Source organism: Panthera uncia, chromosome X (genome assembly GCF_023721935.1).
Source record: "Panthera uncia isolate 11264 chromosome X, Puncia_PCG_1.0, whole genome shotgun sequence".
In the NCBI taxonomy this organism is placed as follows: Eukaryota; Metazoa; Chordata; class Mammalia; order Carnivora; family Felidae; genus Panthera; species Panthera uncia.
This window is the reverse complement of record NC_064817.1, coordinates 62,099,792-62,171,880: the sequence shown is the minus strand read 5'-3', so window position 1 is coordinate 62,171,880 and position 72,089 is coordinate 62,099,792. Positions and strand designations below refer to the sequence as shown.

The following is a 72,089-nucleotide window of genomic DNA, read 5'->3' as shown; positions in this document are numbered from 1 at the left end:
GGTGGTATTTTGATAAGGATTGCATTAAATGTGTAGATTGCTTTGGGGAATAGAAACATTTTATTTTATTTTATTTATTTATTTTTTTCAATATATGAAATTTATTGTCAAAATGGTTTCCATACAACACCCAGTGCTCATCCCAAAAGGTACCCTCCCCAATACCCATCACCCACCCTCCCTCCCTCCCACCCCCCATCAACCCTCAGTTTGTTCTCAGTTTTTAAGAGTCTCTCATGCTTTGGCTCTCTCCCACTCTAACCTCTTTTTTTTTTCCTTCCCCTCCCCCATGGGTTTCTGTCAAGTTTCTCAGGATCCACATAAGAGTGAAAACATATGGTATCTGTCTTTCTCTGTATGGCTTCTTTCACTTAGCATCACACTCTCCAGTTCCATCCATGTTTCTACAAAGGACCATATTTCATTCTTTCTCATTGCCACGTAGTACTCCATTGTGTTTATAAACCACAATTTATTTATCCATTCATCAGTTGATGGACATTTAGGCTCTTTCCATAATTTGGCTATTGTTGAGAGTGCTGCTATAAACATTGGGGTACAAGTGCCCCTATGCATCAGTACTCCTGTATCCCTTGGGTAAATTCCTAGTAGTGCTATTGCTGGGTCATAGGGTAGGTCTATTTTTAATTTTCTGAGGAACCTCCACACTGTTTTCCAGAGTGGCTGCACCAATTTGCATTCCCACCAACAGTGTAAGAGGGTTCCCGAGTAGAAAAATTTTAAAGATATTTTTCCAATCCATGTGCATGGGATGTTTTTTTTTTTTTTCATTTCTCTGTGTCATCTTCAATTTCTTTCATAAGTGTTCTATAGTTTTCAGAGCATATATCTTTTCCCTCTTTGGTTAGGTTTATTACTAGGTATCTTATGATTTCTGGTGCAATGGTAAATGGGATTGGATTGATTCCTTCATTTCTCTTTCTGCTGCTTCATTATTGGTGTATAGACATACCACAGATTTCTGTATGTTGATTTTGTATCTTGTGACTTTACTGAATTCATGTGCCAGTTCTAGCAATTTGTTTGGTGGAGTCTTTCAGGTGTTGTACATAGAAAATCATGTCCTCAGTGAATACTGAAAGTTTGATTTCTTTGCTGATTTGGATGCCTTTTATCTCTTTGTGTTGTCTGATTTTTGAGGCAAGAACATCCAGTACTATGTTAAATAACAGTGGTGAGAGTGGACATCCCTGTCTTTTTCCTGACCATAGAGGAAAAGACTTCAAGTTTTCTACAGTGAGGATGATAGTAGCTGTTTTTTGTTTTGTTTTGTTTTTTTCGTATATGACATTTATGATGTTGAGGTATATCTTCTCTATCCCTACTTTGTTGGGGGATATCACCATGAGTGGATATTGTACTTTGTCAAATGCTTCTTCTGTATCTATTGCAAGAATCGTATGATTTACTTTATTAATTGGTTTATCACGCTGTTTGATTTGCAAATATTGAACCACCTCTGTAGCCCAGGGAAAAAACACCACTAGATCGTGGTGAATGATTCTTTTAATGTACTGGTGAATTTGGCTTCCTAGTATTTTGTTGAAAATTTTTGCATCCATATTCATCAGAGATATTTGCTTGTAATTCTCCTTTTAAATGGGTCTTTGGTTGGTTTTAGATTTAAGGTAATGCTGGCCTCATGGGATGAGTTTGGAAGTTTGGAGTTGTTTATTTGGGTTCTTTTCTTTTTGAGAAGTCTGGCTAGGGGTTTCTCAATTTTATTAATTCTTTCAAAGAACCAGCGCCTGGTTTCACTGATATGTTCTATTGTGGTTTTATTTGTCATTGTTACTGTTTCTGTATGATTTATTTCTTCTCTAGCCTTTATTATTACCCTACTTCTGCTGGCTTTAAGATTCTTTTGTTGTTCTTTTTCTAGGTCCTGTAGGTGTAAACTTAGGATGTGTATTTTAGAATTTTATTGCTTCTTGAGGTAGGTCTCTTGCTATATACTTCCCTCTTATGACTGCTTTTGCTGCATCTTAAAGGTTTTGGACCATCATGTTTTCATTTTCATTTGTTTCCACATATTTTTTATTTCTCCTTTAATTTCCTGGTTGATCCATTCATTCTTTAGTGGGGTATTCCTTAACCTCCATGTATTCGTGGTCATTCCAAGTTTATTCTTCAAGATTCATAGTGTTGTGGTTTGAAAAGTTGCATGGTATTATCTCAGTCTTTTTGTACTTGTTGAGGCCTGATTTCTGACCTGGCATGTGATCTCTTCTGGAGAATATCCCATATGCACTCGAAAAGAATGTCTATTCTGCTGCTTTGGGATGAAATTTTCTGAATATATCTGTTAAGTCCATCTGGTCCAGTGTGTCATTCAAAGCCATTTTTTCCTTCTTGATTTTCTGCTTAGATGATCTGTCCATTGATGTAAATGGGGAGTTAAAGTCTGCTACTGTGATTGTATTATTTTCAATGAGTTTCTTTGTGTTTGTTGTTAAATATTCTATATATTCAGGTGCTTCCAAGTTGGGGGCATAAAGATTTAAAATTGTTAGATCTTTTTGTTGGATGGACCCCTTTATTATGATATAATGCCCTCCTTCATCTCTTGTCATAGTCTTTGGTTTAAAATCTAGTTTGTCTGATATAAATATGGCTACTTTGGCTTTGTTTTGATGTCTATTAGCATAATAAATTATTCTCCATCCTCTCACTTTCAAAATGCAGGTGTCTTTAGGTGTAAAATGAGTCTCTTGTAGGCAGCTTATAGATGTGTCTTATTATTTTTTTATCCATTCTGACATCCTATATCTTTTGATTGCAGCATTTAATCCATTTACATTCAGAGTAATTATTGATAGGTATGCATTTAGTTCAATTATATTACTTGTTAAATTGTTGTTTCTGGAGATTTTCTCTGTTCCTTTCTATTCTCTGTTGCTTTTGGTCTTTATCTCCAACACAAAGAGTCCCCTTTAATATTTCTTGCAGGGCTGGTTCAGTGGTCATTAACTCCTTTAATTTGTGTTTGTCTGGGAAACTCTTTATCTCTCCTCCTATTCTGAATGACACTCTGGCTGCAGAGAGTATTATTGGCTTCATATTTTTCACATTCAGCATGTTGAGTATATCATACCAGTCCCTTCTGACCTACCATGTTTCTGTGGAGAGATCTGCTGATAACCTTATTTGTCTTCTCTTGTAAATTAGGTATTTATTTTCTCTTGTTGCTTAGGAATTTTTCAATATCACTATGTTTTGCAATTTAACTATGATATAAGTGTTGGTGTTGCCTTGCTTTTGTTGATTTTGATGGGAGTTTTCTGTGCCTCCTGGATTTATATATCTGTTTCCTTCCCCAGATTAGGGAAGTTTTCAGGTATAATTTGCTCAAATAAACCTTCTGTCCCCCTTTCCCTCTCTTCTTCTCCTGGGAATCCTATGATGTGAATCCTATTACATTTTATGGAGTCACTGAATTCCCTAAGTCTACATTTTTGATATGACATTTGTCTTTCCTTCTTCTTCTCGCTTTCATTATTTTCCATAATTTTATCTTCTATATCACTTATTCATTGCTTTGATCCTTCCATCCTGTGGTCATTACATCTAGTCAGTTTCACATCTCAGTTATAGCATTTTTTATTTCAGCTTGATTAATTTTTAAGTCTTTTATCTCTGCAGTAGAGGACACGCTCATATCTTCTATGTTTTTCTCAAGCCCAGCTAGTATTCTTATGATTGTTGCTTTAAATTGTGGATCAAGCATATTTGTTATATCAATTTACATTAAGTCCCTGACTGTGACATTTTCTTGTTCTTTCTTCTAGGATGAATTCCTCCATCTTGGCATTTTGTCTTGGACTCTGTCTTCTCTATGTTAGGAAAGCCTGTTATGTTTCCTGCTTCTGAGAGTAATAGCTTTATAAGGAAGGGTTCATATACTGTCCAGAGCCTGGAACTTCAGGAAGTGTCTCTGGTATATGCTGTGTGCGTGTTGCTGTTATGTTTTGGCTGGTCTTTCCCTCAGGCTGATCCTCTGCAGAGTTTCTCCTTGCTTTCAAGTGGGGAGGTTTTGGACCTTGGCCAGAGTGTGGCAAGTTTTAACTTGGTGTGCTCTGTCTGGTCTGCTTGTTCAAAGAGACATGATGCTATTTCCACTAGAGCTAAATCTTTGCTAAACTCTATTATCACTGGACATGGTGCATGCTGGGGGTTTGTGGTGATATTCTGGGATAGGGCCCCACTGCTCTTGTTCTCAGGCAATCTTTCCCTAGAAAGCAACACCTGCAGAGTACAGGGGTGTGGAGCTTGGTGTAAGCCATTTAGGTCACCACTGTTGGCACTCTGCTGCTTACTGAAGTTAGTGTATTCTGTATATTCTGAAGGGTGGAGAAGAGAAATGGTTCCAGCCACCTCTCTTATCCCATAGAATGGAATTTGTGTCCACTGCTGTCCAGGACACACTCCCAGAAAGATGAACAATCTCCCTTCATGTGTCCCAAGCTTCCCTTTGACCCCTGACTTCAAACTGACAGTGTCTGGGCTGTCTGCCCACCTGGCAGTGAAGTACAACTATGTTCTATTCCAGGAATGCCAGATGAGTTTTAAAACTCCAAATTTTAGGGGCCTGGCATAGTGGGGGAGAGTAATGGCGCCTGCTGGCACTTTTGTCCCCAGAGAGTCAATGCCACCGCTCCCTGATGTGCTCCAACAAGGGGGAACTGTCTTTCCCAACGCAACTTAGGAGATCCTAAGATTGTGCCATCTGCTACCAGGGTATTTGCCCTCCTTCTCCACAGGAGTAGTGTAGCAACTTCCAGGCTCCACACCAGCCATGCCATGGACCTCTAAAACTCCAGTCTTTGAGCTCCGCTCGTTGTAAAAATTTATAAAAATCTGCTCCTCTCATTTTCCCAGTTGATGTCTTTGGGAAAATGTTTTCCTTATGTAATACCCTGTGCATTCCTCTCTCTCTCTCTCTCTCTCTCTCTCTCTTTCATTCTCTCTCTTCTCTCTTTCCATAACCAGAGCTCCCTCCCCTCCACAGCACCCACAATCCTTTTCTCCCCCAAATCACATCTCCACCTCATACCTTCCATGATGTGGCCTCTTCTCCCCCTTTAGTTGTTCATTTTGTTCTGTTAGTCCTCAGATTGAATTCTTAGGTATTAAGAATGACTTTATATTCATCTAGCTGCTTTCGAGGGACCAGGCAACCCTAAGATCCTCCTCCTACTCCACCCTTAGTTTTCTTCACAGTTTGTGATTTAGACCACTGCTCAGAAAAGAGAAAGTAAGGAATTTCTAAATATAGTACCATTACATAGCCCTCTCTATCCCCAGTTCTCTTCAGTGATTCAAGGTAAGAGAAGCAGTATAGAGCTTGGGCCAAAACTCAGCTGCTGCCTTTCAAAGAGGGTAAGCCATTCTCTTTGGTTTGATCTTCTTGTCTCCCCTCCATGGTGTTCTCCCCCACCCCCATTATGTTCTGGCAATTTGGAGAGTCTGGCATTCTGAGCTCATCTGGAAACCTCACCTTCTTGTAGCCAAATTTATAGCTGCCTGGGTGCCAAAATGCACTCAGAATTTTGGGAAAAGGCTGATGCCGCTCACCAGGACATCAAAAAGCTCCTTCTTATGATAAGAAAGCTCCATCTGGTGGTAAACAGGCTTCCTGACAAACAATACTTTTGGAAGTCAAAGCATAAAAGTCACTGTGTAGTGTGCTTCTCTGAGTTTGTATTACCCAGTGGTATTACCTCATATGTGGTTCATTTTCCCACCATTTTCCTGGACCATAATGATCTTTGAAGTATCACAATCCATGGGGCCATTCATTTATCAAGAATTTGACTTTGTTAGAAGACAAGAACCTTTCAGACACAATTCCTCTTTCTAGAATGTATCTAAATGTCACTAGTGTTTTTAATATTTTTAAAGTTTTTATTTATTTATTCTGAGAGAGAGAGCAAGAGTGAAAGTGGGAGTGTGGAGAGAGAGAGGGAGAGACAGAGTCCCAAGCAGGCTTTGCACTGTCAGCCCAGAGCCTGATGTAGGGCTTGATCCCACAAACTGTGAGATCATTACCTGAGCTGAAATCAAGAGTCAAATGATCAACTGACTGAGCCAGCCAGGCACCCCACCACTTGTGTTGTTATTTTTATTTATTTTGTTTATTTTTTTTAACATTTATTTATTATTGAGAGACAGAGAGACACAGAGCATGAGCAGGGGAGGGGTAGAGAGAGGGGGAGACACAGAATCTAAAGCAGGCTCCAGGCTCTGAGCTGTCAGCACAGAGCCCGACGCAGGACTCGAACTCATAAACTGCAAGATCATTACCTGAGCTGAAGTCAGTCACCCAATCAATTGAGTTACCAGGGCCCCCCACTTGTGTTTTTAAATTAGAAACCTTAGACAGTTTATTTTGACCATTCTTAGAAAAGGATGACATTGGACATGATTAATAGAAAATTATGGGCTAGGCTTTCAGACAACATTCTTTCTTAGTATCATTACTTAACTATGTTCAGATTAGCCACTACTTCTATTTTCAAAAATAGAAGTGGCCCATTCCAGGTGCAATTAGCACATCAGCACCTAGGAAGCCCACTGAAATGACTTTGAAAATTAGGTTGCCAACAATTTTTGTTTTATTGTATTTGCATACACCTGTTAGCTTTTTAATTGTCATTATTTTAAATGGATTTTTGGGTATTTGCTAAAACTTCTTTGAACTTGGAAGCAATTGTAAAACTTTTTTCTTTCAGTGTAGTAAATCGTAAACAACTATCATTTGGAGAAAATAGAAGATATTTTCCCATTCAGCACTTTGAATGACACCAGCTATTGAGATGATGTGACTGATGTTGAAAAGATGACATTATAATATATAATATTTTATGGTGCATGAGGTACATGATACTTTTGAAATGAAGTTTTAAAAAATTTAAATATTTCAATTTGCTTTTAGCACTTTTATTTTTCAATACCTAACGAGTATGTATTGTGTCAGTTATTTATGCTTTAATAAAATTTAGATTTTATCCTTTGATCTTAATACACATACCCTGGATTCCAATTTTCATTGAAAATTGTTAACAAAATGATGTAAGTGTATGTTTAACACTGGTTGACTTATATTTAATATTTAAAGTCATGTTTATTTGATGAAAACCATGGATTGAAAAATGACTGATCACCTGCATAGGGTCATCCCAACAACTGAAAAAGATTGGACAGCATATCTAATTGATTGAAGAGAGTTTGGTCACAGGACAGCTGCCACAAAATGACCATACCCCCCCATCAAAAAAAAATAAAGTATAACTTTGTTACTTGAGTGAAGACATTTTTATTGCAACCAATGTAGGGATTGTAGGAATTCCAAAATTCAGAAAGCTTTAAAATGGAAAATAGACTTAAGTTTACAAAAGCCAGTCATACTTCATAGGTTTTATTATAGTTCATTAGGTGATCTCTGATTAAAGTATAAAGGACTTTCTTAGTAGAAGGTATTTGATAGTGTCAAGTGTATGTTACTAATTAATATTTCTAATTTAGTTTCTTGGTTTTTGATCTTTACCTAATTCTTAGTTCACTGTTAGTTGCTGAAATTTTCTTTGGTTTCATTGTTATCACTTACTTGGTTTTACTTTTATAATTGTGTTAAACATGAAAATAAAACAAGTGAAGAACTTTTTCATTATATTATTTGAATATCATTGTTTAGTTACACGTCCTAAATTAATGAGGTTCTCTCCTCAACAAACACATAATTACAACATACATAGCAAATGTACCTGTCACTACGTGACATGTAATTACAAATTTAATATTAGAAAGAATTATGTGGTAGTCTATATTTTACTTATTAACTTATTTTCTCTTTTAATTGATACTGAAAGAACCCAGCTGAGACACTTTTATCTCCAATCAGATATTATTTTAAAGCATGTCAAATATGTTTTCTTTTTTTCTTTTTTTTTAAATTACATTTATTTATTTTTGAGAGACAGAGTGAGACAGAGCATGAGTGGGGGAGGGGCAGAGAGAGGGAGACACAGTATCGAAAGCAGGCTCCAGGCTGTGAGCTGTCAGCACAGAGCCTGACATGGGGCTCAAACCCATGAACTGTGAGATCATGACCTGAACCGAAGTTGAACACTTAACCAACTGAGCCACCCAGGTGCCCCTGTTTTATTTCTTTATTACAGCACATTTCAGAAACTTGAACAAAGATCAACCAAATCAATTTAATTTTCCATGGTGAAAAATGTAAAAAACAAAAATAGACAATTGAGATAATATAATCAAGGACATTTTTGAAGGGAATGTAGCTTTATATGTTATGTTGAACAACATTTTCTGTTGAATTTGGGAAACTTTATCTATTATAGATTGGCCCAGATCATGTTGGCATTTTCTAATCTTACTGAGTCCTAAGAAATTATTTTTATGCTATGCAGTACACTCTGGTTAGTAAGCAAAATTAAAAAAAATATTTGAAACTGATCTATATGCTTTTTAAAAAATATCTCACTTTCATACTTGCAAATATAAAAATTATTTTAATTATGTATTAATTTTTCCAAAGCTCAAAGATTAATACTACAGTAAAACAAAACTCAGCAGGCAGGAGATTGAGATTTTCTATGGTTGTACTATTTAATTCTTACAATAACATAAAACTAGTGTCTAGCATTCAGGTATAGTTCTGCTCGACAAATCACCTGTATTTAATTTAGTAACTGATATTGTTATTTATTGTGTCTTCATCTGATTATCTTAAAATCTATGGCTTTATGTAGTGTTATAGTTATGAATTTGATACTAACCGATTTCCATTATAACATTTACTTTCATTAACCCAATCCATATCTGAATAATTACTTACAACATAGATCACAAAACTTGTGAGCATATAACAACTGCATCACTATAGTTTTATACTTAATTATAGAAAAGAACAATGGCTTTCTTTAGAAAGTCCTCTAACGTGAAGAGTACAGATTTGGCATTAAATCATTAGTAGTTAAGAGATTTGAATTCAATCACACAGACCTAGGTTAGCATTTTAAATCTACCACTTAATCACCTGATAACTTGGGTTTTTGTTTGTTTGTTTTTTGGTGAAAGTTTCTTTGGACACCTTTATGTTATTATTTTATTTTATTTTAGTTTAGTTTAGTTTAGTTTAGTTTAGTTTAATTTATTTAGATTAATTTGGTTTAGTTTGTATTTAAATTCTAGTTTATTAACATACAGTGTAATATTAGTTTTGGGTGTAGAGCTCAGTGATTCATCACTTACATATAACACCCAGTGCTCACCACAAGTGCCATTGTTTTTTTAAATTTTTTTCTTTTAAGTTTATTTTTGACAGAGACAGAGTGCGAGCATGAGCTGGGGAGGGGCAGAGAGAGCAGGAGACACAGAATCAGAAACAGGCTTCAGGCTCCAAGCTGTCAGCACAGAGCCCAACACGGGGCTCGAACTCACAAACTGAGAGATCATGACCTGGGCCTAAGTCAGTCGCATAACCTACTGAGCCACCCAGGCGCCCCACAAGTGTCATTCTTAAAACCTATCACCTATTTAACCCATCCCCCACTGACTTCCCCTACAGTAACCCTCAGTTTGTTCTCTATAGTTAAAAGTTTCTTATGCTTTCCCTTTTTCTTTACCCTATGTTCATCTGTTTTCTTTCTCAAATTCCACATATTAATTACATCGTATGGTATTTGTCTTTCTCTGATTGACTTAATTCACTTACCACAATTCTGTCTAGCTCCATCCAAGAACTTAAAAGTGTCAAGATTTAATTCTTTTTTATGACTTATTAATATTCCATTGTGTATATATACGACATCATTTTTTTGTCCATTCATCAGTACATGGACATTCATAATTTGGCTATTGGTGATAATGCTGCTATAAACATCTTGGTGCATGTGTCCCTTCAAATAAGTATTTTTGTATCCTTTGGGTAAATACCTAGTAGTGCGATTGCTGGATTATGGGGTAGTTCTAGTTTTAACTTTTTGAGTAAACTCCATACTGTTTCACAGAGTGGTTGCACCAGTTTGCATTACCACAGTGTACAAGTGTTACCCTTGCTCCACATTCTTGTGAACACCTCTTCTTTCTTGTGTTGTTAATGTTAGCAATTCTGTCTGTTGTGAGGTGATATATCATTGTTGTCTTGACTTGTATGTTCTTAATGATGCTCTTTTCATGTGTAGGTTAGCCATCTGTATGTCTTTGGAAAATGTTTATTCGTGTCTTCTGCCCATTTCTTAACAGGATTATTTGTTTTTTGGGTGTTGAGTTTTATAAGTTCTTTATAGATTGTGGATACTGCTTTATCAGGTATGGAATTTGCAAATGTCTTCTACCATTCTGAAGGTTGATGTTTAGTTTTATCGATTGTTTCCATTGCTGTGCAGAAGGTTTTTTCATCTTGATGAAGTCCCAGTGTTCATTTTTGCTTTGGTTTCCCTTGCCTCCTGAAGTATATCTAGTAAGAAGTTGCTATAGCCAATGTCAAAGAGGTTACTACTTACGTTCTTCTCTAGGATTTTGATGGTTTCCTGTCTCACATTTAGGTCTTTCATCTGTTTTGAATTTATTTTTGTGTACGGTGTAGTAAAGTGGTCCAGTTTCATTCTTCTGCATGTTGCTGTCCTGTTGTCCCAACCATTTGTTGAAAAGACTGTCTTTTTTCCATTGGATATTCTTTCCTGCTTTGTCAAAACTTAGTTGACCTTATCTTTTTAGGTTCATTTCTGGGTTTCCATTCTGTTCCATTGATCTATGTGTCTGTTTTTGTGCCAGGACCATACTCTCTTGACTAAAGCTTTGTAATACAACTTGAAGTCTGGAAATGTGATGCCTCCAGATTTAGTTTTATTTTGAAGATTGCTTCATCTATTTGGGATCTTTTGTGGTTCCATACAAACTGTAAGATTGTTTTTTCTAATTCTGTGGGAAATTCTGTTTGTATATTGATAGGGATTGTATTAAATGTGTCGACAGCATAAGGTAGTATAGACATTATAACAATATTTGTTCTTCCATCCATGAGCAAGGGATGTTTTCCCATGTCTTTATGTCACCTTTAATTCCTTTATGTGTGTTTGGAGTATAGATATTTTACTTCTTTGGTTAGGTTTATTCCTAGGATATCTTATGGTTTTTGGTGCAATTATAAATGGGATTGATTCTTTGATTTCCTTTCCTGCTGTTTCATTATTGGTGTATAGAAATGCAACAGATTTCCATACATTGATTTTGTATCCTGTGACTATGAAATTCATGTATCAGTTCTAGCAAATTTTTGTGGAGTCTTTTGGGTTTTTTATATAGAGAAATATATTATCTGCAAATAGTGAAAGTTTGACTTCTTCCTTGCCAATTTGGATGTCTTTAATTTCTTTGTGTTGTCTGATTTCTGAGGCCAGGACATCCAGTACTATGTTAAATAACAGTGGTGAGAGAGAGCATCCCTGTCTTGTTCCTGACCACAGTGTAAAAGCTTTCAGTTTTTTCCCTTTTGGGATTATAATAACTGTGTGTTTCTTGGTATATGGCCTTCATTGGGTTGAGGTAGGCTCCCTCTTTCCTTTGCTGATGATTTTTATTCTGAATGGATGTTGTATTTTCTCAAATGCTTTTTCTGCATCTATTGAGAGGATCATATGTTTCTTATCCTTTCTTTTATTAATGTGGTGTATCATAATGATTCATTTGTGAATATTGGACCACACTTGAAGCCTATGAATCAATTTCATTTGATTTTGGTGAATGATTCTTTTAATGTAGTGTGGGATTTCCTTTCCTAGTATTTTGCTGAGAATTTTTGCAACCATGTTCATCAGAGATATTGGTCTGTATTTTGCTTTTAGTGGAGTCTTTGGTTTTGGAACAGGGAAATGCTGGCTTCTTAGAATGAGTTTGGAAGTTTTCCTTCCACTTCTATTTTTTTGGAGTAGTTTGAGAAGAATAGGTATTAACTCTTCTTCAAGTGCTTGGTATAATTCCCTTGGGGAGCCATCTGGCCCTGGGCTTTTGTTTGTTGGGAGATTTTTGATTACCGATTCAATTTATTTTCTGGCTATCATTGTGTTCCAATTTTCTATTTCCTCCTGTTTTGCTTTTGGCAGTTGATATGTTTCTAAGAATTTATCCATTGCTTCCAGATTGACTTACTTGGTGGCATATAATTTTTCATAATATTCTGTGAAAACTGTTTGTATTTCTGTGGTGTTGTTTGTTATTTATCTTCTCTCATTGGTGATTTCCTTTATTTGGGTTCTTTTTAAAATAAGTCTGGCTAGGGTTTATCAATTTTAATTTTTCAAAGAACCAGCTCCTAGTTTCATTGATTTTTTTCTATTTTTTTGTTTCTATATCATTTATTTCTGCTTTAATCTTTATTATTTCCCTTCTTCTGCTGACTTTTTGCTTTATTTATTTTTCTTTTTCTAGTTCCTTTAAGTGTAAGATTAGGTTGTTCATTTGGGATTTTTCTTACCTCTTGAGGTAGACCTGTATTGCTATATAATTCTCTATTTTTTTATTTTTTTTTAACATTTATTTATTATTAAGAGACAGAGAGAGCATGAGCAGGGGAGGGGCCGAGAGATGGGGAGACACAGAATCCGAAGCAGGCTCCAGGCTCTGAGCTGTCAGCACAGAGCCCGATGCGGGGCTCGAACTCACAAACTGTGAGATCATGACCTGAGCCAAAGTCGGACGCTTAACCGACGGAGCCGCCCAGGTGTCCCTATAATTCTCTCTTTATGGCTGACTTTGCTGCATCCCAAAGTTTCTGGACTTTAATATTTTTATTTTCATTTGTTTTCATTTACTTTTTATTTCTTCTTGAATTTCCTCGTTGACCCATTCATTCCCTAGTAGCATATTCTTTAATTTCCATATATTTGTTGTCTTTTCAATTTTTTTTTCTTGTGGTTGACTTCAAATTTCATAGTGTTGTGTCTGGAAATAAGCCTGGTATGATCACAATCTTCTTGTACTTGTTAAGGCCTGATTTGTGACACTATGTAATATCTTCTGGAGAATGTCCCATGTGCACTTGGAAAGAATGTCTATTCTTCTGGTTTAGGATGAAATATTTTGAATACTTGTGTTAAGTCCATCAGGACTAGTGTGTCTTTCAAAGCCATTGTTTCCTTGTTAATTTTCTGTTTAGATAATCTGCCCATTGCTGTAGGTGGGGTGTTAAAGCCCTCTACTAGTATTGTATTATTATCAATAAGTTCCTTCACATTTGTTTTTAATTGTTTTATAAACTTGCATGCTTCCACTTTGAGGGCATATGTATTTACAATTGTTAGATATTATTGGATTGACTTCCATTATGATATATTTCCCTTCTTCATCTCTTGTTACAGTCTTTGGTTTAAAATCTTATTTGTCTGATATAAGTATTGCTACTCTGGCTTTCTTTTGACATGCCTTAGCATGATAAATATGTCTCTATCCTCTCACTTTCACACTTCAGGTGTCTTTAGGTACAAAATGAGTCTCTTGCATCCAGAATATTGATTGGTCTTGTTTTTTTTTAATACATTCTGACACCTTATGTGTTTTAATTAGAGTGTTTAATCTATTTACATTCAGAGTAATTATTGATATGTATTTTGTGCCATATTACTTTTTCTTGTCTTTGTTTCTAGTGATTTTCTTTGTTCCTCTCTAGTGTTTTTTGCTTTTAGTTTTTCCTTCCCACCCAAAGAGTCCCTTTTAATATTTCTTCCAGGGCTGATTTAGTGGTCACTGACCCCTTCAGTTTTTGTTTCTCTTCGAAACTCTCTCTTTCTATTCTGAATGATAGCCTTGCTAGACAGAGTATTCTTGTCTGCAAATTGTTCCCTTCCAGCACTTTGAATATATCATGCCACTCCCTTTTTTTTCTTGCCGAGTTTCTTTTGAAAGATCTGCTGCTAGCCTTATGGGTCTTCCTTTGTAAGTTAAGGACATTTTTTGTCTTGCTGCTTTAGTATTTGTTCTTTATCTCTATTTTTTGCAAATTTGTTTACAATAGTCTTGATGTTGGCCTGCTTTTGTTGATTTTGATGGTAGTTGTCTATGCCTCTTGGACTTGAATGTCTGTTTCTTTCCCTATATTAGAGAAGTTTTCAGCTATTATTTCCTCAAATATACGTTCTGCCCCCTTTTCTCTGTTCTCTTCTGAAACTTCTAGGATATGAATGTTATTACATTGCATGGAGTCACTGAATTCCCTGTCTATTCTTGTGATCCTAAATTTTTCTTTTTCTTTTTTGTTCAGCTTCATTATTTTCATTAATTCTATCTTCTATATCACTTATTTGCCCCTCTGCTTCTTCAATCTTTATGGTCATTACATCCAGACAGTTTCACATCTCAGTTATACCTTTTTTTTTTTTTTGGCCTGACTAGTTTTTAGGTCTTTTCTTTTTGCAGTAAGGGACTCTCTGATGTCTTCTATGCTTTTCTCACGCCCAGCTAGTATCCTTATGGTTGTTGCTTTAAATTCTGGAACAATCATAGTTATATCTGTTACAATTAGATCCCTGACTGTGACCTTTTCTTATTCTTTCTCTTGGGATGAATTCCTCTACCTTGGCATTTTGTCTAGGTCTTTTTGCCTTCTTCTCTGTGTCAGAAAATCTTGTTCTATTTCCTGCTCATGAGAGTAATGGTTTTATAAAGAACAAGTCATATACTGTCCAGGCCCTAGTGCTTTAGAAAGTGTCTCCGGTGTGTGCTGCATGCACTCTTTTACTGTGTTTGGCTGCTGTATCCCTCAGCTCAGTCTTATGCACATGTTCACCTTGCCTGCAATGGGCAGTGTTTGGACCTTGGCCAGACATTGGCAAGTTTTAACTAGGTGTGTTCTGCTCTGCTCATTAAAAGAGATCTGATGCTATTTCTACTAAGACTGAAGCTTTATAGAGCTCTATGGTCAGTAGAGCTGTTGTGTGTGTAGTTTTGTGCTGGTCTTATGAGGAAGGGGCCCATGTTATTCCTTAAGCACACTTGCCCAAAAAAAGAAGTCCCAACAAAGTGCAGAGGGGCAGGACCTGGTGTAAGCAGGTAAGGCAACCAGTGTTGGCCCTGTGCTTTTTACTGAAGCTAGTTTATGCTGAAGGGTAGGGGAGGAAAATTGTTCCAATTCACCCCTTTGTCTCTGGAGACAGGAGTCCATGCTTGCTGCTGTTAGGGAAACACTTCCAAGGGAATGAATAATGTCCACTTGTGCATCCTATGTGTTTTTCAGATTGCTGTTTTCGGACTGTCTGCCTCTGGGTTGCTTGCCCATTTGAAGCATCACAGTGTACCTTGGGGTCTATCCCAGCCAGGGATGCTGACTTTAAAAACTACAAATTTTAGGGACCTGGTGTTGCAGGAACCTGCACTGGTTCTCTGGGAAAGAGTCTTGCCATACTGGAACTGTTACAGGATTGACCCAGATGGAAAGTCATGCCAGGGTGCAGAGGTGTGGGATTTGGAGCAAAGCAGGCTAAATAGCCAGTGTCTGGATTAGCTACCATCAGCAGGTGTCTCTACACCTATGCTGAAGGGTGAAGGAGGGAAATGGTACCTGCTGGCTCTTTTGTCCCCAGGGAGACAATGATATGCTCTAATAGATGTGCTCTAAGGAGAGGGATAAGTCTACCTGATAACTTTGAATAAATTATTTAGATTTTCAGAGCCTTATTTTCTTTAATTATGTAATATGGAGAAGAGGAGGAAACCAGTTCATAGGGTTCCTATACAAATGAAATAATGATAATGCTTGCCTGGCATTTAGTTAACTTTGTTGAACACTCATTAAGAAAGAAAAAAAAAACAAAATCAGTGCTCATTGATTTAGATCCAATAGTTTGAAGAAAATTCCTGAAATCAAACCCTTTCAAAAGATTATTTTTCCAAATTCTAGTTTGGATTGTTTTATAACTATTATCTATAGTTCAATCTACCCTGGTTTAAAATAAAAGTGAAAAACTTCAATTTCTGATGAGTCCACGTTTTGATTAGAAATGAAAGCTAACATAGAACAGTATAATTAAAAAAAAACTTGAATCATGAACTCTGCTTTTATTTTTCACAGATTTTTAAAAACTTTTTATTTTGAAGTAATTGTAGGTTTACATACAATTGGAAGCATAAATACAGAGAGATACTACATACTATTCATCCATTTTCCCCCAGTGGTAACATCTTGCAGAACTATAGTACAATACCAAAACCAGGATTTTGACTTTAATACAATCCACTGATTTTGTCCAGCTTTCACCAATTTTACACATATTCAGCTGTGTGTGTGTGTGTGTGTGTGCGTGCACGCCCATGTATATATTTAGTTCTATGTAATTTTGTGATAGGTGTAGGTTTGTGTTATCACCACCACAGTCAAGATATAAAATGCCACAAAGATTCTTCATGCTTCCTTTTTATAACTCTACCCAGCTACCTACAGCCCTCACACCCATAAATGGCAAATACATGTAACCTTTTGGTATTAACTTTTTTGGGGGAATAATTGGCATAATTCTTTAGAGATTTATCCAAATTGTGTATAGCCATAGTTTATTCCTTTTTATTATGGTAACACCCATGGTATGAATGTACACAATTTATTTAAGCATTTATCCATTGAAAGACATCAATTGTTTCCAGCTTTTGGTGATTAAAAGTAAATCTGCTATGAACATTTGAGTACAGGTTTTTAAAACGCTTCTTCTATCACCATCATAAACACTGGGGTCTGGCATTTTGTCAGTATTATATAAGCAGTTTCAATAGTAAAAATTCTTCTCCCATACTAATGTACCTACTATGTTTCAGCTGCCTACCCAGACACTTAATTCTACCTTGATAAAGATGCTTTTCATTTTGGTACAATGTATCTAATGAACCTTGGACAAAGATATTATTGATAAAAGGTTAATTGTTATTAGAAAATAAAACAGTTTTGGAATTCAGCTAAAGTCACTGTAATAAGTAGAGCTAAAGTTTTCATCACCACACCTACTACATTTATTTCATCCACTTCCCCACAATCTTGGATTGTTAAAGATTTAACTGTACTTGAGTACAAAAAACAAACAAAACTGTAAAGAAACTTCTATAATATTGTAATTGGAGAGTAGAATATTTAAAACCTGTCTTGGCTGGTTTGCACTAAATTGGTAAAGCATCTAAATATCTGTGACAAAGCTTTGTTTAACTAACTAGCTAGATAACTAACAAACTAAACATATACATTAAAAAGTAAAGGCTTTGGAAAGTTAAATGCAAAATTACTTGCACAGAAAATTCTATGGGAAGGCAATATCGGGAGACACTATTCTTTTTTCTTCAATTCACAGAAGAATAAATAACACTGCTATGTCAGAAATCAATTGCTCAGTCAGAAATAACCTGGACATCAAGGCCTAAGACCTTTTAGAGGGTCATACCACTTCAGAAAGGGATAGAATATTCAATATTGAATAGAATATACACAAGAATGGGACCTGAGTCAGCTGACCACAAAATGAATGTTACTCATCAAGCTATCCTTGGCATAGAGTAATTGCTCAGGTGTGGTTTGAGTTTCACTGGAGGACAACTCATTCTTGAAGGACCCTAAATGGTGCTTTAGAGAGTACTACATCAATGACTACTATCCAGTAATTAAGACTAAACATACTTCTCCACCCTAAAAAAAGTTTGAGTTGAGAAAAAAAGAGAAGATAAAATAGAGAAATACCTCTACAATAGTGTTTGTAAAAGTGAGTTCCATAGATTACCTACATCTGAATTCTCTGTAGGTTTTGTTAAAAATCCAGAAGCTCTATCTTAGATCTAGACCCAGTCTTTGAGTGTGACTTAGGTCTATACGCTTAGGCATTTGGCATGTTATTAGAGAATTCTTGACCTGTATAATGAGGACCTCAAGGGAACCAGGGAGAATATGGAGATATGTGGTTTTCTAAAATACAGATTTTCTCAAATTAACCGTGAGAAATTCTTTCTGGGAACCATCAGCAATGACTAGTAAATACAAACACCATGATGCTGCCAGTAGCTGACAAATATTTAGTAGAAAGATGAGAATTGTACTATTTCTATTAGTATTATACCCCCGCTTGGTAAATGCTGTCCAGAAAACACATATTGTGGGAAAGAATGGTCATTATTACATTTTATCTTATTTCTTAAAATCACTAAGCAATGTAATCTGTGATTAGTTACTTCTCTGGGTTGTAGGCCTGAAAGACCTATCTGTGAACATTAGTTCTTTTGATGCTTCATAAGGTCCATATATTTATGTGTGTTGTTTCACATACACATATGCAGATTTGTGTGTGTACATCTGTGTGTATATAATTATTTTCAATTAAACCATAGAGGGTGCTGGCTTTTAAGCCCAGAGACTCCATTTCCTGTAGCCCTCCAGTTCTCCTGGAGTTGTCTTCCCTGATTTTTCAAGCTTTTAGAGTTAATCTCCACTTATTTTCAAAGCCCAGTATTGTGAGGCATCGGTTTCCCAGTTATGGTCCCCATGGCCAGAATGTGCCAGGTATGGGGTCTGATCCTCCCAGTCCTCCATGTTCATGATGTCCCTCCCACTTGTGTTTAGTCACTCTGGAGGTTTGGTTTTCAATCGCATCTCTACCTCTCCTTTTTTGATGTGACCTCTCCAAGAGTAGCCATGAAAGACCTGTTCTGCCAGTCTTCAGGTTGTTTACATAGTGAGTTGTAATACATGTAGTTGTTGCCTCAGTGTGTTTGTGGGAGGTGAGCTCAGGATTCTCCTACTCTGTCTTCTTCCTTTGAGATCGATTTTCTCTTGCTGTTTTCAAAATTCTCTCTTTGTCCTTGACTTGGGACAATTTAATTATAATATGTCTAGTGTAATACTTTGGTTGATACTTTTTTAGGACATTTTACCTTCATGAATGTGGATGTCCATTTCTTTTCCCCAAATTGGGAGACTTCATGAATTTGTGTAACATCCCTGTGCAGGCACCATGCTAATCTTCTTGATTTATTTCCAATTTTTAGTATATGTGCTGCTGACGTGAGAACATACTATTTTTAGTAGGTTTATTTATATGTATTTTTATTTCTTCATGCAAATACAAGCAAACTTGAATACTCATACTTTATTCCCATTTTACACAAAAGATAGCATGCTTTAAACATTGCTCTGTAGTTTCCTTTTTTTCACTTGATATATCCTGGAGTCTTTGCAGTACATAGGGATATTCCTTATCATTTATTAATAGCTGTATTATATTCCATTCTGTGGATAAAGCATGGCTAATTTTACAAGTCTACCATAGGTGTCCACTGAGTCGTTTTCAATCTTGGAATATTACAGATAATCTTGTAATGAATAACCTTGCACATATTCTGTATGATATGTGTTTGTGTTTGCGTTCTGTAAGGTTGTTTCCAGAAGCGGAAATGCTGAGCCAAAAGATATATACCTTTAAATTGTTCACAGATAGAACCAAATTCTACCACATAGGTGTATTATTTTGCTTTTCCCACCAGTTATATATGAGAATAACTCTCACCTCACTATATTATAGTATTATTTTGCTTTTCCCACCAGTTATATATGAGAATAACTCTCTCTTCACTATATTATTGAGTGTGCTATAATAAAAAAAGAAGTGGCATTTCACTGTAGTTTCATTTTAAAATTCTGTTATTATGAGTGAGGTTGTGCATCTTCAATATTGTCAGGAACATTGCTATTTCTTATACTGTGAATCGTCTGTTAATGTTTTCCCCACATTTCATATTGAATTGTTAGTCTTTTTTTTTATGAATTCTATGAGAATTATTTATGTTGGAAATATTAGATCTCTTTTTGTGACACGAATTGTATTCCTTCAGTTTGCCATTTGTCTTTTGACCTCGCATAGGGTATTTTTTAATAAAAGTTTTAAATGCTTCCTGTAGTCAATTCTATCAATCTTTGGACTGCTTTGTGGTATGGTTTGAGCTATGGATTTAGCTTTCTTTTCCAAATTACAACCCAGTTGTCCCAAAACCATGTATTACAGAGTTTGTTTAAGTACACTATTACCACATGTTCTTAAATTTATGTCTGGAATTTGTAGTTTGTTCAAATGGTTAATCTATCTGTTAATATCAGGCTGATTTGATTACTTAGAATTTATACTATGTTTACATATCTGGATAGCCTGTGTTTTGTATTCTTATATAAAATGGTTATTCATATAAAGCCACATAAGAAGACAGAAGAGAGGCTCAAGAGAAAGAAAATTCACTATACTCACAGATTCTAGAGACAGAAGGCATGCCATGCCATGATGTGCTACATGGAAATACACCTGGGTGTTCAGGAAGTAGAAGACAAGAGCAAAGGGAAGGTTTGGGCCACTGTATTTATTGGGATTTCTGCAGGAAAAACAAACTTGGGAAAGGTGAGCAGCTTGGGGCTGTCTAGTTTGAATGATTTCAGTGGACTCTCAATGTTTGTCCCTAGTTGCTGGCACCTGGCCATGGGATGATTAAAGCAGAGGAATATTGCCTCCTGGGATGTGTGGGCCAAATAGAGGAGGTGTGGTTTTGAACTGGTTATTTTGTATATCAAAACACCATCTCTGATGAGCTCTTTGCTATCACTAAATATTGGCTAGTTTCAGGAGGGTTAGTTTCTCTCCATCCAGAGGTCAAAACATCATAGTATCAGAATTATTTTAGTTATAATACAGATGGTACACCTCACATTTTTTCATTTTCATTATTCTTCTGGCCCCTTTGTTTAAAAAATGTAATTTACATGAAGTAAAATATTCAAATTTTAAAGTGTAGAATTAATGAGGTTTTAAAAATAGATACACCTTTGTAATAACCAACTTAATTAAGGTATACAATAATTTTATCATTTCATTAACTTTCATCATAGCTTTTTCCAGTCAGTCTCCAGAACCCCAGAGGCAATCATCATCCCACTTTTTACACCATAGATAAGTTTTTAGTGTTCTAGGACTTAAAAATGGAAATAAATAGAATGTGTTCTTTTGTAATTGGTTTCATTGACTCAAAAAATATTCATTTATATTTTTGTTATTATGTATGTTGGTTGTGAATTAATTTTCACTGATCAGTAGTATTCTATTTTATGGACACATTGCAATTTATTTATCTTTTCATGTGTTTAAAGACATAGTGATTTACAGTCTTTAGCTACTGTGAATAACACTGCCTTGGGCATTATTATACAAAATTTTGTGAGCTTATCTTTCCATTTCTCTTCAATGAATGAGTGGATCATAAGGTACAAGTAGATATATAGATATAGATGACATATAGATGATATAAATAAATATATACACATAGATACAGCTATACATATAGATATCCAAACTGTTTTCCAAAGTGGTACTTTCATTTTACACTCCCACAAGCATTGTATGAGCATTCCAGTTGCTCCACATCCTTACTAACATTTCGTGTTATCAGTCTTTTTAACTCTAGCCATTATAGCTTGTTTGAAGTGCTATTATTTTTGTCTGCTGAGAATTTCTCACGTGATAATTAGTCAAAATATTTACTTTTGTAAAGTTTTTATTCAAGTCTGGTCCATTTTAATTGGTCAGCCATTTTTAAAAATTAATGAATAGTAAGAGATCTTTATATAGTCTGGTTTAGAGTCCTTTGATATGTACTTTGCAAATATTTTCTCCCAGTCTATGGCTAGTGTTTTCATTTAATTAATGGTAACTCTTGAAGAGAAACGTTTTTAATTTTGATGAAATAACATTAACCATTTTTTTCTTATATACTTCATGTTTTTTTATGCTTGTATGTATCTTTGCCTATTTTGGGGGGAAGTTTGGGAAGACGGTGGAGTAAGAGGACCTTGAATTCACCCCATACCACATTTACAACTATATATGATCCACATCCAAATCAATTAACCAGCAGAGCAAACCAAAGACTGGCAGAACAAACTCTACAACTAAATATAGGGAAGAAGCTGCACATGAAGTGTTAGGAAGGTCAGAAAGTTGGAGGGAGGCTGTCTTCAGAAAAATGAGACATCACACGAAGGAGCTCACACAGGGAAGACTAATCCCCATAAAAACTGGCTTTAAAATCAAGAAAGGCTGAATTCCATGAGTTTTTAAAACCAGTGGGCCTTGGGGCCTGGAACTTTAAGAAACAGCTAACTCAGCACTGAATGAGTCCTGAGGTCAAAGGACTCAGCTGGATTGCTGCCCTTAAAGAGATAGCAGCTTGCATGGAGAAGCAAGATAAAAACGGCACTTTACACAATGCCAGGGAGCAAACAAGAAACATATCTGTTCATACCGATTTTAAGTGTGCTGGGGGGACTTTGAAAAGGAGGAACATGGCAGGTGCCACTTTCCAAGTGCATAAACCCAGAGCCACCTGTGGGAGATAAGGTTGCATGGACACCTCTTGTAGCCTTGGCACAAGGCTGAGGGTAATTTTTGTTAAAGCTGTCCACATGCCCACACAAACGCTGGGTGCACAGCTACTTTTGCATGCAGAGCCCAGCTGCCACACTGTTCCCATATGCACACCCTTAGCCACAATTACATGATGAGCCTAGGTGTGTGCACTCATCATCGCATGCTGTGCCCAGCCCCAGGCCACCACAATGGTTTAGAGAATCTAGCACAGGATTTATATCAGACAAACTAGATATTAAAACAAAGACTATAACAAGAAATGTAAAAGAGCACTATATCATAATAAAGGGGTTTATCCAACAAGATCTAAAAATTATAAATATTTATGCATCCAACATGGAATCACCCAAATATATAAAACAACTAGTAATAAACATAAAGAAACTCATAGATAATAATACAATAATAGTAAAGGACTTTAACACTCCACCTACAGCAATGGACAGATTGTCTAAGCATAAAACCGACAAGGATACCATAGCTTTGAATGACACACTGGACCAGATGGACTTAACAGATATACTCAGAACATTCATCTTAAAGCAGCAAAATAAACATTTTTTTGAGACCACACGGGACATTATCCAGAATAGATCACATACTGGGTGACAAATCAACCCTAAACAAGTACAAAAAGTTTGACATCATACCACACATACTTTCCAACCACAAAGCTATGAAACTTAAAGTCAACCACAAGAAAAAGTTTGGCAAGACAATAAATACATGGAGACTAAAGAACATCCTACTTAAGAATGAATGGGTCAACAAGGAAATTAAAGAATAAATTTTAAAAACACATGGGATGAGAAAGAGAGAAGATAGTGGCATAGGAGGATGCTGATATCACCTGCTGATCACTTATATTCCACCCACATCTGCCTAAATAACCAAGAAAACCACCAGAAAACTAGCAGAACAGACTCTCTGGAGCCAAGCATAGACAAGAGGCCCACGGAAGAGGGAAGGAAGGGTGGAGAGGCGGTACATGCTACATGGACTGGCTGGAGGGAGCCAGAGCAGTGGAGGGGCAGCCCGCCCAGGCAAGGCAGAGCCCCCAAGCCTGGCTTGCAAAAGTGGAGGGGCCGGACACCGTGAGTTCTGACAGCCAGCAGGACTTAACATCTGGAATGTTAAAAGTCAACAGCTCTGCTCTTGGAGAGTGGGGAGGGCGAGAGTACACAAGGAGGGGCAATTGTTGAGCCCCGGGACACAGAGCTCAGCTCACCAGGGGAACAAAGGCACTGGCAAGTGCTGTCTCACTCTCCTTTCCCCCAGCCAAAATTCCAAAGGGAACCAGTTCCCATCAATGAACTTGCTTTCACCATGCAAACACCCAAGACTATGCTTCTGTGGATACATCCCTCCAACAGGTTTGCTTCCCTCCCAGTGCTGCAGGGTCCCTCCTGCAGGGGACCACTGACAGCAAAGCAAGCTAACCCTGCTGCTCCCACCCCTGTGCACCTTGCAGATGCACACTGGCTAATATGCCAGATCCCATCGAAGCAGCACAACAAGCCTGGCAATGTGCAAATAGCCAAGACAGGGGCCACACCACTCCACAATGAGTCCTGCCCCTGGGAGAGGGGGAAGATAAGGTACACACCAGCCTGACTGTGGCCCCTGCAGTGGGCTGGGAGCAGACATTGGGTCTGACTATGGCCCCGCCCACAAACACAAGTTACTCTGGACAGTACAGGGGAAGTGTCCTGTAGTATGGAGCACCCCGGGGAATACCCAAAATGATAAAACAGAAGAATTATCCTCAAAAGAAACTCCAGGAAGTAGTGACAGCTAACGAATTGATCCAAAACATTTAAACAATATAACAGAACAAGAATTTAGAATTATTGTCATAAAACTAATCGCTGGGCTTGATAAAAGTATACAGGACAGCAGAGAATCTATTGCTACAGAGATTAAGGGACTAAGGAGTTAATGAGGAGCTAAAAACTGCTATAAATGAGGTGCAAAATAAAATGGAGGTGACCACAGCACGGACTGAAGAGGCAGAAGAGAGAATAGGTGAATTGGAAGATAAAAGTATGGAAAAAGAGGAAGCTGAGAAAAAGAGAGATAAAAAAATTCAGGAGTATGAGGGGAGAATTAGAGAATTAAGTGTTTCAATCAAATGAAACGATATCCATATAATGGGAATTCCAGAAGAGGAAGAGAGAGAAAAAGGGGATGAAGGTGTACTTGAAGAAATCATAGCTGAGAACTTCCCAGATCTGGGGAAGGAAAAAGGCATTGAAATCCAAGAGGCACAGAGAACTCCCTTCAGACGTAACTTGAATCGATCTTCTGCATGACATATCATAGTGAAACTGGCAAAATACAAGGATAAAGAGAGAATTCTGAAAGCAGCTAGGGATAAACAGGCTCTAACCTACAAAGGGAGACTGATAAGACTAGTGGCAGCCCTATCTACTGAAACTTGGCAGGCCAGAAAGGAATGGAAGGAAATCTTCACTGTGATGAACATAAAAAAAAATATGAAGCCAAGAATCCTTTATCCAGCAAGTCTGTCATTCAGAATAGAAGGAGAGATAAAGGTTTTTCCAAACAAATAAAAACTGAAGGAATTCATCACCACTAAACCAGCCTTACAAGAGATCCTAAAGGGGGACTCTGAGAGTGAAATGTTGCAAGGACCACAAAGTACCAGAGACATCACTACAAACATGAAACCTACAGAAATCACAATACCTCTAAACCCATATGTTTCAATAATAACACTGAATGTAAATGGACTAAATGCTCCAACCAAAAGACATAGGGTATCAGAATGGATAAAAATACAAGACCCATCTATTTTCTGTCTACAATAGACTGATTTTAGAACTGAGGACACCTTCAGATTGAAAGTGAGGGGATGGAGAACTATCTATCATGCTACTGGAAGTCAAAAGAGAGCTGGAGTAGCCATACTTATATCAGACAAAGTAGACTTTAAATTAAAGGCTGTAACAAGAGATGAAGAAGGGCATTATATAATAATTAAAGGGACTATCCATCAGGAAGAGCTAACAAATATAAATGTCTATGCACCGAATATGGGAGTAACAGTAAATCACAAATATAAGCAACCTTATTGATAAGAATGTAGGAATGGGGAATTTAATACTGTACTTAAAGCAATGGATAGATCATCTAGACACGTATCAATAAAGAAACAAGGGCCCTGAATGATACATTGGGTCAGATGGACTTGACAGCTATATTTAGAACTCTGCATCCAAAAGCAACAGAATATACTTTCTTCTCGAGTGCACATGGAACATTCTCCAAGATAGATCACATACCGGGTCACAAAACAGCCCTTAATAAGTATAAAATAATTGAGATCATACCATGCACGCTTTCAGACAACAATGCTATGAAACTTGAAATCAACCACAGGAAAGTCTGGAAAACCTCCAAAAGCATGGAGGATAAAGAACACTCTACTAAAGAATGAATGGGTCAACAAGGCAATTAGGGAAGAAATTTAAAAATATATGGAAACAAATGAAAATGAAAATACAACAATCCATATGCTTTGGGATTCAGCAAAGAGTGTCCTGAGAAGAAAATACATTGCAATCCAGGCCTATCTCAAGAAACAAGAAAAATTCCAAATACAAAATCTAAAAGCACACCTAAAGGACATAGAAGCAGAGCAGCAAAGACACTCCAAACCCAGCAGAAGAGAAATAATAAAGATCAGAGCAGAAATAAACAATATAGAATCTAAAAAAAAAACAGCAGAGCAGATCAATGAAACAAAGAGTTGGTTTTAAAATTAATAAACTTCTAGCCAGGCTTCTCAAAAAGAAGAGGGAAATGACCCAAATAGATAAAATCATGAATAAATGGAATTATTACTACCAATCCCTCAGAAATACAAGCAATTATCAGGGAATACTATAAAAAATTATTTGCCAACAAACTGGACAACCTGGAAGATATGGACAAATTCCTAAGCACCCACACACTTCCAAAGCTCAAACAGGAAGAAATAGAAAACTTGAACAGACCAATAACCAGCGAAGAAATTGAATCAGTTATCAAAAATCGCTCAACAAATAAGAGTCCAGGACCAGTTAGTTTCCCTGAGGAATTCTACCAGACATTTAAAGCAGAGATTATACCTATCCTTCTCAAGATGTTCCAAAAAATAGAAAGGGAAGGAAAACTTCCAGACTCATTCTATGAAGCCAGCATTATTTGATTCCTAACCCAGACAGAGACCCAACAAAAAAAAAAAGAGAACTACAGTCCAATATCCCTGATGAATATGGAAGCAAAACTTCTCAACAAGATACTAGCAAATCGAATTCAACAGCATATAAAAAGAATTATTCAGCATGATCAAGGAGGACTCACTCCTGGGCTGCAGGGTTGGTTCAACATTCGCAAATCAATGTGATACATCACATGAATAAAAGAAAAGAAAAGGACCATATGATCCTGTCAATCGATGCAGAAAAAGCATTTGACAAAATTCAGCACCCTCAAGAAGGTCAGGATAGAAGGAACATACTTAAACATCATAAAAGCCATTTATGAAAAGCCCACAGCTAATATCATCCTCAATGTGGAAAAACTAAGAGCTTTCCCCCTGAGATCAGGAACATGACAGGGATGTCCACTCTCACCGCTGTTGTTTAACATAGTGTTGGAAGTTCTAGCATCAGCAATCAGACAACAAAATGAAATCAAAGGCATCAAAATTGGCACAGGTGAAGTCAAGCTTTCACTTTTTGCAGATGACATGATATTATACATGGAAAACCCAATAGACTTCACCAAAAGTCTACTAAAACTGATACATGAATTCAGCAAAGTCGCAGGATACAAAATCAATGTACAAAAATCAGTTGCATGCTTATACACTAACAATGAAGCAACAGAAAGACAAATAAAGAAACTGATCGCATTCACAATTGCACCAAGAAGCATAAAATACCTAGGAAATAAACCTAACCAAAGATGTCAAAGATCTGTATGCTGAAAACTATAGAAAGCTGATGAAGGAAATTGAAGAAGATATAAAGAAATGGAAAAACATTCCTTGCTCATGGATTGGAAGAATAAATATTGTTAAAATATGTATACTTCACAATGTAATCTACACATTCAATGTGATCCCAATCAAAGTTGCACCAGCATTCTTTTTGAAGCTAGAACATGCAATCTGAAAATTTGTATGGAACCACAAAAGACCCCAAATAGCCAAAGTAATTTTGAAGAAGAAGACCAAAGCAGGAGGCATTACAATCTCAGACTTTAGCCTCTACTACAAAGCTGTAATCATCAATACAGCATGATATTGGTACAAAAACAGACACATAGACAATGGAATAGAATAGAGACTCCAGAATTGGACCCACAAAAGTATGGCCAACTAATCTTTGACAAAGCACGAAGGAATATCTAATGGAAGAAGACAGTCTCTTTAACAAATTGTGCTGGGAGAACTGGACACAAACATGCAGAAGGATGAATCTAGACCACTTTCTTACACCATTCACAAAAATAAATTCAAAATGGACAAAAGACCTGAATGTGAGAAAGGAAACCACCAAAACCCTAGAGGAGAAAGCAGTTAAAAACCTCTCTAACCTCAGCCGCAGCAATTTCTTACTTGACACTTCCCCAAAGGCAAGGGAATTAAAAGCAAAAATGAACTATTGGGACCTCATGAAGATAAAAAGCTTTTGCATTGCAAAGGAAACAATCTACAAACTAAAAGGCAACTGAAGGATTGAGAAAAGTATTTGCAAATGACATATCAGACAAAGGCTAATATCCAAAATCTATAAAGAACTCACCAAACTCTACACCCAAAAAGCAAATAATCCAGTGAAAAAATGGGCAGAAGACATGAATGGACACTTCTCTAAAGAAGACATCCAGATGGCCAACAGGCACATGAAAAGATTCTCGGCGCCGTTCCTCACCAGGGAAATACAAATCAAAACCACACTGAAATACCACCTCACGGCAGTCAGAGTGGCTAAAATGAACAAATCAGGAGACTATGGATGCTGACAAGGAAGTGGAGAAATGGGAACTCTCTTGCACTGTTGGTGACAATGCAAATTATTGCAGATGCTCTGGAAAACAGTGTGGAGTTTCCTCAGAAAATTAAAAATAGATCTACTCTATGATCCAGCAATAGCACTGCTAGGAATATACCCAAGGGATACAGGAGTGCTGATGCATAGGGGCACTTGCACCCCAATGTTTTTAGCAGCACTCTCAACAATAGCCAAATTATGGAAAGAGCCTAAATGTCCATCAAATGATGAATGGATAAAGAAATTGTGGTTTATATACACAATGAAATACTATGAGGCAATGAGAAAGAATGAAATATGGCCTTTTGTAGCAACATGGATGGAACTGGAGAGTGTTATGCTAAGTGAAATAAGTCATACAGAGAAAGACAGATACCATATGTTTTCACTCCTGTGTGGAACCTGAGAAACTTAACAGAAGACCATGGGGGAGGGGAAGGAAAAAAAAGTTAGAGAGGGAGGGAGCCAAAACATAAGAGACTCTTAAAAACTGAGAACAAACTGAGGGTTGATGGGGGGTTAGAGGGAGGGGAGGGTGGGTCATGGGTATTGAGGAAGGCATCTGTTGGGATAAGCACTGGGTGTTGAATGGAAACTAATTGGATAACAAATTTCATATTAAAAAAATTTTTTTAAATAAAAAAAATAAAAAAAGAATATAAAAATAAAAATACATAGAAACAAATATGTTCCAAATCTTTGAGATGCAGCAGAAGTAGGGAAGTATATAACAAAACAGGCCCACCTACAGAAGCAAGAAAAATATCAAATACACAACCTAACCTAAAGAAGCTAGAAAAAGAACAACAAATGAAGCATAAAGTAGAAGGAGGGAAATAATAAATATTAGAGCATAAATAAATGATATATAAACAAATAAAAAGCACAAATCAATGAAACAAGGGGCTGATTTTTTAAAAGAATTAATAAATTTTTAAACCCTTAGCCAGACTTATCAAAAAGAAAAGATAAGGGTCCCAAATAGATAAAATCATGGATAAAAGCCGAGAGATTACAGCCAACACCACAGAAATGGACACAATTACTAGAAAATATTATGAAAAATTAGATCTCAGCCGATTCGGCAAACTGAAGGAAATTCGTGAATTCTTAGAAATATACAAACTACCTGAACTGAAACAGGAAGAAATAGAAAAACTTGAGTAGACTGAAAGACAGCAAAGAAATTTAATCTGCAATTAAAATTTCCAAACAAACAAAGTCCAGGGCCAGATGGCTTCACAGCAGAATTCTATCAAATATTTAAAGAAGAGTTAATACCTACTCTTCTCAAAATATTCCAAATAGTTGAAATGGAAGGGAAATTTCCGAACTCATTCTGAGAGGCCACCATAATTGTGTTTTCACAAAGACTTGACTAAAAAGGACAATTACAGGCCAATATACCTGATGAACATGGAGGCAAAAATTCTCAAAAAAATATTATCAAATTGAATCCAACAGTACATTTTGAAAGAATCATTCACCATAATCAATTTGAATTTATTCCTGGGCTACAAAGTTGCTTCTGTATTCACAAACCAAACAACGTGATACACCACATTAGTAAAAGAAAGAATAAGGACCATATGATCTTCTCAATAGTTGCAGAAACAACATTTGACAAAGTACATCATCCATTCTTGATTAAAATCCTCAACAAAGTAGGGATACAGGGAATTTACATCAACATCATAAATGCCACATATGAAAGACCGACAGATAATATAATCCTCAATGAAGAACAACTGAAAGCTCTTCCTCTCTCACCATTGGGATGTCCACTATCACCATTGTTTCTAGACATAGTACTCGAAGTCCTTGTCTCAGGAGTCAGGCAACAAAAAGAAATAAAAGACATTCAGGTCATTAATTAAATATTCAAACTTTTACTATTCAGTGATGATATGGTATTGTATGTGAATACCTGAAAGGACTCCACCAAAAAAATCACTAGAACTGATACACGAATTCAGCAAAGTGGTGGAATATAAAATCAATGTATGGAAATCTGTTGTATTTCTATATACCAATAATAAAGCAGCAGAAAGAGAAATAAAGGAATCAACCCATTTACAATTGCACAAAAAATTGTTAGATACCTATGAATAAACCTAACCAAAGAAGCAAAATATATCTACTCTAAAAACTATAGAACACTGATGAAAGAAATTGAAGATGACACAAAGAAATGGAAAAAATATCCCATGCTCATGTATTAGAAAAAACAAACTTTGTTAAATGTCTATACTATGCAAAGCCATCTAGACACTTAATGTAATTCCTTTCAAAATACCACTAGCATTCTTCACAGAGCTAGAATAAACAATCCTAAAATTTGCACGGTACCACACAACATCCAGAATAGCCAAAGCAACCTTGAAAAAGAAATGCAAATCTGGAGGCATCACAATTCCAGACTTCAAGCTATATGCCAAAGTTTTAGAGATCAAGACAGTATGATATTGGCAGAAAAAGAGACACATAAATCAATGGAACAGAATAGAATACCCAGAAATGGACCCACAACTCTATGGTCAATTAATCTTCAAAAAGCAGGAAAGAATATCCAATGGGCAAAAGACAGTATCTTCAACAAATGGTGTTGGGAAACCCAGACAGTAACATGCAAAAAGAATGAAAGTGGATCACTTTATTACACCATACACAAAAATAAATTCAAAATCAATGAAAGACTTAAATGTGAGACAAGAAATCATTAAAACCCTAGAGGAGACATAGCAGCAACCCCTTTGAACTCAGCTGTAGCGACCAACTTCTTACTAAAAAATTCTCAGGAGGCAAGGGAAACAAAAGAAAAAAATGAACTATTGGGACTTCATCAAGGCAAATAGCTTCTACACAGCGAATGATACAGTCAACATATTAAATGGCGACCTTTGGAGAGGGAGACAATATTTGCAAATAACATATTGGATAAAGGGTTAGTATCCAAAACCCATAAATAACTCATCAAATCCAACACACCAAAACATATATAATCCAGTTAAGAATAGATATTTTTCCAAAGAAGACATAACAGACACATGAAAAGTTGCTCAACATCACCCATCATTAGAGAAATAGAAATCAAAACCACAATGAGATATCACCTCAAGCCTATCAGAATGGCTAAAATTAACAACACAGGACACTACATGCATTAGTGAGGATGCTGAGAAAAGTGAACACTCTTACACTGTTGGTAGGAATGTGAACTGGTGCAGCCATTCTGGAAAACAGTATGGAGGTTTCTGAAAAAGTTAAAAATAGAATCTCCCTACAAACCACCAATTGCACTATTAGGTACTTAGCCAAAAGATACAAAAGTACTGATTCAAAAGGACACATGCATCCTGATGTTTATAGCAGCATTATCAACAATTGCCAAATTATGGAAAGAGCCCAAATGTCCATTGACTGATGAATGGATAAAGAAATTGTGATATATATGTGACATATATATATATAGATATATATGTGACATATATATATATAGATATATATGTCACAGAAGTGACATTATATCTTATATTTATATTATACATTATATCTTATATATTTCATATATACATGATATGATATATATATGATATATATGATATATATATGTCATATATATATGATATATATCAATATATATATTATATATTATACATTATATCTTATATTATATATATATATATAAACTCATTCATCAAAAAGAATGAAATATGCCATTTGCAATGATGTGGATGTAGGTAGAACTTATTATGCTACATGAAATAAGTCAGTCAGAGAAAGAGAAATATCATTAGGTTTCACTCATATATGGAACTTAAGAAACAAAAGAGATGAATATGGGGGGAAAAGAGTCAGGCAAACCATAAAACAGATTCTTAGATATAGAGAACAAACAGATTCATTGGAGGGTGTGTGTGGGGGGGGGGGGTGAGATGGGCTAATGTGTGGTGAGTATCAAGAAGAGCACTTGTTGTGACACCTGGTGTTGTATGTAAGTGATGAATCACAAAATTCTACTACTTAAACTTATATTGCACTATGTGTTAACAAGGTGGAATTTAAATAAAAACTTGAAAAAAAACAAGGAGAAAATTAGAATATTCTCAGATTTTAAAAAAATCTGAAGGAATTCATTACCATTAAACATGCCCTACAAAAAAAATGCTAAATGCTAAAGGGGTTTATTTAAGTTGAAATGAAAGGACACAAAACAATAACCTGAAATGACACAAAAATATAAATTTGTGCGGTAAAGTTAATTGAATAGACTTGATAAGGTTGATAATAGGGGAGGATATACATGTGTGGTGACAGAGGCTATTGGGTGAATCTCTACACCGTCTGCTCAGTTTTACTGTGATCCGAAAACTGCTCTAAAAATCTATTGTATATAACATTGTTGGAGAAGCAGAGAAATTTGAACCCTGAGAATTGCTGGTGAGAATGTAAAATGATACAGTTGCTATGAAAAACAGTATGGTGGATACTCAAAAAAATTAAACAGCACTAACATATAATCCAGGAATTCTACTTCTGAGTATATACCCCAAAGAATTGGAAGTAAGGTTTTGGGCATATATTTGTACACAAATATTTTCAGAGTTTTATTCACATTAGGCAAAAGGAAGAAGCAACCAAATTGTCCATCAATAAATGCACGGCATACAAAATTGCAATTTCCTAAGATGAAAAAGTGAAGATGGATAGTGATGTTCGTAAAACAATGTAAAAGTACTTAAAACCCCTGAACTGTTCACTTAAACATATTTAAAGCTATAAATTTTATTATATGTATTTTACCACAATTTTAAAAAAGAATAAAGCTATGTCATTTATGTACAGGTTTTTGAATAAGCATGTTTTTATTGTTTTCTTTATTATTTATTGAGATGTTATTAACATATAGTGTTATATTAGCTTCAAGAGTACAATAAATGATTAAACAATTCTATACATTACTCAGTGTACATCACAATATTAGCTTCAAGAGTACAATAAATTATTAAACAATTCTATACATTATTCAGTGTACATCACAATAAGTGGACTATTAATCCCTTTTATCTATTTTACCAATACTCCTCACCCCTTTGTCAGCCACCAGTTTGTTATCTATTTAAGTGTCTAAGATTTTTTGGTTTGTCTCTTTTTATGCTTTGTTTTCTTCTTAAATTCCACATATGAGTGAAATTATATGGCATTTGTCTTTCTGTATCTGACTGGTTTAACTTACAATTATACCTTCTAGGATCTATCCATGATGTTGCACGTCAGGATTTCATTCTTTTTTATGAGTAAGTAATATTACCTTGTGTGTGTGTGTGTGTGTGTGTGCGTGCATAATTTTTAAATCAATTTATGTATGTATGGACACAGGTTGCTTGAATATCTTGGCTATTGTGAAAAATGGTGCAATAAACATAAGGGTACATATATCTTTTAAAATTAGTGTTTTCATTTTCTCTGGGTAAAAACCCAGTAGTGGAATTACTGAATCATGTGATATTTCTATTTTTATTCTTTTGAGGAAGTTCCATAGTGTTCTCCACAATGGCTGCAACGATTTGTAATCCCTACTGAAATACCAACAGCACTTTTTACACAACTGGAGTGAATAATCCTAAAATATGCATAAAACCACAAAAGATCTCAAATAGGCAAAGCAATTTTGACAAAGAACAAAGCTGGAGGTATTACCATCCCAGATTTTAAGATGTAATACAAAGCTTTAGTAATCAAAAGAGTATGGCACTGGTACAAAGTAGACACATAGGTCAATGAAAGAGAATATAGAAGCCAGAAGTAAACCCATGCTTATATAGTTAATTAAGGTATGATGAAGGAACCATGAATATACAATGGGGGAAAAACAGTCTCTTCAACAAATGGTGTTGGAAAACTGTACAGTTACATGTAAAAGCATAAAACTAGGCCACTTTCTAATGCCATCCACAAAAATAAACTCAAAATGAATTAAAGACCTAAATGTGAGACTTAAAACGATAAGATTCTTAGAAGAAAAAATATGCAGTAAATAGTTTGACATCACTCGTAACAACATTTTTATAAATATGTCTCATGACACAAGGGAAACAAAAGTAAAAATACACTTTGGGACTATATCAAAATAAAAAGCTTCTGTTCAGCAAAGGAAAAAAAAAACAATACTAAAAGACAACTTACTGAATGGGAGAAAATATTTGTAATTGACATATCTGTTAAAGGGTAAGTATGCAAAATATATAAAAAACTTATACAACTCAACATCCTAAAAAAACCAAATAAACCAATTTAAAAATGGGCAGAAGACATGAACAGACATTTCTCCAAATAAGACATACATATGGCCAACAAATACACGAGAATATGCTCAACATCACTTATCATCAGAGAAATGCAAATAAAAACCACAATGAAATACCACCTCACACCTGTTAGCATGGCTAAAATAAAAAACTCAAGAAGCAACAAATGTTGGCAAGGATGTGGAGAAAAAGGAACCCTTATGCACTGCTTTTGACAATGGAAACTGGTGAAGCCACTGTGGAAGACAGTATGGAGTTTCCTCCAAAATTAAAAAATATATCTACCCTAGTTATTATCCAGTAATCACACTACTGAATATTTAGCCAAAGAATATGAAAACACTAATTCAAAGTGACATATGCACCTCTTTCTTTATTGTAGCATTATTTACAACAGCCCAGTTATGGAAGCAGCCTAAGTGTCCATGACAGATGAATGGATAAAGAAGATATGGTATATATATGGTATATATATGTGTATATATAGGTATGGTATATATATGGTGTGTGTGTGTGTATATATATATATATATATATATATATATATATATATAAAATGGAATATTATTCATTCATAAAAATGAATGAAATCTTGCCATTGTCAACATCATGGATATATCTAGAGTATAATGCTAAGTGAAATCAGCCAGTCAGGGAAAAACAAATACCATACGATTTCACTGGTCTGTGGAATTTAAGAAACAAAACTAATGAACAAAGGTGAAAAAAAGATACAAACCCAAAAAAGACTCTTAAGTATGTAAAACAAACATAAGTGGGTGGGGATTGGGTGAAATAGGTGAAGGGGATTAAAGGTACACTTATCTTGATGAGCAGTGAGTAATATATGGAGCTGTTTAATCACCATATTGTACACCTAAAACTAATATAACACAGCATGTTAACTACACTGCAATTAAAATTAAAAAAAAGAACTTATACAGCACAAAAAAACCCAAAATAATATAAATAAAAGATGAGGAGAGAACCTGAATTGACATGTTTTTAAAAAATATATCCAAATGGTCAACAGACACATGAAAGGATGTTCAACATCAATAATTATCAGGGAAGTGAAAATCAAAACCCCAGTGAGATACCACTTTACATCTGTCAGAATGGCTAGAATAAAAAATATGAGAAATAATAAGTGTTGACGAAATCATGGAGAGAAAGGAACCCTCATGCACTGTTGATGGGATATGTTTTCATTTTTCTCAGATAAATGCCTGAGTCCAGTTCTGTGTTTTTATGACAATTGCATATTTATTTTTATAAGAAACTGTCAACGAATTTAAAGAGTGGATGTTGAATCTTACATTTCCACTAAATATAATTTAGTTATCCAGTTTTTCTGAATTCTTTTTTTTTAATTTTTTTTAACGTTTATTTATTTTTGAGACAGAGAGAGACAGAGCATGAACGGGGGAGGGTCAGAGAGAGGGAGACACAGAATCTGAAACAGGCTTCAGGCTCTGAGCTGTCAGCACAGAGCCCGACGCGGGGCTCGAACTCACGGACCGCGAGATCATAACCTGAGCCGAAGTCAGCCGCTTAACTGAGCCACCCAGGCACCCCGAGTTTTTCTGAATTCTTACCAGCATTTCCTGCTGTCCTTATTTTTTACTTTAGCCATTCTTACAGATATGTAATATCACTTTGTGGTATTATTTTGCATTTCTCTAATGAAGAGGTATTGATCAAAAATTATTGATCAATAATTTTTATTGATTATTAGTTTGTTGTCAAATCTAACAGCTCTTTGCCTAACACCAGTTACCATTTTTTTTATTTTTTCCTAAAATTTTGATTATTTTTATGTATTACTTACAATTCTATTATCCACTTTGAGTTATGTTTAAATATACTCTAAGTTTTGGTTCTAAGTTTTTTTTTTTTTTTTCTTTTGCTCTGGATGCCCAATTCTTTTAGAGCCGTGTGTTGAAAAGGCTATCTTTCTTCCATTGAAATGCTTTTTTAATCTATGTCAAAATTCAATTGGCTGTTTCTTTGTGAGTCTATGACTGGGTGATTCTATTCTGTTCTATTGATCTATGTGGCTATTCCTCAATGAATACTACAGTGTCTTGGTTGCTGTAGCTATATTGTAAGCATTAATATAAGGTAGAGTGATTTCACACACTTTATTGTATTTTTTCAGATTGTTTTTATCAGAGTTTGTGCCATTTCATATAATTTTAGAATAATCCAGCCCATGTAAACAAAACAAAAAAAAGGGATGCCTGGGTGGCTCAGTCAGTAAGGGGTGTCTGACTCTTCGTTTCGTCACAAGTCCTGAACTGTTGGTTTCGGCACGGGTCCTGAACTTATAGTTCATGGGATTGCAGCTCACATTGAGCCATGTGCTGACAGCATGAAGCCTGCTTCGGATTCTCTCTCTCCTTCTCTCTCTGCCCCTACCCTCACACTTTCTCTCTCTCAAAATAAATAAACTTAAAAAAATTTAAAAAAATTCTGGAATTTTGATAGTAATTTAGGACAATTGGCATCTTTACTATGTTGATTATTCCAATCCATGAACATGCCATATTTTACCATGCATATATAGGTCTTTATTGATTTATTTTTGTTAGCATTTTGTCAGTTCCACTGCACAGAACCTATACATATTTTATTACATTTATACATAACTACTTAATTTTTTTACAGTTGAAAATGGTTTCATGATTTAATTTCAGCTTTCATGCATTACATTGTTAATATATAGAATATTATTGATTTTATATGCTGATTTTGTATTCTGAACCCTTGGGGGAACTCACTGAATAACTTAATACATGTTTTGGTATATTTCCTTGGATTTCTATGTAGGCAATAATGCCATCTGCAAATAGTGACAATTTTATGTCTTCTTTTGCAATTGCATTTATATTTATTTATGTATGTATGTATTTATTTATTTATTTACTTATTTATTTATTTATTTTTTGCCTTATTGCAAGGGGTAGACCTCTCAGACTTATTTAAAATAAGGGTGGTTATAGGGAACATTTGTACTTTATTCCCATATTAATAGTCATCATTTTTCATCATTAAGTTTGATGTCACCTATCCATTTTGTAGGTACCAGTTATCAAGTTAAGGATTCCTGCTCTTAAATTGCTGAGAGATTTTTTAAAATCATGAATGTGTTGTATTTTGTAAAATTATTTTTTGCATCAATTGATACAATTATGTGATTATTTTTGCTTACTTTGTTAATATGGTTGATTACATTGACTGATTTTCAACTGCTGAGGCAACCTTACCTATCTGGAATAAATGTGTGTGTGTGTGTGTGTGTGTATGTGTGTGTGTGTGTGTGTGTATTTAACATAATTTATTGTCAAATTGGTTTCCATACAACACCCAGTGCTCATCCAAACAAGTGCCCTCCTCACTGCTTGGAATAAATATATTTAAGTTAAAATTTTTATTTTCTTTGGGAAATATACACTAGTAGAAATACTGAATCGTAGGGTAGTTATATTTTTAATTTTTTGAGGAATTTCCATACTGTTTTCCAGAGTGGCTGCATTCTCACAAACAGTTCACAAAGGTTCCAAAACTTAAAAATATTTTAATAGTGGCAAAAATCATAACATGAGATTTACTCTTTTGAAAAGATTCTTAATTGATCACAGTGTCTTTTTTTTTTTTTTAATACATTGTTGGTTTTGTTTTCGTAACATTTAATTGAAGATTTTTGGCCTGTAGTTTTCTTTTTCTTCTTTCTGGTTTTAGTATTAAAACTGTGTGAAATATGTGTCAATTCTACTTTAGATGTTTGGTTAATATCTGCAGTTATTTGGGATTGAGGATTCTTTACTGGGTGCTTTTAAATTATATTCACTATTTCTAATGCTTTTAAGACTATTAAGGGTTCCTATTTCAACTTGGTTTATCTTTGATAGTTTGCCATTTTTTAGCAATTGCTTCATTTTTCCTAAGTTGTCAAATTTATGAGCATAAGATTTTCCAACCTGTTTTTACAAATCTTTGTGGACTGCAAAATAAGCAGTGATACACCTAGTTTCACTTCTGATATAAATGATCTCACGTTTTACTCTTGGGAATTTTGTCAATCTTGCTAGTGGTTTATTATTTTTTTTTTCAAAAGCCATCTTTTCATTTTATTGATTTTTATGTTGTTTTCATACTTATTTTGGCTCTTATCTTTATTATTGCCTTCTTTTCTTGCTGTGAGCTTATTTCACTTTTATTTTACTATTTCTTTATTGTAGAAACTTACATTTTTATTTGGTGCATATACTGTTATCAAAAGTAAAATTTTAGTGCTATAAATATTCCTTTCAGCATTGCTTAAGTTGAATTACATGTTTTTAAAATATTGTGATATATATATATAATATATATATATATATTGTGATAATATATATATATATATATATATATATATATATATATATATATATATATAACATCAATTTAATCTTTCCTAAGTGTGCGTTTCAGTGACATTGAAGTGATGAAAAAGTTTGATGTAGTTGTACTTTTTTAAAAATTTTAATTCAAGTTAGTTAACATACAGTGTAGTCTTGGCTTCAGGAGTAGAACCCAGTGATTCATGTCTTACATATGACACCCAGTGCTCATTTCACAAAGTGTCCTTCTTAGTGCCCATCACCAGTTTAACCCATCCCTCCACCCACCTCCCTTCAAGAAACCATCAGTTTGTTCTCTGTATTTAAGAATATCTTTTGGTTTCTTTCCTTCACTGTTTTTATCATACTTTTCCTTGCCTTCCCCTATATTCATCTGTTTTGTTTCTCAAGTTCCACATATGAGTTAACTCATATGAAAACTGTCTTTCTCTGACTTATTTCATTTATCATAATACACTCTAGTTCTATCCACGTTGTTGCAAATGGCAAGATTTCATTCTTTTTAATTGCTGAGTAGTATTCCATTATGTATATATGTATATATATACATATATGTGTGTGTGTGTGTGTGTGTACACACACACCACATCATCTTTATCCATTCATCAGTTAATGAACATTTAGGCTCTTTCAATAATTTGGCTATTGTTGATAGTGCTGGTATGAACACTGGGGTGCATGTGCTCCTTTGAATCAGCATTTTGGTATCCTTTGGAGAAATTCCTAGTAATGCAATTGCTAGGTTGTATGGTAATTCTTTTTTTTTTTTTTTTTTTTTAGTTTTTTGAGGAACCTCCATACTATTTTCCAGAGTGGCTGCACCAGTTTGCATTACCACCAACAGTGCAAAAGTTTTCCCCTTTATCCACATCCTCACCAACAGCTGTTGTTTCCTGAGTTATTAATTCTAGACATTCTGACAGGTGTGAAGTGTTATCTCATTGTGGTTTTGATTTTTATTTCCCTGATGATAGTTGCACTTATTTTGTGTGTTTGTTTTGCTGCTTTTGGAGTCTTATCAAAACTAATCATAGACAGAACTTCTGTCAAAAATCTAATTATCTATGTTTTCTCCTAGGATTATATGTCTTCATATCTTATGTTGAATTCTTTAATCCATGATGTGTAAAACTTTGTATATGGTGTAAGATAGAGGTCCACTTTTATTGTTTTACATGTGTCTGCCCAGTTTGTCCAGTATTGTTTCTTGAAGAGACTGTCATTTCCCCCTTTGAATATTACTGGCTCCTTTGTTGTAAATTAAGTGACCATATGCACATGGATTTATTTCTGGTCTCTATTCTGTTCTCTAGATAAATGTGTCTGCTTTTATGCCAGTAAGATACTGTTTTATGACTGTAAATTTGCAATATTTTTAAAAATCAAGATATGTGACGCTTCCAGCATTGTCCTTTCCCTCAAGATTGCTTTGGCTATTTTGTGTCTGTTGTGTTACATACAAATTTTAGGATTGCTTGTTCTCTCTGAAAAATGTTACTGGAATTTTAATTGGGATTTCTATAGATTGAATTACATACAATCCAACAATAATAATTTTAACAATATCAATTCTTCTGGTATATAAACATGGAATATCTTCCCATGTATTTGTGTACTCTTCCGTTTTATTTACTGATGTCTTATAGTTTTCAGTGTGCAGATTATTAAACACCTTGTATAATTTATTCCTAAGTAGTTTATTTTTTGGATACAATTGTAATTGAGATTGTTTATATATTTTTTATTTTTTAAATCTTATTTTAAATTACATTTAGTTAACGTATAGTGTAATATTAATTTCAGGTATACAATAGTGATTCAAATCTTTCATCCAACACAAGGTTCTCATCACAAGTGAGCTCTTTAATCCCCATTACCTATGTGACCCATCCCCCACCCACTTTTCTTCTGGTAACCATCAGTTTGTTGTCTATACTTAAGAGTCTTTTTCTTGGTTTGCCTCTCTCTCTCTCTCTCTCTCCCTCTTTTTGTCCCTTTGCTCATTTTTTTGTTTCATTATTCCACGTATGAGTGAAATCACATAGTTTTTGTCTTTATTGACTGTTTTTCACTTAGCATTACATTCTTTAGTTACATCTATGTCTTTATAAATGGCAAGATTTTATTATAGTTTATGGCTCAGTAATATTCCATTGTTTATATATACCACCTCCTTATCCATTCATCAGTTGATGGACACTGGGTCTGTTTCCATAAATTGGCTATTATACATAATGTTTCCATAAAAATCGGGTTGCAAGTATTCCTTTGAAGTAGTATTTTTGTATTTTTGGGTAAATACCGAATAGTGCAATTACTGTATCATAGGGTAGTTCTATATTTAATTTCTTGAGGAAACTCCATACTGTTTTACAGAGTGGTTGAGCATGTTTGTATTTCCACCAAGAGTGCAAGAGTGTTTCCCTTTCTCCACATCCTCACCAACACCTGTTGTTTCTTGTGTGTTTATTTTAGACATTCTGACAGGAGTTAGGTAATATCTCATTGTCGTTTTGACTTACGTTTCCCTGATAATCAGGGACATTGAGCATCTTTCTATATAAGTCTGTTGGCCATCTGGATTTCTTCTTTCGAAAAATGTCTATTCACATTTTCTGGGCATTTTTTAAATTGGATTATTTGTTATTTCGGTGTTGAGTTTGATAAGTTCTTTATATATTGTGGGTACTAGCCCTGTATCAGATATGTCGTTTGCAAAATCTTCTCCCATCCTTTCAGTTTTGTTGATTGTTTCCTTCAGTGCAGAAGCTTTTTATTTTGATTAGCTTCCAATGGTTTATATTTTTTTTTGTTTCCTTGCCTCAGGAGACATCTTTAAAAAGAAGTTGCTATGGCCAATGTCAAAGAGGTTCCTGCCTGTGTCGTCTTTTAAGATTTTTATGGTTTCGGGTATCACATTTAGGTCTTTAATCTGTTTTGAATTTATTTTCATCTATGGCTTAAGAAAGTGGTCCAGTTACATTCTTTTGCATGTAGCTTCCCAGTTTTCCCAAAGCCATTTGTTGAAGAGACATTCTTTTGGCCATTGGGTATTATTTTCTGCTTCGTCAAAGATTAATTGGCCATATAGTTGTGGGTTCATTCCTTGATTTTCTATTCTATTCCATGGACCATGTGTTTATTTTTGTACCAGTACCATAGTACTGATTTGTTTTTTTATTCCTACAGCTTTGTACTATAACTTGAAGACTTGAATTGTGATGTCTCCAGATTTGCTTTTTTTTTTTTTTTTCGAGATTGCTTTGGGTATTCAGGGTCTTTGGTAGTTCCATACAAATTTAGGATTGTTTTAGTGCTGTGAAAATTGCTATTGCTATTTTTTTAATGTTTATTTATTTTTTGACAGAGAGAGAGAGAGCATGAGCAAGGGAGGGACAGAGAGAGAGGGAGACACAGAATATGAAGCAGGCTCCAGGCTCTGAGCTGTCAGTACAGAGACCAAAGCGGGGCTTGAACTCACAGATCACGAGATCATGACCTGAGCCGAAGTCCGACACTCAACCAACTGAGCCACCCAGCGCCCCTGCTATTGCTATTTTGATAGGGATTGCATTAAAAGGTGTAGATTGTTTTGGATTATATAGACATTTTAATAATATTTGTTTCTCCAATCCATGAGCATCACATTTATTTCATTTCTTTATGTCATCTTCACTTTGTTTTATCACTGTTTTATAGATTTCAGAATATAGGTCTTTCACCTCTTTGGTTAGGTGGATTCCTAAGTATCTTATGGGTTAGAGTGCAATTGTAAGTGGGGTTGATTTTTTAATTTCCCTTTCTGCTGCTTAATTAGTGGTATACAGAAATACAACAGGCTTCTGTATATTGAATTAGCATACTACAATTTTACAGAATTTATCAGTTCTAGCAGATTTTTGATGGAAGTTTTCAGGCTTCCTCTATATAGCATCATGTCTTCTGCAACTATCTAACGTTTGACTTCTTCCTTGCTGACTTGGATGTCGCCCTTCCTTTCTTCCTCCTTCCCTCCCTCCCTTCCTCTTTCCTTCCCTCCTTTCTTTCTTTCTTTCTTTCTTTCTTTCTTTCTTTCTTTCCTTCTTTCTTTCTTTCTTTCCTTTTATTTCTTTCGATTGCTGTGGTTAGGACTTTCATTACTACTTTGAATTAAAGTGGTGAGAGTGCACATCCCTGTATTGTTCCTGATCATAGAAAAAATGTTCTCATTTTTACTCCATCTAGAATGATATTAGTTGTGGGTTTTTCATGTATGGTCTTCATTATGTTGAGATATATTCCCTCTAAACCTGCTTTTTGAAGTTTCTTTTTTTATCATGAATGTATTTGTATTTTGTCAAAATGCGTTTTATTCATTTATTGAAATGATCATATGGTTCTTATCCTTCCTTTCATTACTGTGGTGTACCACATTGATTTGTGAATATTGAGCCACCCTTGCAACACAGGAATAAATTACACTTGGTCATGGTGAATTACTCTCTTAAGGTATTATTGGAGTCAGTCTGTTAGTATTTTATTGAGAATTTTTGTGTATGTCTTTATCAGGGTTATTGGCCTGTAGTTCGCTTTTTATACTGGATTCTTTATCTGGTTTTTGTATCAGGGTAATTAATGCTAGCCCCATAGAAGGAATTTGAGTTTTCCTTCCTTTTCTATTTTTTAGAATAGTTTGAGAAGTATTGGTATTAACTCTTTTAAATGTTTCATAGAATTGGCCTGTGAAGGCATCTGGCCCTGGACTTTTGTTTGTTGGGAATTTTTTTATTACTGATTTAGCTTCTTTTCTGGGTATTAGTTTGTTCACGTTTTCTATTTCTTCTTGTTTCAGTTATGGTAGTACATGTTTCTAGAAATTTCGCCATTTCTTCCAGGTTGTCTAATATGTTAGAATACAGTTTTTCATAATTTCCATTATAATTTTTTTGTATTTCTATAGTGTTGGTTTTTATTTCTCCTGTCATGTGTGATTTTATTTATCTGTGTCCTTTCTTCTTTCATTTTGATAAGTCTGGCTATGGGTTTATCAATTTTATTAATGTTTTCAAATGACCAGCTCCTGATTTCGTTGATATGTTGTATTGCTTATTTTTAATTTTCTAGATAATTTTTTTTGCTTTAATCTATTATTTCCTTACTTCTGCTTGCTTTAGACTTCATTTATTATTCTTTTTTTTAGCTCTGTTAGATGTAAGGTTAGGTTGTTTATTTGAGATTTTTCTTGGTTCTGAAGTAGGTCTTTATTGCTATATGCTTCTTAGTTATGATTACTTTTGCTGCATCCCAAATTTGGGGGAATATTGTGTTGTCATTTTCTTTTTTCTTCATGTATTTTTTATTTCTTCTTTGATTTCCCTTTTGACCTATTCATTGTTTAGTAGTATGTTGTATAACTTCTAATTATTTGTGGCTTTTCTTGATTTTTTCTTTTGGTTGATTTCTAATTCCATAACATTGTGGTCAGAAAACGTGTATGGTATGACTTCACTTTTTTTTTTTGTATTTGTTGAGGACTGTTTTGTGAGCTAACATGAGATCTATTCTGGAGAATATTTCCATGTGCACTCGAAAAGAATATGTATTCTGTTGTTTTATGATGGAATGTTCTAAATATACCTCTTAAGTCCATCTGGTCCAGTGTGTCATTCAAAGCCACTTTTCCTTGTTGATTGTTGCGTAGATGATCTATCCATTGATGCAAGTGGAGGGTTAAAATCCCTTACTATTATTTTGTTATTATCAATGACTTCCTTTACATTTGTTATTGTTTTATAAATTTGCGTTCCTCCAGGTTGAGAGCATAAATATTTAAAGTTGTTAGATCTTCTTGTTGGATAGACCCCTTTAGTATGATACAGAACCCCTCTTCATCTTTTGCTACAGTTTTTGGTTTAAAATCTAGTTTGCCTGATATAAGTATGGCTACTCCAGCTTTCTTTTGGTGTCCATTACCAGGATAGATGGTTCTCCATACCCTAATTTTCAATATGCAGCTGTCTTTAAGTCTAAAATGAGTCTCTTGTATGCTGCATATTCATGAGTCTTGTTTTTTTTTCCATTCTAACACCCTATGTCTTTTGATTGGGACATTTTGTCCATTTGCATTCAAAGTAAGTATAAATAGATGTGTATTTAGTTTCATTTTATTTCTTTTTGATGTTGTTGTTTCTGGAGATTTTCTCTGGTCATTTCTTGTCTTTGTCACTTTGGGTTTCTCCTTTCCATTTAAAGAGTCCCATTTAATATGTCTTGCAAGGCTGGTTCAGTGGTCATGAACTCCTTTAGATATGTTTTTCTGGGAAAGTCTTTATCTCTCCTTCTATTCTGAGTGATAGCTTTGCAGGATAACTATTCTTTGCTGAAGATTTTTTCCCATTCAACATTTTTAATATATCATGCCACTCCCTTCTGGTTTCTCCAGTTTCTATTGAGAAATCTGCAGCTAGCCTTCTGGGTCTTCCCTTGTAAGTTAAGGACTTCTTTTGTCTTGCTGCTTGTAAGATTCCTCCTTATCACTATATTTTGCAAATTTAATTACAATATGTCTTGGTGTTGGCCTGTTTTTGCTGATTTTAATGAGACTTCTCTGTGCCTTCTGGATTTGGATGACTGTCTCCTTCCTCAGATTAGGGAAGTTTTCAGCCATTATTTTTTCAAATTCATTTTCTGTCCCCATTCTCTCTTCTTCTGGGACTCCTATAATATGAATGTTACTACATTTTATGGAGACACTGAGTTCACTAAATATATTCTCATGTTGCATGATTCTTTCTCTCCTTTGTTTAGCTTCATTACTTTTCATTACCATGTCTTCTAGGTAGCTGATTTATTCCTCTTTCTTCTTTCTTTGATGTTCATCATTGCATCAAACATGTTTCTAATCACATTTATTGTACTCTTCATCTCTAGTTGATTTTTTAAACTCTTCTATCTCTGTGGTAAGGGTCTGATATCTTCTATTCTTTTCTCAAGCCCAGTGAGTATCCTTATGATTTTTTCTTTAAATTCTCTATCAGGAATGTAACTTATATCTCTTTTGCTCAGATATCTGGCCATGGCATTATCTTGTTCTTTTATTGGGATACATTATTCTGTCTTCACATTTTTTTGTAAGTCTATGCTTTGTTTTCTGTGTTAAAAAAGTCAGTTTTGTCACCTGCCCTTGAAAGGAAAGGCTTTATGGAAAAGAGGTCATGTAATTCCCAGGGCCTATCACTTCAGGGGTTGTCTCTGGTGTGTTCTGCATGTGCTCTGCTGTTGTTTTTTGGCTGCTCTGTCCTACAGGTGAGTTGTCTGTAGAGGCTCTTCTTGTCTGTTGTGGGCAGTTTTTCTTTTCTGTTCTGAATGTGGCAAGTTTTAACTAAGCGTACTCTGTTCTGCTTGTGAAATGTGACCTGTCACCACCTCCACTGGAATGAGGTCTTGGATAACTCTCTGGTTAGGACATGTGGTGTGGGCCAGGGTTTGTGTTGGTCTTCTGGGTGAGGGTCCTTCTGTGCTAGGACTGAGGCAAGGGTGACTGTGAGGGGAATTCCTACCAGAGCTTATGGGAGTGGGTCTTAGTGTATGCAAGTTAGGAGGCCACTGTGGGCACTGTACTGTTTACTGCAGATGGTTCTGTGTTAATGCTGAGGAGCAGGGGAGGTAAATGGCCCTGGCCAGCTCCTTTGTATACAAAGAGGTGTCTCTGTGAATGCTGCCTCTCAGAGATGTGCTCAGAGAAGAGCAAATAATCTCCCCATTCTTTGCCCCAGGAGCTCTTCAAATTGCTGTTTCTATGTTGTCTGCCCCCATGTTTTCCTGCCTTCTCCCCAGGAGTAGTGCAGTGTTCTCCAGGCTGTGTTCCAGGTATACCTGCTGTCCATTAAATCCAGCCTTTATGCCTTGCTGGTTTCAAGAACTCATGAATTTCAGCCCCTCTCATTTTCCAAACCAATGGCTTTGGGGAAATGTTTTCCTAGTGCATTCCCCTCTGTGGTCCTCTGCCTCTCACCCTTCTATGCAACCAAGATCCCATCCCTACTTATAACACCTGTGATCAGTTTCTCTCCTAAACTACACCTCCACACTTTCTACACTCTTCAATGTGGCTTCTTCTCTCTGTTTATTTGTGGAGTTTGTTCTGTCAGTCTTCAGGTCTGTTTCTGGGGTATTTAAGATGAGTTGATAGTTATCTAGTTGTGTTCATGGGACGAGGTGAGCCTAGAGTTCTCCTACTCTTCCCCTATTTTCCTTCTCAGAATTGTTTCTTAATTTCTATTTCACTATTTGTGTATGGAAACACACCTGATTTTCGTATATTTATGTTTAGCCTGTAAATTTATTGAATATATTTGTTACTTCTAATTTTTTTTCATAAAGTATTTAGGGTGTGCATTATATAATATATCCTTTGCAAATAGTGATAGTTTTACTTCTTCCTTTCTGATTTGGATGACTTTATTTTTTCGTACTTAATTGCTCTGTCTAGAACTTCCAACAATATGTGGAATGAAAGTGGTGAGGTATGAATCCTTGTCTTCTTCCTTATATTACATTCCTTCTATAATACTTTGTTGAGAGATTTTATTATACATGAATGTTGAATTTTGTCAAATGCTTTTTCTGCATCTATTGAGATAATTATATTATTTTAATTATTAATTTTATTAATGTGATATATCACAATGATTCATTTGTGGATGGTAAACCATCTTTGCATCCATAGAATAAATCCTACTTTACCACAGTGTATGATCCTTTAATGCATGTTCGAAGGCTGGTTTGCTAGTATTTTGTTGAGATTTTTTGCATATATGTTTATAATAGATATTGGACTATAATTATCTTGTAGTGTACTTGTCTGGTTTTGGTATCAGGGTGATGGTGGCCTTGTAAGATAATTTTGGAGTGTCACTCCTCTTGTTTTTGGAAATAGTTTGAGAAGGATTGGTAGTAATCTTTTTTCCTTTCTCTCTTTCTTTCCCTCTTTCTTTCTTTCTTTCTTTCTTCTTTTTCTTTATTTGTATAATACAAATGTATGTAAGTTTCAGGTATATGACATATTGATTCAACTATTCCATGCAATACTCAGTGTTCATCACAATAAATGCACTCACCACCTGTCAGCAAATGATTATTGACTATATCCATTATGTGGTACTTTTTTATCTCTGTGACTTATTTCTTTTGTAGTTGTTCTTAGTATTTTATACAATTCATCAAGTAAGGCTTCTGGTCTTGAAATTTTCTTTCATTTTCTTAAATTTGGTTTCCTTATTGGTAATTGAGCTACTGAGATTTTATTTTTCTTCATGATTGAGTCTTAGTAGTATGTATGTTTCTAAGAATTTACTTATTTTTTCTATAGTTTTCCAATTCATTGTTGTAGAGTTGCTTAAAATAGTCTTTTATGATCCTTTATATTTCTGAGGTATCAGTTGTAATGTCTCTTCTTTCATTTCTGATTAAATTCATTTGAGTCCTCTCTTATTTCTTATTTGAGTCTAGCTAAAGGTTTTTCTATTTTGTTTACCTTTTCATAAAAGCAGTGGCCAGTTTCATGGGTCTTTTCCTTTTTAAAAATTTTTTAATGTTTATTTATTTTTGAGACAGAGAGAGACAGAGCACAAGCAGGGGAGGGGCAGAGAGAGCGAGACACAGAATCTGAAACAGGCTCCAGGCTCTAAGCTCTCAGCACAGAGCCCAATGCGGGGCTCAGACCCATGAACCACGAGATCATGACCTGAGCCTAAGTCAGATGCTCAACTGACTGAGCCACCCAGGGGTCCCATCATGGGTCTTTTCAAATGTATTTTAGTCTCTTATTTATATCTGTTCTTATTTTTGTTATTTTCATACTTCTATTAACATTAAGCTTTGTTTCTCTTTTCTAGTTCACTGAAGTGTGAATTTTTTTGTTCATTTAACAACTTTTTCTTTCCTACTGTGCACATTTATTACTATAAACTTCTTAGAGTTGCTTTTTCTACATCCCACAAATTTTGGTATTTTGTATTCCATTTTCATTTGTCTCAAGATTTTTAAAAAATTTCTGTCTTGTTTTCCTATTTGACCCATTGCTTTTCAGTAGCATGTTGTTTAATCTCCGTGTGTTTTTAAATTTTTATTTTCCTCTTCTAATTGATTTTTAGCTTCATATTATTGCAGTGAGTATGATGCTTGATATGACTTTAATCTTCTTTAATGTATTAAGACTTGCTTTGTGGTAAATATAAAATATATGTTTTATCCTGGAGAAAATTTCATGTGCACTTGAGAAGAAAATGTGATCCGTCAGTCTTGGATGGGATGTTCTGAAAAGGTTAAGTTTATGTTGTGTAATGTGTCATTTAAGGCCAAAACTTTCTATTAATTTTCTGTATGAATGATGTGTCATTAGATGAAAGTGGGGTATTAATTAATGTCTAATGATATTATTTTGCTATCTATTTCCCCACTTATGACTGCTAAGATTTACTTTATATATTTAGATGTACCTATAATTAGTGCATAAATGTTTACCAATGTTACATCCTCATATTGAATTGACCCTTTTATCATTGTATAATGACCTTATTCATCTTTCATTACAGGCTTTGTCTTAAAGTCTATGTTTTGGGTTTTTTTTTAATCAAGCTTTAATTTAAATTCTAGTTAGTTAACATATAATGCAGTATTTGTTCCAGGAGTAGAATTTAGTGGTTCGTCACTTACATATAACACCCAGTGCTCATCACAATGGTGCCCTTCTTAATAGTTATCAACCATTTAGCACATCCCCTACCCACTGTTATTGGTGTATAGAAATGCAACAGATTTCTGCACGTTGATTGCATATCCTGCAACTTTGCTGAATTCAAGTATCAGTTTTAGCATGTTGTTGGTGGAGTCTTTCAGGTTTTCTACAGAGTATCATGTGGTCTGCAAATAGTGAAGGTTTAACTTCTTCCTTTCCAATTTGGATGTCTTTTCTTTTTTTCTTTTTTCGTGTTTTGTTTAGTTTAGTTTTGTTTTCTGATTGCTGAGGCTAGGACATCAAGTACTATGTTAAGTAGGACTGGAGAGATTGGATGTCCCTGTTGTGTTCTTAACTGTAGAGGAAAAGCTCTCAGTTTTTCACTATTGAAGATCATAAATTTAGTATATGACCTTTATAGTGTTGAGGTATTTTCACTCTATTCCTACTTTTTTTGAGGGTTTTTATCAAGACTGGATGCTGTAGTTTATCAAATGTTTTTTCTCTATTTATTGACAGGATCATATGGTTCTTGTCCATACTTTTGTTAATGTGGTGTATCATGTTGATTGATTTGCAGATATTGAGCCACCTTTGCAGCCCAGGAATAAATCCCACTTGATAATTGTGAATAATTCCTTTTTTTTAAAGGTTTATTTATTTATCCAGAGAGAGAGAGAAAGAGACAATGAAGTGAATGAGTGGGGGAGGAGCAGAGAGAAAGGGAGAGAGAGAATACCAAGCAGGATCTTCACTGTCAGCGTGGAGCCCAACGCAGGGTTTGATCCCACAAAAACTGAGATGACCTGAATGAAATCAAAAGTAGATGCCTAACTGACTGAGCTACTAGATGCCCCTGAAAAAATCTTTTAATATACTGTTGGATTCGACATGCTAGTATCTTGTTTAGAATTTTTGCATCCATGTCCATTGGATATTTACTTGTAATTCTCTTTTTAGTGGGGTCTTTGTCTTGTTTTGGGATCAACGTAATGGTGGTCTCATAGAATGAGTTTGTAAGCTTTCCTTCCATTTTTTAAAAACAGTTGAGAAGAATAGGCATTAATTATTCTTTAAATATGTGGTAGAATTCTTATGGGAAGCCATCTGGCCCTGGACTTTGTTTTTTGGGAGAGTTTTGTTTACTAATTTGATTTCTTTGCTGGTTGTGGATCTGTTCAAATGTTTCTATTTCTTCATGTTTCAGTTTTGGTAGTTTATATGTTTCTAAGAATTTTTCTATCACTTCCAGATTGTCTAATTTGTTGGCATCTAATGTTTCATAATATTGTCTTAACATTGTATTTATGACATGTTTGTGGTGATATCACCTCTCTAATTCATGATTTTATTAATACGGGTCCTTTCTCTTTTCCTTTTGGTAATTCTGGCTAGGGGAGTATGAATTTCAATAATTACTTAAAAGAACCTGTTCCTAGTTTCAATCATCTGTTCTACTGTGGGTTTTTTTTTTTCTATATCATTATTTCTGCTCTAATCTTAATGTTTCTCTTCTGTTGGTATTAGGATTTATATGTTGTTCCTTTTCTAGTTCCTTTAGGTATAAAGTTACAGTGTGTATTTTAGATATTTCTTGCTTCTTGAGGAAGGCCTGCATTACTATACACTTAGGTCTTATGACCACTTTTACTGCATCCCAAATGTTTTGGATAGTCGTGTTTTCATTTTCACTTGTGTCCATGTATTTTTAAAATTTCTTCTTTAGTTTTCTGGTTAACCCATTCATACTTTAGTAGGATGTTCTTTAATCTCCATGTATTTGTAGTCTTTCCATTTTTTTTTTCTTCTGTGGTCAACTTCAAGTTATATAGTGTTGTGGTCTGAAAATATGCATGGTATTATCTCAATCTTCTTGTATTTGTTTAGGCCTGGTTTTTGACTCAGTTTGATCTATTTTAGAGAATGTCCCATGTGCATTTGAAAAGAATGTCTACACTGCTGCTTTAGAAGAAATGTTCTGAATATAACTGTTGGTCCATTTTGTCCAGTGGGTCATTCAAAGCCCTTGTTTCCTTGTTTGTTTTCTGCTTAGATCATCTGTCCATTGCTTTAAGTGAGGAGTTAGTGTCCCCTACTATTATTGTAATATTGTCAATGAATTTCTTTATGTTTGTTATTAATGTATATATTTGAGTGTCCAAGTTGGGGGCATAAATATTTATAATTGTTAGATCTTTCTGTTGGATAGAACCCTTCATTATTATATAGTTCCCTTCTTCATATCTTGTTACAGCCTTTGGTTTAAAATCTAGTTTCTCTGAGATAAGTATGGCTAGTCTGGCTTACTCCTGACATCTGTTAGCATGATAAATGGTTCCCAATCCCCTCCCTTTCAGTCTATATTTGTCTTTAGGTCTAATGTGAATCTCTTGTAGGCAGCATGTGGATGATTCTTGTTGTTTTTATCCATTCTGATACCCTATGCCTTTTGATTAGAGCATTTAGTCCATTTACATTCAGTGTGATTATTGAAGGATCTGAATTCAGTGCCATTGTATTACTTGTTAAGTCCCTGCTTTCAGAGATTTTTTTTCCATTCCTTTATTGTATTTGTTGTGTTTGCTCTTTATTTCACACTCAAAATGTCCTATTTAATTTTTTTTTTACAGGGCTGGTTTAGTTTTCACAAAATCCTTAAGTGTTATGTGTCTAGGAAACTCTTTATCTCTCCTATTCTGAATGTTGCCTCTGTCCCTATGCTAATGAACAGGGCCGCACAATGGTTACCACTGGCTCTATTATCTCTTGAGAGGTAGTGCCTCCTCTCCCAAATCCACTTCAGGAAAGAGAACCAGCCTTTCAAGTGTGACCCCGGGGATCCTTGGACAACGCTGTCCACTCCAAGGCTTCTGCCCTCCTTCTCCAAAGGAGCACAACTATGTCCACCAGTCTTTTCATCAGCCATTGAGTGGACTTCTAAAACTTTAGTCTTTGAAATCTAATGGTTGTAAAAACTCATGATAATAAGCCAATCTCATTTTCCTAGTGAATGGTTTTGAGGAAGTGTTTTTCTTGTGCAATCCCCTGTGTGCTGTGCTCTCTCTCTCTCTCACACTCTTTCTCCCTTTCTCTCTTTCTTTCTATCTCTCTTTCCTCTGTCTGATCAAAACTTCCTCCCCTCTGTAAAAACTTCAATTCGTTTCTACCCCAAATAACATCTCTGCACCTCCTACTTTCCACGATGTAGCCTCTTTTCTACTCTAAGTGTGCAGTTTGCTTAGTCCTCACATCAATTTCTTTGGAGTTCAGAATTATTTGATATTTATATAGCTATGTTCAAGGGAAGAGGCAAGCATAGGGTCCCCTACAACTTGGATATCTTAACTCCTCCCCCATATTTTGTTTTGATATAAGTATAACTACCCCAGCTTTCATTTAGTTTTTACTTGCATGCAATATCCCTTTATTTTCGATCTGTGTGCCTGTGTATTTGAAATGAGTCTCTGATAGGCAAGATAGAGATGAATCTTGTTTTTTTAATCCATTAAACCATTAAATGTGCTTTGTATAATTTAGTACATTTATATTAAAGAATATTGCTACATATGGGCTTATTGCCATTTTGTTACTTGTTTTATAGATTTTTTTATATTCCTTGTTTCTTTTTTATATTTTGCTCTCTTGTTTGTGATTTGATCACTTTCTGTAGTGGCATGTTTAGATTCCTTTCTCTTTATTTTTTGTATATCTGCAATAGAATTTTGCTTTTTGTTACAATAAGGTTTGCATAAAGCAACCTATATTTATGTCTATTTTACATTGATAACAACTTAAGTTTGAATGCATTCTAAGGTTTTACATTTCTGCACTCCCCCCAAAAATTTTGTTTTTGGTGCCACAATTTACATTTTTTACATTGTGTGTCCACTAACAAGTTATTGTATAGTGATTTTTTAACTTTTTTTTCTTCCAACCTTTATACTAGCTTTATAAGTCATTAACCCACAACTTTTACAACATTAGATAGGCTGTTCTGGATTTTACTATTCATTTGCCTTTACAATGAGCTTTATATTTTCATATGTTTTCCGGTTACTAATTACCAAACTTTTATTTCAGTTTAAATAATTCGTTAATTTGTAAGGTAAGTATAATGGTAAGAATCACCTTTATCTTTTGCTTGACTGGAAAACTCTATGTCTCCTAAAATTTTGAAGGACAACAAATTACCACTTTAAGCATCTTTTCATTTGCTTACTAGCTATTTATGAATCTCATAATATGAGATATGAGATATGTCTGTTTAAATTTTTGACCTATTTTTGGGGGCTTCTGGGTGGCTTAGTCAGCTAAGCATCCAAATCTTGATTTCAACTCAGGTAATCATCTCATGGTTCATGAGATCAAGCTCTGTGTTGGTCTCCATGTTGACAGCATAGAGCCTGCTTGGGATTCTTTCTGTCCCTCTCCTCTCTGCCCCGCCCCTACTCATTCTCTCTCTCTCTTTCCCTCTCTCACTCACACACACACACACACACACACACAAACAATAAACAAATACTCTTTAAAAAATAAAAATAAATCAACATTTGACCTATTTTATTGGATTTTTAGTTTTCTTATTGTTTAGTTTAGAAATTTTTTGTATATACTGGATACAATTCCTTGATTAGGTATGTGATTTTCCAATATTTTCTCTAAGGTTTCGGCTTATCTTTTCATTTCCTTAAAAACTTTTGGAGAAAAGAGTACTAAATTTTGTTGAATCTCAATCTATTTTTTGTGGATTTGTTATTTTGTTATCACATCAAAGAAATTTTTTAACCTAGGATCACAAAGGTTTTGTTCATGCTTTGGTCTAGACATTTCATAGTTTTAAGGGTTGCATTTAGGTCTATGTTTCATTTTGAATTAAATTTTATTTATGGTGTGAGGAATAAAATCAAGTTATTTTCTTCTTTCTTCTTTTTTCTTTTTTTCTTTCTTTCTTCCTTTTTGCACTTGGATATCCAATTGTTACAGCACCATTTATAGAAAAGATCACTCTATCACTTCAGTATCATCTTTGTGTATTTGTTAAAATTTAGTTGTCTAGGGCGGCGTAGGAGGACTCTGAGCTCACCGCATCCTGCGGATCACTTAGATTCCACCCACACCTGCCTAACTAACCCAGAAAATCGCCAGAAGACTAGCAGAATGGATTCTCTGGAAGCAAGGGTAGACGACAGGTCCACAGAAGAGGGTAGGAAGGGCGGAGAGGCGGTGCGTGCTACACAGACTGGCGGGAGGGAGCCAGGCAGAGGGGCAGCCCGCAAGCAAAGCAGAGCCCCCGAGTCTGGCTGGCAAAAGCGGAGGGGCCGGACGGAGTGTGTTCTGACAGCAAGCGGGACTTAACATCTGGAAGGTTATAAGTTAACAGCTCTGCTCAGAGAACGGGAGGGCTGGAGGACAACGGGAGGGAGAGTTGTTGAGCCCCGGATGATAGAGCACAGCTTGGCAGGGAACAAAGGCACTCGCCAGCACCATCTCCCTCGCCCATCCCCCAGCCAAAATCCCAAAGGGAGCCAGTTCCTGCCAGGGAACTTGATTGCACTGGGCAAACACTGAACACTGTGTTTCTGCAGATCCATCCCTCCGGCAGGTCTGACTCCCTCCCGGTGCCACAGGGCCCCTCTTAAAGCTGATCTCCGAAGGAAGAGCAAGCTGAGCCTGCCCCTCCCGACCCTGTGCACCTTGCCAATCCATGCCAGCTAATACGCCAGATCCCTAGCACCACAAGCCTGGCAGTGTGCAAGTAGCCCAGACGGGCCACGCCACCCCACAGTGAATCCCGCCCCTAGGAGAGGGGAAGAGAAGGCACACACCAGTCTGACAGTGGCCCCAGGAGTGGGCTGGGGGCAGACATCAGGTCTGACGGTGGCCCTGCCCACCAACGCAAGTTATTCAAGACAGCACAGGGGAAGTGCCCCACAGTCCCGCACCACTCCAGGGACTATCCAAAATGACAAAAAGGAAGAATTCCCCTCAGAAAAACGTCCCGGAAATAACGACGGCTAATGAACTAATCAAAAACGATTTAAACAATATAACAGAAAGTGAATTTAGAATAATAGTCATAAAATTAATCGCTGGACTTGAAAACAGTATAAAGGACAGCAGAGAATGTATTGCTACAGAGATCAAGGGACTAAGGAAGAGCCAGGAGGAGCTAAAAATTGCTATTAATGATCTGCAAAATAAAATGGAAACAACTATGGCTCGGATTGAAGAGTCAGAGGAGAGAATAGGTGAACTAGTAGATAAAATTATGGAAAAAGAAGAAGCTGAGAAAAAGAGAGATAAAAAAATCCAGGAGTATGGGGGAAAATTAGAGAACTAAGTGATGCACTAAAGAGAAATAATCTACGCATAATTGGTATTCCAGAGGAGGAAGAGAGAGGGAAAAGTGCTGAAGGTGTACTTGAAGAAATCATAGCTGAGAACGTCCCTGATTTGAGGAAGGAAAAAGGCATTGAAATCCAAGAGGTACAGAGAACTCCCTTCAGACATAACTTGAATCGATATTCTGCATGACATATCATAGTGAAACTGGCAAAATACAAGGATAAAGAGAAAATTCTGAAAGCAGCAAGGGATTAACGTGCTCTAACATATAAAGGGAGACCTATAAGACTCGTGACTGATCTCTCTACTGAAACTTGGCAGGCCAGAAAGGAATGGCAGGAGATCTTCAATGTGGTGAACAGAAAAATATGCAGGCAAGAATCCTTTATCCAGCAAGTCTGTCACTTAGAATAGAAGGAAAGATAAAGGTCTTCCCAAACAAACAAAAACTGAACGAATTTGTCACCACTAAACCAGCCCTACAAGAGATCCTAAGAGGGATCTTGTGAGACAAAGTACCAGAGACATTGCTACAAGCATGAAACCTACGGACATCACAATGACTCTAAACCCATATCTTTCTATAATAACACTGAATGTAAATGGACTAAATGCAACAACCAAAAGACATAGGGTATCAGAATGGATAAAAAAACAAGACCCATCTATTTGCTGTCTACAAGAGACTCATTTTAGACCTGAGGACACCTTCAGATTGAGAGTGAGGGAATGGTGAACTATTTATCATGCCACAAAATCAAAAGAAAGCTGGAGCAACCATACTTATATCAGACAAACTAGACTTTAAATTAAAGGCTGTAACAAGAGGTGAAGAAGAGCATTATATAATAATCACAGGGTCTATCCATCAGGAAGAGCTAACAATTATAAATGTCTATGTGCCGAATAAGGGAGCCCCCAAATATATAAAACAATTACTCACAAACATAAGCAACCTTATTGATAAGAATGTGGTAATTGCAGGAGACTTTAACACTCCACTTACAGAAATGGATAGATCATCTAGACCCACGGTCAATAAAGAAACAAGGGCCCTGAATGATACTTTGGATCAGATGGACTTGACAGATCTATTTAGAACTCTGCATCCCAAAGCAACAGAATATACTTTCTTCTCGAGTGCACATGGAACATTCTCCAAGATAGATCACATACTGGGTCACAAAACAGCCCTTCATAAGTATACAAGAATTGGGAAGATACCATGCACACTTTAGGACCACAATGCTATGAAGCTTGAAATCAACCACAGGAAAAAGTCTGGAAAACCTCCAAAAGCATGGAGGTTAAAGAACACCCTAGTAAGGAATGAATGGGTCAACCAGGCAATTAGAGAAGAAATTCAAAAATATATAGAAACAAATGAAAATGAAAATACAACAGTCCAAACGCTTTGGGATGCAGCGAAGGCAGTCCTGGGAGGAAAATACATTGCAATCCAGGCCTATCTAAGAAACAAGAAAAATCCCAAATACAAAATCTAACAGCACACCTAAAGGAAATAGAAGCAGAATAGCAAAGACAGCCTAAACCCAGCAGAAGAAGAGAAATAATAAATATCGGAGCAGAAATAAACAATATATAATCTAAAAAAAAAAACCTGTAGAGCAGATCAACGAAACCAAGAGTTGGTTTTTTGAAAAAATAAACAAAATTGATAAACCTCTAGCCAGGCTTCTCAAAAAAAAGGGAGATGACCCAAATAGATACAATCATGAATGAAAATGGAATGATTACAACCAATCCCTCAGAGATAGAAGCAATTATCAGGGAATACAATGAAAAATTATATGCCAACAAAATGGACAACCTGGAATAAATGGACAATTCCTAAACACCCACACTCTTCCAAAACTCAATCAGGAGGAAATAGAAAGCTTGAACAGACCCATAACCAGCGAAGAAATTGAATCAGTCATCAAAAATCTCCCAACAAATAAGAGTCCAGGACCATATGGCTTCCCAGGGGAGTTCTACCAGACGTTTAAAGCAGAGATAATACCTATCCTTCTCAAGCTATTCCAAAAAAACAAAAAGGGAAGGAAAACTTCCAGACTCATTCTATGAAGCCAGTATTACTTTGATTCCTAAACCAGACAGAGACCCAGTAGAAAAAGAGAACTAGAGGCCAATATCCCTGATGAATATGGAGGCAAAAATTCTCAATAAGATACAAGCAAATCGAATTCAACAGCATATAAAAAGAATGATTCACCATGATCGAGTGGGATTCATTCCTGGGATGCAGGCTTGTTCAACATTAAGAAATCAATCAGCGTGATACATCATATTAATAAAAGGAAAGATAAGAACCATATGATCCTGTTGAAAGATGCAGAAAAGGCATTTGACAAAATTCAGCACCCTTTCTTAATAAAAACCCTTGAGAAAGTCGGGATAGAAGGAACATACTTAAAGATCATAAAACCCATTTATGAAAAGCACACAGCTAATATCATCCTCAATGGGGAAAAACAGACTTTTTCCCTGAGATCAGGAACATAATAGGGATGTCCACTCTCACCCCTGTTGTTTAACATAGTGTTGGAAGTGCTAGCATCAGAAATCAGACAAGAAAAGGAAATTAAAGGCATCAAAATTGGCAAAGATGAAGTCAAGTTTTCACTTTTTGCAGATGACATGATATTATACCAGGAAAATCCGATAGACTTCACCAAAGGTCTGCTAGAATGATACATGAATTCAGCAAAGTTGCAGGATACAAAATCAATGTACAGATCAGTTGCATTCTTATACACTAATAATGAAGCAACAGAAAGACAAATAAAGAAACTGATCCCATTCACAATTGCACCAAGAAGCATAAAGTACCTAGGGATAATTCTAACCAAAGATGTAAAAGATCTGTATGCTGAAAACTATAGAAAGCTTTTGAAGGAAATTGAGGAAAGATATAAAGAAATGGAAAAACATTCCATGCCCAATGATTGGAAGAATAAATATTGTTAAAATGTCAATACTACCCAAAGCTATCTACACATTCAATGCAATCCCAATCAGAATTGCACCAGCATTCTTCTTGAAACTAGAACAAGCCATCCTAAAATTCATATGGAACCACAAAAGGCCCCGAATAGCCAAAGTAATTTTGAAGAAGAAGACCAAAGCAGGAGACATCACAATCCCAGACTTTAGACTCTACTACAAAGCTGTCATCATCAAGACAGCATGGTATTGGCACACAAACAGACACATTGACCAATGGAATAGAATAGAAACCCCAGAACTAGACCCACAAACGTATGGCCAACTCATCTTTGACAAAGCAGGAAAGAACATCCAGTGGAAAAAAGACAGTCTCTTTAACAAATGGTGCTGGGAGAACTGGACAGCAACATGCAGAAGGGGGAAACTAGACCACTTTCTCACACCATTCACAAAAATAAACTCAAAATGGGTAAAGGACCTGAATGTGAGACAGGAAACCATCAAAACCCTAGAGGAGAAAGCAGGAAAAGACCTCTCTGACCTCAGCCGTAGCAATTTCTTACTTGACACATCCCCAAAGGCAAGGGAATTAAAAGCAAAAATGAACTACTGGGACCTTATGAAGATAAAAAGCTTCTGCACAGCAAAGGAAACAACCAACAAAACGAAAAGGCAACCAACGGAATGGGAAAAGATATTTGCAAATGACATATCGGACAAAGGGCTAGTATCCAAAATCTATAAAGAGCTCACCAAACTCCACACCCGAAAAACAAATAACCCATTGAAGAATTGGGCAGAAAACATGAATAGACACTTCTCTAGAGAAGACATCCGGATGGCCAACAGGCACATGAAAAGATGTTCAACGTCGCTCCTTATCAGGGAAATACAAATCAAAACCACACTCAGATAGCACCTCACGGCCAGTCAGAGTGGCCAAAATGGACAAATCAGGAGACTATAGATGCTGGCGAGGATGTGGAGAAACGGGAACCCTCTTGCACTGTTGGTGGGAATGCAAATTGGTGCAGCCACTCTGGAAAGCAGTGTGGAGGTTCCTCAGAAAATTAAAAATAGACCTACCCTATGACCCAGCAATAGCACTGCTGGGAATTTACCCAAGGGATACAGGAGTACTGATGCATAGGGGCACTTGTACCCCAATGTTTATAGCGGCACTCTCAACAATAGCCAAATTATGGAAAGAGCCTCAATGTCCATCAACTGATGAATGGATAAATAAATTGTGGTTTATAAACACAATGGAGTACTACGTGGCAATGAGAAAGAATGAAATATGGCCCTTTGTAGCAACATGGATGGAACTGGAGAGTGTGATGCTAAGTGAAAGAAGCCATACAGAGAAAGACAGATACCATATGTTTTCACTCTTATGTGGATCCTGAGAAACTTAACAGAAACCCATGGGGGAGGGGAAGGGGAAAAAAAGAGGTTAGAGTGGGAGAGAGCCAAAGCATGAGAGACTCTTAAAAACTGAGAACAAACTGAGGATTGAGGGGTGGGAGGGTGGGGAGGGTGGGTGATGGGTATTGAGGATGGCTTTTGGGATGAGTACTGGGTGTTGTATGGAAACCAATTTGACAATAAATTTCATATATTGAAAAAAAAGTAAATAAATATTAGTTGTCCATAAATGTATGGATGTATTTATTGTCTGTGTATTTTCTTCCATTGAACTGTTTGTTGTTTTGCCAATTCCATGGTGTATTGCTTAATATAGTTTCATAATAAGCCTTAATATCAGGCAAAAAAATACAATATCTTTGTGTGAGTCTCCTTGGGTTCATCTTGTTTAGAACTCTGTAGACTTCTTGGATCTGATATCTCTTTCTTTCCCCTGTTTAGGGTAGTTTACAGTCGTTATCTTCAAATACTTTTTCTTCCCCTTTATCTCTCTCTTCTTCTTCTGGGACACACATAATGTGAATGTTATTTGACTTGTTGTTGTCCCATAAGTCCTTTAAGCTATCTTCACTCCATTCTTCTTCTCCTTTTCTTCTTTCTCCTTCTCCTTCTCCTTCTCCTTCTTCTCTGATTGGATGACTGCTCTGTGTTTGAATTCACTGATCCTTTATTCTACTTCATCCAGTATGCTGTTGAGCTTTTGTGTTTTATTTTCAGTTCATTTATTGTATTTTTAAGCTCTGTGATTTCTACTTGGTATGTCTTTATATTTTATATCTTTTTTTGGAAATTATTACATTTTCTTTCATTGATCTGACATTAGTACGAATATTACCTTTAATTGGAATGTTTTATCAGGTAAGTCACTTCTCTCCATTTAATTAATTCCTTTTTTTCTGGGTATCTTGTTCTTTCATTGAGAACATTTTCTTCTGTTTCTTCATTTTCCTTGACTGTGTGTGTAGTTTCTATTTATTAGATGATGCAGCCTCCTCTCCCAGTCTTGAATGTGCGTCTCTTGTAAGATATGAGCTCTTTCATTCAACCCTGCCCAAACTCTTGGTTGTCTCTCAAATATTATGATTGTCAACAGGACTCCCTTATCCTTAGTGGTTTACAATAATTGGTAAGTCATCTCAGTGTCCCCAGAGGGATGTTCTCAGACATCACCTAGGTCCAGGCTTATTGGAGGTTATACCCTCCAGCAATAAATTTAAAAATATGAAAATATATCTCTGTCTCTGGAAGATGGGTGCTTCTGTCTTCCTTTTTGCAGAGCCCTGGAGATAATAGCCAGTTAAAAACTCTCTCTTTGTTACCTTTATATTGAACCCATGAACACAAGCCTTTCTAGCCACCAGAACCATACTGTCAATGGATGTGTTCCCTGGGTGGCAGTCACAAAAACCAGATACAGTCTCTTTTCTTGGTAACTATTGACCTTGGAGTAACATGGGGCAGAGGGAGAGTACAAAGTTGGTGTCAACCAGTCTCTCCAGTGTCTGGAGAGAATTGTAGTCTGCCTCTAGATGTGTGTTTAATTAGAATTGGCTGCCACTGTGCTACGCTCTGGGGTATATGAATGTAAGTCCCCACAGATCCCTTAAGAACTGTTTCTTAGTGTCCCATTACCTTGTGGATCTTATGGACTCAAGCTCCATCAGATTTTAAAGATAGATGATTTGGAGGATCATTTCTCAGCTGCAGGTCTTAACATTGGGATTCCAGATGTATGGTTCAAACCCTTTGCTTCTCAGGGAGAAGTTCTGCATTTAAGCTCCTCCCCCCACCCCCACCTCCTGTCATGGGTCACCTTGCTGTGGGTGAATTTATGGCAAGATTGTGTCTCAGCCTATCTTACCCATTTCATTTTTTCCCCTTATTCACATAATGTATACAAGTTGCCAAATGAATTAGGGATTCTTTCAAGGGAAATTGCTCCACATGTAGCTGAAGGTTCGGTATGCCCATGGGAGAAGATGAGTTAAGGATCTTCCTATATTTCCATCTTGAACCAGAACTTAATACTTTTTTAAATTAATTCTTTAGGAATTTATATATATAAGATGCCTTGTGTGAATACAGGTAGTTTTGCTTCTTCCATTCCAATTTGGATGCTTTTCATTTATTTTTCTTATCTACGTGCTTTGGTTAGCACTTACAGTGTAATGCTGTTGTGAATAGCAGTAATGAAAGTAGACACCCTTGAATGGTTTCTAATCACAGGGAGGGAGCTTTAAGTTTGGGTATGATTTTATCTGTCAGTTTTTCATAAATGTCCTTTGTCAGTTTGAAGAAATTCCTTTCTATTCCTAGTTTAGTGTGTGTGCGTGTGTGTGTGTGTGTATTATCCAACACTCTATCCCCAAATAGAAGACTACACACTCTGTTCAAATTCACATGACATCCAGGAAAATCAACTATGTTTTTTATCATAAAATAAACCTTAACAAATTTAAAGAATTTAAACCAAACTAAACATGTACTGAAAATAATGAAATAAAACTCTAGAAATCAATAATAGAACAATCACAGGAAAATCTCTAAGAAATTGGAAAATAAACAACACATATCTAGTTAATTCATGGGTCAAAAAGGAATTCTCAAGAAAAAAAATATATACCAGAATTTAAATAAATATACAAAATGAAAACATAAAGCTATCAAAATTTCAGGGTCAGAAAACAAGAAGTTTCTTATCAGGGCTGGAGTGGGAAGAATGGGTGACTATAAAGGGAGCAAGGTAAATTTTTGGCAAGATGCAACCTTTGCATATCTTGATTGTGGTGATGGTTACATAACTGTATGAATTTTTGAAGACTCATGAAACTGTATACTAAAGCATGCATTTTGCTAAATGAAGAACATAAGAAGAAAAAAAAAAAAGAAAGTGCATTGTCTTTTGTCCAACAGCTTTTCTGCATCAATAAAGATGATTATGTGACTTTTTCCCCTCCACTGAATTAATGTAATGTATTAAATAAATTATTTTTTTCATGTCAAATTACTATTGCATTCTGAAATAAAATCCACATTGCAATGACATATAATCTAATATGCTACTGTATTTGGTCTGCTAGTGCTTTCTTGGAGGTATTTGTACCCATCTATATTCATAAGGAAAATTGGTTTATAATTTTCTATTCTTTTGATGTATTTGTTTGCTATCCAGATACATCTCAAAGAGTAAGTTGGAAAGTGTTCCCTGTTTTTTTAATTTTTGGAATATTTTGGAAGAAATTGGTGTTAATTCTTTAAAAATTTTGGTAGAACTTGGGGCGCCTGGGTGGCTCAGTCAGTTAAGCATCCGACTCTTGATCTCAGCTCAGGTCATAATCTCAGGGTTTCATGGGTTCGAGCCCCACATCAGGCTCTGTGCTGGCAGTGCTGAGCCTGCTTGGGATTCTATCTGTCTGTCTGTCTGTCTGTCTCTCTCTCTCTCTGCCTCTCCCCAATTCGTGCTGTCTCTGTATCTCCCAAAATAAGATAAAATTAATAAAAAAATTTGGTAGAACTTAATAGTTAAGTCTATATGGATTATGGTTTTTCTTTGTTGTGAGGTATTTGACTGTTGATTTCATTCATGCATGTATTATATGTCTTTTTAAGATTTTCTATTATTTGTCCATTTAATTTTGATAGTATATGTGTTTTTAGGAATTTGTCCATTTTCTCAAGGTTATAAAATTTGTTAACATAAAATTGTTTATATTATTGTATTATAATTATTTTTGTTTTTGTAATCAGTAGTAATGTCCTTTTTATTTCTGATTTTAGTAAATTTAGTATTCCCTTTTGTGTGTTACCCATCTACTTAAAAGTGTGCCAATTTGGTCAATTACTTTCAATGAAATATTTTAAATTTTATTTATTCTTGGGGCACCTGGGTGGCTCAGTCAGTTAAGCGTCTGACTTCAACTCAGGTCGTGATCTCACGGTTTGTGAGTTTGAGCCCCGCGTCAGGCTCTGTGCTGACAGCTCAGAACCTGGAGCCTGCTTCAGATTCTGTGTCTCCTTCTCTCTATGCCCCTCCCCCATTCATGCTCTTTCTCTGTCTCAAAAATAAATAAACATTAAAAAATTAAAAAATATATATTTATTCTTTACATTGTTTATTTCATTCATCTTTTCTCTGATTCTTATTACTTTCATAATTCTGGTAGTTTTAAGTTTGGCTAGCTTTTCTCTTTCCAGGTCCAGATGTTGTAAAGTTAGATTAGTTGGGTTAATAATTTGGGATTTTTTTTTCTTTACTGTAAACATTTATAATTGTACATTTCCTCTGAGAAATGCTCCCATTGAATCTCTTAGGTTTTGGTATATTGTGTGTTAGTTTTAATTTCTTGTAAATGCTTCTAATTTCCCTTGTCATTTCTTCTTTGACCCATTGATTATTTAAGAATAATTTGTGTGGGCACCTGGGTGACTCAGTCTGTTAAACCTCCGACTTCACCTCAGGTTATGATCTCACAGTTCATGGGTTTGAGCCCTATGTTGGATTCTGTGCTGACAGCTCAGAGCCTAGAGCCTGCTTCGCATTCTGTGTCTCCCTCTCTTTCTGCCCCTCCTCCACTCATGCTATCTTTCTCTCTCAAAAACAAATAAACATTAAAAAATTAAAAAGAGTGTAATTTGTGTAATTTCCACATATTTGTGAACTTTTTAATTTTCATTTTTTTAAGTTTATTTATTTATTTTGAGAGAAAGAGAAACAGAGTACAAGCAGAGGAGGGGTAGTGAGAGAGGGAGAGGAAATCTTAAGCAGGCCTTACACTGTCAGTGCAGAGCCCAATGTGGGGCTTGAACCCATGAACTGTGAGATCATGACCTGAGATGAAATCAAGAGTTGGACACTTAACCAACTGAGCCAACCAGGCGCCCCTTCGCTTTTCCATTTTTCAAAGTGATTTCTAGTTTTAATTCATTTTGGTCAGAGAAGATACTTGTACAATATAATCCTTTAGATTTATTGAGACTTGTAGCCTAAGATGTGATCTATCTATGGGAATATTTAATGTACAACGCTGGTGTTCTGTATATATTTGTTGAGTATCATATGTTTTTCTTGTACTCTATTTTCTTATTGATCTGTCTTATTGTTATGGCCATAACTGAAACACAGTACAGTAGGCACCTACTATTACTATCTATTTCTCCATTCAGATCTTTCCATTTTTACTTCATATATCATGGAGTCCTGTTGTTGCATACATGTTTATAGATGTTATATGTTATTGATTGATATCAACATACAATATTCTTTTTTCTCCTGTAAAGTTCTGTGACTTAATGAAAGTCCATTTTTTTTTCCTGCTATTAGCTTAGCCACCTTATCTCTATTTTGATTACTATTAGCATGAAATATATTTTTCCAACATTTCATTTTTGACTTGTCCTTGAATCAGAATTGAATTTATTTAGTCAGAACAGAGTTATCATGTTTGTAAAAATCAATTCTTCTTATAAATTAGATTTTTTTATTAATTAATTAATTTTTTTTATTTTTTGAACTTTTAAAAAACTTGAGTAGAGTTGACACACCATGTTATATGAATTTTAGGTGCACAAAATAGGGATTTGACCAGCTTGCTCACTACAAGTGTAAATACTGTCTCATTACATCACTATTACAATACTATTGACCATATTCCCTATGCTGTGTCTTTTATTCCCATGAGTTATTCATTCAATAACCACAACCCTGTTATCCCCCTCTCCCCTTCAGCCATTCTTCCCAACCCCCCACACCCTCCACTCTGACAACCTTCAGTTTGTTCTTTGTATTTATAGGTTTGATTTTGTTTTTTTTTTTCTTTATATATTTTTTAGATTCAACTTATGAGAGGAATTATATGGTGTTTGTCTTTCACAGTCTTACTTATTTCACTTAGCATAATACCTTCTAGGTCCATCCATTTTGTCTCAAATGGCACAATGTCATCCTTTTTTATGGTTGCATAATATTCCATTGTGTATGTACATATGTATGTATCACATCTTCCTTATCTAATCATATATTGATGAAAACTTGGGTTGCTTCCATATCTTCACTATTATAAATAATTCTGCAATAAACATAGGTGTGCATATGTCATTTTGAATTAGCTCCTTTAGTTTCTTTCCATAAATATTCAACAGTGGAATTATTGGATCATGTGGTATTTATATATTTGATATTTTTAGGACCTGCCATTCTACGCTCTCCAAAATGGCTGTATGTATTTACATATCCACCAATAGTTGATGATGGTTCCTTTTTCTTCACATCTTTGCAAATACTTGGTATTTCTTGTCATTTTTATTTTAGCTATTCTAACTGGTGTAATGTGATATCTCATTGTGGTTTTGATTTGCATTTCCTGATGACTACTGATGTTGAGAATCTTTTCACGTATCTGTTGACGATCTGTATGTCTTCTTTAGAAAAGTCTCTATTCAGTTTCCTGCCCATTTTTTAATCAGATTTCTCGTGGTTTTTTTGGTGTTGACTTGTATAAGTTTTTTGAATATTTTCTATTTTAACCCCATATTAGATATATTATTTTCAAATATCTTCTCCCATTTGGCAGGTTATCTTTTTGTTTTGTTGATAGTTTCTTTTGCTGTGCAAAACCTTTTTATTTTGAAGTAGTGCCAATACTTTGTTATTGCTTTTGTTTCCCTTCCTTAGGAGACATATCTAGAAAAAGTTGCTGTGGCCAATGTCAGAGAAATTACTGCCTGTGTTCTCTTCTGGAATTTTTAGTTTCATGTCTCACATTTAGGTATATAACCCATTTTGAGTTTATTTTTGTAAATGGTATAAGAAATTGATCCAATTTCATTCTTTTAAATGTAGCTGTCCAGTTTTCCCAGCACCATTTATTGATGAGACTGTCTTTTCCCCATTGTGTATTTTTGCCTCCTTTGTCATAGATTGATTGGACATATAAATGTGGGTTAATTTCTGGAGACTTTATTCTGTTCTATTGATCTATGTTCTTATTTTTGTGCCAGTACAATACCATTTTGCTTACTACATCTTTATAGTGTCTCTTGAAATCTAGTGTTGTGATACCTGTAGTTTTTTTTTTCTTGCTTGAGATTGCTTTGGTTATTCAGGGTCTTTTTCTGTTGTATCATAAAGATTTTAGTATTATTTGTTCTAGTTCTATGAAGAAGGCATTGGTGTTTTAATAGAGATTGCATTGAATCTGTAGGTTGCTTTGGGTAATATGGACATTTTAACAATAGTAATTTTTCCAATCCGTGAGCATTGATATCTTTCCATTTGTTTCTGTCACCATCAATCTCCTTCATCAATATTTTATAGTTTTCAAAATACAGATCACCTCTTTGGTTAAATTTATTCTTAGGTATGTTATTTTTTGTGCAATTGTAAATAATGTATTTTTTTAATTTCTCTTTCTGATACCTCATTATTAGTGCACAGAAAAGCTATCAATTTCTGGTTATTAAAGTTATGCCCTGACATGCTAATGAAGTCATTTATTTTAGTAGTTTCTTGGTAGAGTCCTTACGGTTTTCTATGTATAGTATCATGTCTTCTGCAAATAGTGATAGTTTAACTTATTTTCCAATATGGATGGCTCTTATTTCTTTTTCTTGTCATATTGCTGTGGCTAAACCTTATAGTACCATGTTGAATAAAAGTGGTAAGAGTGGAAATCCTTGTCTTGCTCCCAATCTTAGAGGGAGAACACTCAGTTTTTCACTTTTCAGTGTGCTAGTAACTGTGAACTTTTCATATATGGACTTTATTATGTTGAAGTAGGTTTCCTCCAACCTTAATTTTGGTGAGAGTTTTTATCATGACAGATGTTGAATTTTGTCCCATGCTTTTTCTCAATCTACTAAGAAGATCATATGATTTTTATAATTTGTTCTGATATATTGTGTGCTTCTGACTGAGTTGCAAATAAGGAGCCATGATTTTATCTCTAGAATAAAGTCCACCTGATTGTGGTGAATGATCTGTTTAGTGTATTGTTGTACATGATTTGCTAGTATTCTGTTGAGAATTTTTTCATCTATGTTCATCAGGCATATTAGCTTGTACTCTTCTCTTTTTTTATGATGTCTTGGTCTCGTTTTGGTACCAGGGTAATGCAGGTTTTGTAGACTGCATAGGAAAGCTTTCTTTTCTAATTTTTGGAATAGTTTGAAAATAAATATTAAATCTTTAAATGACTGGTAGAATCCACCTGTGAATTCATCTTCTCTTATACTTTTATTTCTTTATAGATTCAATTTTATTATTTGTAATCTGTATGTTCAGATTTTCTACTTTCTCCGGGTTGGTTTTTGAAGATTACTACATATTTAGCCATTTATTCTAGGTTTTTCTTTTTTTTGAATATGATTTTTTTTGCACTTTTGTCTTACAATCCTTGCTAATCCTGTGATATCAGGATTGTCTTCAATCCTGTCTCATTTCTGATTGTCTTTAGTTTGGTAATTTTTTTTCTTAATGAGTCTGGCTAAAGGTTTTTCAAATTTATTTATCTTTTAAAAGAATCAGCTTCTGATTTCATTGTTTTTTTTTCTACCTTTTTTTTCAGTCTCTGTGGCATTTATTTATTTCTGCTCTGATTTTTATTATTTTCTCTTTTCTACTCACTTTGGGTTTTTATTGTCCTTTTTCCCCTAGTTATTTTAGGTGTAATGTTAGATCGTTTATTTGAGCTTCTTCTTGTTTCTTGAGGCATCCCTGCATTGCTATGCACTTTCCTTTTTGGACAACTTTTATTATGTTCCAAAGATTTTGACCAGTTTGTTTTCATTTTCATTTGTGTCCAGGTATTTTTTAATTTTTTCTTTGATTGCTTTGTTGACCCATTAATTATTTACTATCATTTTGTTTACTCTTCACATGTTTGTGTTTTTTCAAGTCTTTTTCTTATGAATTATCTCTAGTTTCATACTTTTGTGATCAGAAAAGATGCATGGTGTGATTTAAATATTCTCAAAGTTATTGAGGTTTGTTTTATGGCCTATTATGTGATGTATTCTGGAGAATGTTCCAAGTGCACTTGAAAAGTATGTGAATTCTTGGATTTTTGGATGAAATGTTCTGTATATATCTGTTATGTCCATGTGGTCCAATGTGTAATTCAAAGACATTGTTTCTTTGTTGATTTTCTGTCTGGATGATCTATCTATTTCTGTAAGTGAAGTGTTAAAGTCCCCTATTTTTCTTGCATTACCAACAATTTCTCTATGTCCATTAATATTTGCTTTATATATTTAGGCACTCCAGTGTTAGGTGCATAGATATGTACAATTGTTATACCCTCTTGTAAGATTGATCACTTGGCCACGGAATGTGCTTTGGGGTGAAGTCTTGAGACAAAGAAATCACCACCACCATCTCATCTATATTGTTCACCAAGCCTTGGCCACAAAAGGAACTTTGGATTAATATGGGATTGCCCTCAGTAGAATCACCCAGAAGCAGAAAATCTGGAGAAAGGACCACCTGTTTGGCTTTGTTGCTGTCCCAACAAAAAATCCCAATGGCACAATAAACATCATGAACTAGGAGTATGCCATTCTAGAAAGAGACTCCATTGGAAAGAGGCTTGTTTAAACTACAGATGCTTTTAGTTTAAAATTCACCTCCCTCAATGCAAATTTGAACTATCACTGTTTTACCCCAACTTGGACCCATCAGACACTGTGTCTGTCCATCTTTAAAGACATAGACTGTAGGCAAGCCATCATGATTAAGCAGATCTTAAGAACACAAGACCTTCTAAATGAACCAAGTATCCCAGACCCAACTCAAGCAGAAGCCTACAGGATTTACTGCCAAAACAGAGTGCAGTATGAGAAGGTTTGAACACAAGCCAAGAAGTTTGCACCTTCATAAGTGGTGACCATGTGGCATCATAAGAAGGAAGGGATTGGTTTGGAAAGAATTTGTGCACAACAGTTTTGCAAGTTTAACATTGCTCTGTTCAATTACAATTACCTGGGGGGAGAACTGGGAGTACACAATTTTACATTTCCACAAGTGGTACACAGTTCTTGATTCACTGAAGTGCCTGGTTTTTCACACAGGATCTCTTCCTAAGTCTTTTGTATATTTGATTGTGATGTAAAACTTGTTTTCATTTTAATATTGATGTCAGTATTTAACAGCTGTATCATTATAAACTTTTATACAATGAGCCCCCTTGAACTAGATTCCTTTAATTGCAAATTCAGGAATGCTTCACACCAATTAGAGCTGCACTTAGCCTCCAGCTGGCCTCTAACCTGCCTCATTCTCCTCTGAATTTGGGTTATGTTACTTATGAACCTCAGGTCCAAAGTCAACTGACCTCTAATTTCTGCAATACTTCCTTTGTTTTTATATGGAATTTGTCTGTGTTGCAGTTTAAACTATATATATTTTTAAAAGATTGAGGCACTTGGGTGGCTCAGTTGGTTGAGCATCCGACCCTTGATTTTGGCTCAGGTCATGATTCCAGGGTTGTGGGATCGGGCACTGCATCTGGCTTTGTGCTGAGTGTGAAACCTACTTGGGATTCTTTCTTTCTCTCAACCTCTGCCCCAACCCCAACTTGTGTTCTCTCTTTCTCTCTCTAAGTAATAAAATAAAAAATAAAAAAAAAACATATATTGATCTATTTATCATCATATCATATTTGTCTCATTATGGTCTATTTTTTTCATTCTTTGTTTTGAAGTCTATTTTATCTTATATAAGTATGTATATCTTATATAAGCTTTTTTTGCTTTCATATGCATGGTGAATATTTTTATAGCCCTTCACTTTCAGTCTGAATGTGTTTTTAGGTCTGAGGTGAGTTTCTTCTAGGTATCATATAGATGGGACGTCTTTATTATCCATTTCACTATCCCATATCTGTTGGTCAGAGCACTTACGTCATTTACATTTAAAATAATTATCAATGAGTGTATGATTATTGTCATTTTATTAATTGTTTTCTGGTTGTTATTGTAGTTATTCTCAATTCATTTTTTCCCTTGCTCTCTTTCTTTGTGATTGATGAGTTTCTATGGCATTATCTTTGGCCTTCTCCCTTTATTTTTTGTGCATGTGTCATAGATTTTGAGTGTATGTTTACCAAGAGGTTCATATATGATATCTGAATGAAATTAGCAGTCTATACTAATTTGATAGCAATTTAAGTTCAAACACATTCTAAATAAAATAAAAAAGATAATTTTCTTTCTTTTTCTTTTCTCTCTTGTCTCATTTATTACTCCTTCTTATGTTTTATGTATGTTATCATTTTTTACATATGTTTATTCATAATCTTCAACATCATACTGGGAATTCTAGCAAATATAATTGGAGAAGAGAAAGAAATAAAAGTTATACAGTTTTGGAATGCAGAAATAAAACTGCCTTTGAC

General features: G+C 35.3%; 1 non-coding gene and 1 pseudogene across 1 annotated transcript; one reads left to right on the top strand and one right to left on the bottom strand.

Moving 5' to 3' along the window:
- Positions 1 to 18,963: 18,963 nt before the first annotated feature.
- Positions 18,964 to 19,071, bottom strand: LOC125932451 (U6 spliceosomal RNA). Its single transcript, XR_007460614.1, has one exon. It is a non-coding gene; the product is annotated as a U6 spliceosomal RNA (small nuclear RNA).
- Positions 19,072 to 29,521: 10,450 nt separating this feature from the next.
- LOC125931334 (SUMO-conjugating enzyme UBC9-like) lies at positions 29,522 to 70,573 on the top strand (annotated as a pseudogene).
- The last annotated feature ends 1,516 nt before the right edge of the window (positions 70,574 to 72,089 follow it).